The sequence below is a fragment of the Anas platyrhynchos genome, chromosome 33, assembly GCF_047663525.1.
Source record: "Anas platyrhynchos isolate ZD024472 breed Pekin duck chromosome 33, IASCAAS_PekinDuck_T2T, whole genome shotgun sequence".
Classification (NCBI taxonomy): domain Eukaryota; kingdom Metazoa; phylum Chordata; class Aves; order Anseriformes; family Anatidae; genus Anas; species Anas platyrhynchos.
In genome coordinates this window covers 8,830,482-8,884,311 of record NC_092618.1, presented here as the reverse complement: position 1 = coordinate 8,884,311, position 53,830 = coordinate 8,830,482, and the positions used below count along the sequence as shown (strand labels likewise).

At 59.6% G+C, this 53,830-nt stretch overlaps 3 protein-coding genes across 3 annotated transcripts; all 3 read right to left on the bottom strand.

The window, feature by feature from the left end:
• Nucleotides 1–25,985: 25,985 nt before the first annotated feature.
• LOC140000351 (protein YIF1B-like) lies at nucleotides 25,986–31,280 on the bottom strand. The gene is made up of 3 exons (XM_072030217.1): nucleotides 31,175–31,280; nucleotides 30,836–31,098; nucleotides 25,986–29,494 (listed from the first exon to the last, which is right to left on the bottom strand). Exons 1-3 carry the CDS (start codon nucleotides 31,203–31,205, stop codon nucleotides 29,462–29,464), a joined length of 327 nt encoding a protein of 108 aa, XP_071886318.1. The 5' UTR covers nucleotides 31,206–31,280; the 3' UTR covers nucleotides 25,986–29,461.
• Nucleotides 31,281–36,931: 5,651 nt separating this feature from the next.
• On the bottom strand, nucleotides 36,932–42,472 carry LOC140000215 (latent-transforming growth factor beta-binding protein 4-like). Its single transcript, XM_072030015.1, has 6 exons — nucleotides 41,921–42,472; nucleotides 41,520–41,842; nucleotides 40,734–40,799; nucleotides 40,120–40,248; nucleotides 38,402–38,551; nucleotides 36,932–37,341 (listed from the first exon to the last, which is right to left on the bottom strand). The coding sequence occupies exons 1-6, from the start codon at nucleotides 42,229–42,231 to the stop codon at nucleotides 36,932–36,934; spliced, it is 1,389 nt and encodes a 462-aa protein (XP_071886116.1). The 5' UTR covers nucleotides 42,232–42,472.
• A 595-nt stretch (nucleotides 42,473–43,067) lies between these two features.
• On the bottom strand, nucleotides 43,068–51,041 carry LOC140000214 (latent-transforming growth factor beta-binding protein 4-like). Its single transcript, XM_072030013.1, has 14 exons — nucleotides 50,533–51,041; nucleotides 50,312–50,434; nucleotides 49,097–49,261; nucleotides 48,720–48,866; nucleotides 48,127–48,633; nucleotides 47,271–47,399; nucleotides 46,575–46,700; nucleotides 46,371–46,496; nucleotides 45,798–45,917; nucleotides 45,600–45,725; nucleotides 45,392–45,517; nucleotides 44,622–44,744; nucleotides 44,405–44,536; nucleotides 43,068–43,075 (listed from the first exon to the last, which is right to left on the bottom strand). The coding sequence occupies exons 1-14, from the start codon at nucleotides 51,035–51,037 to the stop codon at nucleotides 43,068–43,070; spliced, it is 2,463 nt and encodes an 820-aa protein (XP_071886114.1). The 5' UTR covers nucleotides 51,038–51,041.
• Between the last annotated feature and the right edge of the window lie 2,789 nt (nucleotides 51,042–53,830).

Here is a 53,830-nt window from a genome sequence, read left to right as displayed (position 1 = left end):
GGGGGTGAGGAGGGCCACAGAAATAATTCGATGCTCTTCTGTCCTCCCTGCAGACTATGAAAGCCATGGACACCATGCTGGAGGGCTTCGTACTCAACTGTCCCATCGCCAGTTTCAACATAGAGATGCAGAATATGTTGAAGGTTTGGCATTTCCAAAGAATTTCCAAAGAATCCTCTCAGGTCACATTTGCAGACCGCTGTCAACCCCCAGCAACTTCTCTCCTCGCAGGTGATGCTGGACTTTGCTGTCTCCAAAAACTCAGCTGTGCGTGAGAGCGCTGTGAATGTGATTGAGAGGCTGATTACTTTCATCCACTGGTATTTGGTGATCAAGGTAAGGCACAAGGAATTTTCCACCCTTTCCTGCATCCCAGAGCATCCTGCCATGCAAGGGTGCCTGCGAGGCAACCCTCAACGCACGTGAGTGCCTCAGCACTGTGAATTGAGGGTCTTCGTCCCTCCTTTGCCCCTGCTCTTCCCTCCCCAGGCCGTGCTCTCTCAGGGGCTGGCTCTGCCTCCACTAAGCCCTTTGTCTCTCCCTTCCTCAAACAGATCTTAGGGAACTTTGAAAACTATGGCAACGATGAGCCCACAGATTTCAACCTGCGCATCCCCATCCTGGGCAAGCTGCTGGGCATCCTCTTCATTTTCACCGGTGACAAAGATTCCATCAGATTCACAGCTTTAGAAACTCTTTCTCACATATACAAAATCATCAGAAAAGGAAGAGGTAAGAAGGTGTGGTAGGCAATGTCCATCTGCACACAGACATCTGCTGGTTTGTCTGCCTGTTCTCCCTGAGTATTGTGAAGGATTGTTTTTGTGCTTGGTGGAGGCTGCCCACAGAATTCTGCCAGGTTCCCTGGCCTCCTCTGCTCCTCACAGCAGCTTCCCGCAGCATTCTGGCTATCGTTTTCCGCAGAAGCTAGACGCTCACCTGCCGTCCAGGAGCAGTTCTCTGCTGCTGTGCTTCCCAACCCTCCCCAGATCACCTACCACGCTGTTTTGTGGTGTCCCCCAGTCTAAGCCATCGATCGATGAGCACTTCCCAAACGGCATCTTCCCCGAGGAGTGAACAGCAGAGCCAGCCGTGCATCACCAGGGATGGTGACGCCCTCCAGAATGCTCCCTGACTGTTTGCTCCCTGCCGTCTTAAAGGCAGGTGTCAGGGGGCTTCCTGCACATCCTGACCCCGAGCAGAAGGGGGTCTGTGACACGCTGCTACCCCCACGGCACCCAACGCCATTGCTTCTCCTCCTTCTGCATCATCCCTGAGGTCCCTCTTGCTCCCAGCACTCCTCACCTTGTGCTTTACATCCCTGCCCACCACTCTCCTCGCCGTGGGTCTGAGCCTCCCTCCTCAGCCATTCCTAGTGAAAGTGCTTTTCACCATTTGGCAAGCTTGTTGGCAAAGATGCTCTTCCCTACTGACTCTTTGGTGTTGCCCCCAGTTTAGAAAGCTCACAGACAAACGGCATGAAAAATTATGCAGAGAGACACAAGAATTTGGAGGACACAGCATACCCGTTTCCTACAACATCAACTCCGTGTGAAATTGCCAAGGTAATGAGCTCTGGCCTTGCTGGGGATCTTGTCCGCAGCATCAGCAGGCATCTCGTGTGAGCAAAGGGGTCCAGAACCGGTGGGGCTGGCACGGCCTCACTCGCCCTGCTGAGAGGGTTCCTCTTGTCCCCAGGCTGGGGCTATGCGAAGGCTGCTCCCCTGTGTCCCGGCAGCAGCTCCAGCCCTCCTGGCCACCAGCAAGCCCTGGTTACCTGCAGGGCCAGCACTCTGGCCCCATATGCCCCATCCTCACCCCTTCCCCCGAGGGCCCTCTCTCCAGAGCCGCTCTTGCTGCTCAGCTAAGCAGCACCCTTGGGACACTCAGTGAGGCATGTCTTCGCTCCTCCTTCTTCCCACAGTGGTTTGGAGGATACCTCTTCCCTGCTGAGAGGCTGGACATCACCCTCACAGCCCTTGAAGCTTTACAAGACTCCAGCATCCATGACAAGCAGGGGGCCTGCAGCGTGCTGGACGCAGCCTTGGAGGTCCCTGACTACTGGCTGACAGATGTAAGTGGCCTGTGGCCATGGCCCTGCCCTTGAGCTCTTCCAGGCGTTGTTCCTCTCTCCGTCCCTGCCTCCCTCCCTGCCTCCCTCGCACATCGGGGTCTCTTGGGCTCCAGAAGCCACCTGAAGCCAGCAGAGAGCAATGGAAGGGGTCAAAGTTTGAGTGGCAGCTGTGGCAATGGCTGCGGTCTGCTGGCAACACCATTCCCACTTTGTCCCACAAGGTGCCAACGATCCTGGAGTGCATCAGGAGAAACCTGGGCAGCATCCACACGGCATCGGCGCGGCAGTGCCTGGACTCCCTGCTTCTCCAGATGACCAACATGATGTCCAGGGAAGAAGTCGAGAACCTGCTGCAGTTCTCTCCGCCACATTACAGGTCCTGGCCTTAACATCCTTGAGGGCTTGTTCCGCGTCGGGAGATGCACCTGGAGACTCTCTGCTTGCCACACCAATGGCAAAGGGCAGGACATCCCCAAGGAGCACAGCCCTCCTTCCCACCAATGTGTTCCAGCCCTACTGGGCCAGCCAGGGCTGCAGCAGCCCAGCTGTCCAAGGCAGCCCAGAGTCCCCCTGCCCCCAGGGAACACCAGCTCAGCCCCCTCCTGCCTGCCCAGGCTGGGCCCTCAGTGCTCCCCAAGTCACAGGGGCTGCAGGACAGCCTGGGTCCTCTGGGGCTGGCCCAGATGGTGGCCCTGCGGCTGAGGCAGCCTCACTGACGGAGTATTCTGGGCTTGCAGCACTGACCTGGCCATGTGGGAGGTGATCCTGGCCATGCCGAAGACCTTGGAGAATGTTTTAAGACTCATGATGCGAGTCTTGCCGCTGCGCTACTGGTGCACCGAAGTCACTGAAGACACGTGCATCCGTCGCTTGGCTGTGAGTTCCCAGATGAAACCTTGCTCCCAGCAGGGCTACGTGTGCCCCTTCAGGCACACAGGCACAGCCCTGTGCCCATCTACCCCCAAACTGCCAGCTCCCGCAGGACGTACGGACACATGGTCCCTGGGGCCGGCAAGCCCCCGTAGCTCCCCGCGCCTGGTGCCTCTTTGGTGCCAGCTGGCGCTGCCCCATCCCTGCCCAAAGGTGGGAGAAGAGGCTGCAGGGAGCCCTGCAGGCCCTGCCAGGCTCTCACTGCTCTTTCTTGCAGATGCTGGCCCAGAATGACAGCTATGAGTTTGGTAACCCGGTGCACCTCCTGAGCTACCTGAGGCACCCAAGCCCAATGATGCTCTTTTTGGTTCTGAAAGGGCTCTGCACCGTGTCAGAGAGCCCTGAGAAGGTGAGCGGGCCATCGTCAAGCAAAGCCATGTTGGCAGCCTGGGGCTTTGCTCTTCTGCCCTCCCGTCCCTCCCCGCTGCCAGGAAGCAAGGCAGGAGGCTGGTGCTCAGGAACCAGAGCCCTTTGCCCAGGGTGGTCTCTCACTGCCTCACGGAAGGGAAATGGTGTCTTTCCTACAGGCAAGGAAAATTCAGGTCGTGCTGCCAGACATCCTGGAGGCTCTGCAGGACACCAACACAGACGTGGTGCTGAAGGCCCTGCCTGTGCTGAGAAACGTGATGGCTCATGTGGAGAGGAGGGAGGCCAGTGGCCCGGCTCTGCAGCTGGCTGAGAAGCTCCTGCCACTCTTTGACCACGTAAGTGTGCTGCGGGAGCCCGAGCCCTCAGCTGGGCCCCCTGTAACGAGGGCTGCCCTTCAGCCCGGCCCTGTGGGCAGCACTCAGGCAGGGCCTTCCCAGTCTCCTCGTCAGCCCAGGCGCTGGGGAGCTCTGCTTGGGCATGGCTGGTGCGGCTGGTGGCGAAAGTGGGGTGGCTGGCGGGCAGCCTGCGATGGCAACCGATTGCGTTGCCCTTCACGGGCACCAGGCCTTGCAGCTGCCCCTGAGCAGCTCCTCTGGGAAGGATCCAGCGCTGAAGCATCTCACAGTGCTGGGAGCTCCCTTCACATCGGCCACGCTAATGCTGAAATTCCTCCTGTCCTCCTCCCTGCCAGGCGTCCAGCCAGGTGCGGGAGCACTCCATCTGCCTCTTCCAAGCCGTGGTGGAGGCTGTGCTGCGGCAAAGGACGAAGAACATGGAGAGAACAGTGCACAGGAGCCTTCTCCCACTCTACTTTCACATGAGAGACCAGAGTGAGAGCGTAGCAAAGGTACAGATCTCAGAGCTGAGCAGTTATGTGGGCAAGGGTGTGCTGATGCCACAGGGTTGCTCTGGGGGATCTCTGGCCGGCAGCATGAGCTGCCTCCGATGGTGGCTGTCCCGTGGCCTTGCCTTGGCCACTGAACCCAGTGCACGCTGCCCCCCACCACAGCCTCCCATAACGCGCTGGGAAAGGCTCGCAGCCCTGCCAAGAGGAGGGGACAGAGGGTCTCCTTCCCAAGGCTGTGCTGCTACCTCCCAACCTCTGCTGCTCCGCAGGCCTCTGGGGAAGATCTCGCCGTGGCTGCAGAGTTTCTGCGACGCAAGGAGCTCAAGCGCTTGGCCCAGACAGAACAGACGTGGAGGATCGGGGAGTGCTTGGTAAGGACCCAACTTGGTTTGCCCCAGCTCGGCAAACGTGCCCGGCCAGAGCCCGCTGCCTGCAGCCGCATCCTCGCTCCCTTCCTGCCAGCACAGAGCCCCAGGGGGCTCTTCTGCAGGCCCCTCTGACCTCCCTGCCCCCAGGATGATGGAGGAGACCCTGGAGAGGGTGTGCAAGCCCTGTGACCCTGCGTTCTCTCTCTCTCCAGCTGCAGCAGGACAGAGGCAGAGTAGAAGAATACCTGCAGCAGAGCCAGCCCTACCTGAAGGCCACTCAGACCAACTTGCGACTTGAGGCCGTCAGATTCATTGGTGAGCCCAGCCCCTGGGTCCCTCTTGGGGCAGCCTTTGGCAGCCCCAGGCACTGCCCTGTTGCCCCCAGAGCCCCCCGACTGGGCCCTTGCTCCAGGGTGCAGGAGGGGGCACAGCCTGGCTGGCCAGGCCAGGGGCTGCGCTGCTGGGAGCGTGCTGGGGAGCGGGGCTCTGATGGGGTCTCTGTGTCTAGGTCTTGCTGCGCGCTACTGCAAGGACCAGAGCGAGGAGAAGCTGAATGAAATCCTCAGAGGTGAGTGAGGGCAGTGGGGGGTGTGCTAGGGCTGGGGGGACAGCGGCAGAGGCCCCCGTGCCTTGCCCTGCTCCAGGGAAATGCTTCGGGGCGGAGGAGCAATGCAGCCATAGGAACGAGGGAGAGGAGACGGGGTAGCCTGTGGTGTCAGGGAATGGCCTCCCAGCCTGGAGCTGGGCAGTGCCGCTGAAAGGGTTGAGTGTCCCTGAGGAAGAGTCAGGGGAAAGGGCAGTAAGGCTGACAGAAGGTGGGAGCCTGTTGTAGAGCACGCAACCAGGACGAAGAGGGAGATGAGACAGCCTACAAGCAGCTAGGAGCAGGGTCACGATTGCTAGCCCTTGCTCTCATGGGGAAGCACAATAGCGAGAGGAAAGAGTCCAGGAGATTCCTGGAGTGTGTGAATCCTCCCAAGGGATGGAGGCAGGTGGTGAGGGAACCAGCTTGTGAAGGTGCCCCACTTGACCTGTGGTGCGCAGGTGGGGAAGGACTGGTGGCTGCATTTGGGACATTGCTGAGCAGCAGCTTTCAACGGATTCCTTTGTCCCTCCTGCTCCTCCTGGCCTGGGGAAGAGTCGAGTGGGGCTGGCATGCTCTGCAGGGGATGCCTGGGGATCTCTGCAAGGAGTGGGTTTTCATCTCTGCTCTTCTTTCTTTTGCAGTCCTCCAGCCTTCAGAGAACGACCCGGAACCCATGGTCCGTTCCCTGGCAGTTCAAACCACCCTGATCCTGACGTCAAGGCATAAGGCAATGTCAGGACGGAGATTTCCACTGCCGTGTTGCCGCTAGCCCCGCAGCAGTCCTCAAAAGAGCAATATATATTTAACAGAACTAGGTTGTTGTCTCGTTATTCCAGCAGCTCCTTCACAGTGACTCGGTGCCATGACGCTGAGCTAACTTGGAGGCCACCAAGGACCCTGAGAAGTTCCCTGTGTTCCCCTGAGAAGGCAACTTCCTTGTGAGGGGAACAGAGGGCCCTATTTGTTAGCCTGACCCTACCCGTAGGGAAGTCTGCTGCCTCCCTGGGGCTAGGGTCATGGACGTTGCCAGAAAGCTTCCCAACCTGGTTTTCCCCTCTGATTACTATCGTCTTTTGATAGTCCAGGCCGGCAGTGATAATACTGAAGATAGAAGCCTGAAGACTATCGAGCGGGACTTTAGGGGACTGGGACGGGTAGTGGATGGAGTGGGAGTTCAGGTGGTGTTTTTGTCCACCCCTACAGTGGCAGGGAGGGGTACAGAGAGGACTCACGACTCACTGGGATCCAGCAACTGCAACTCCTTCTTGCTGTCCTCTGTCAAACCTCTGTTCTCTACCACTAAGCTGTCCTCTGCTGGTCTCCTGTCCTCTGCCAGGCTGCTGTCCTCTACCGGGCTGCTGCCCTTTGACAGCAAGCTGTCCTCTGCTGGGCTTCTGTCCTCTGCCGGCAAAATGTCCTCTACCGGGGTGCTGTCCTCTGCCAGCAAGCTGTCCTCTGCTGGCCGGTTGCTGCCCTCAGAAGACCAGGTCTCCTGCCAGGCCAGCCTGGGCTGCCTGGGGGGCATGCCTCCCTCCTCATCAGATTCAGAAGGAGCCTCTGGAGTGGGAGAGTTCTCAAATAGAAAACGGAGGCTCCTTCGGGCAGGCGTGGGCTATGCTCGGGGACTCCTCGAAGGCCCAGTGCTCCTGCCCTGTCCGTCACTGCCGTGCACCGACGCTGAGGGTCCGAGCCACAGCTGCAGTCATATAAGGCGGACCCCTGGGGTGTCACCAAGGGAGGTCACCAAGGGTCCCATGTGACACGTGCCTGGGCTGGATGGGCCCCACCGGGCGCTGTAAGTTCGTGGGCGACACCAAGCTGGGCAAGGGGATCTGGACAGGCTGGATCAACGGGCCGCATCCAGCTGCGTGGCATTCAAGGCCAAATGCTGGGTTCCACACTTGGAATCATACAATATCCTGAGTTGGAAGGGGGCAGACCTGAAGGGATGAAAGACACGGTCTCCCGATGCCTCTTGAGCAGAAGGCCTTTATTGCCATTTTTCTCTGCTACATATACTTTCCCCGTAACCACATGCGCTGTCCACGCGCCCGAATCAGTCGTACAATTCATTAGAGACCCTCAGCCACGCGCCTCAAGCCAGCCAGCAATTGACCACTGCGCAAAGCTCATCTTTAATGCTGTAGCCAAGTTAATTTATCTCCACCTTGTTCAAGTTTTTGTTACTAATGCCTAGTAAAAAAAGGGGCTTTAGGGCTTTGGGGCGACTACTTAAAGGATCAGGAGCACAGGTTGTGTTTGCCTCTGTCCTTCCGATAGGGGGGATCGATGCTGACAAGCAGACTCATCACATTAACACGTAGCTTCGGGACTGGTGCAACTGGTAGAACTTTGGGCTTGCTGATCATGGGAGGGTCTATGTGACACTGGCCTGCTACCACCAGATGAGATGCGCCTCCCTGTAGTGGTTTTACCTGGCAAGGTTTTGGTAGCACGGGGCCATAGGAGTGGCTTTTGTGAGAAGGATCTGGAAGCTGCCCCATGTTTGCTAAGGGCCCCTCTGCTGACCAGAGCTGAGCCAATAAGTCACAGAATCACAGAATTTCTAGGTTGGAAGAGACCTCAAGATCATCGAGTCCAACCTCTGACCTAACGCCAACAGTCCCCACTAAACCATATCCCTAAGCTCTACATCTAAACGTCTTTTAAAGACTTCCAGGGATGGTGACTCCACCACTTCCCTGGGCAGCCTGTTCCAGTGTCTAACAACCCTTTCGGTAAAGAAGTTCTTCCTAAGATCCAACCTAAAACTCCCCTGGCGCAACTTTAGCCCATTCCTCCTCATCCTGTCATCAGGCACGTGGGAGAACAGGCCAACCCCCACCTCACTACAGCCTCCTTTGAGGTACCTGTAGAGAGCAATAAGGTTGCCCCTGAGCCTCCTCTTCTCCAGGCTGAACAAGCCCAGCTCCCTCAGCCTCTCCTCGTAGGACTTGTTCTCCAGGCCCCTCACCAGCTTCGTCGCCCTTCTTTGGACCCGCTCAAGCACCTCGATGTCCTTCTTGTAGCGAGGGGCCCAAAACTGAACACAGTACTCGAGGTGCGGCCTCACCAGAGCCGAGTACAGGGGGAAATGTGTTGTGTGATGGTACTCCGGATAATCTGATCCATGAGCTTTCCCAGCATCGTGGACAGAATAACAGATCCGTAGGTCCCCGACTCCTCCTTCCAGCCCTTCCTGTAGACAGACGTCACATTTGCTAGTCGCCAGTTGACCGCAGCCTCCCCTGATAGCCACGACTGCTGATCAATGATGGTTGCAGGTTGGCAAGTGATTCTGCCAGCTCCCTCAGTAGTGACAGGTGGATCCAATTCTGCCCCATAGATGTGTGTATATCTAAGTGGAGTAGCAGTTCTCTAACTATTTCCTCCTGGATTATGAGTGTTTCATTCTGCTCCCTGTACCTATCTACCAGCTCTGGAGGCTGAGTACCAGGGGAACAACTGGTCTTGCTGCTAAAAACTGAGGCAACGAAGGAATTAAGTACCTCAGCCTTTTCCTCATGTCTTCTATGGTTCTATGTCACTATCATTCCCCTCACATCCAATTCAGAATGGAGATGCTCCTTAATGCTCTTGTTATGTGTATATATATGTATATATATATATATATATATATATATATATATATATATAATTACTCTTTTTGTTAGTAATAGTCAGATAGAGCTCCAGTTAGGATTTGGCCATTCTGATTTTGTCCCTGCACAGCTTCAAGACATGGAGGACTGAGCTCCACACCAAACGAAAAAATGGATGGAGAAAAAGCACAGAAAAGGTGGAACGTGGCAGCCTTACATCCCCTGCCCTTACCTGAGTCTATGCTGTAATTCCGTTCAACTGCTTACTGCCGTATTCTCTAAAGCGTCCTGCAACTCCTGTTGCTGTTATCTTGTGAGAGACAGCACAATCAGGGTGAGTCATCTGCCTACAGAAATTAACAACTGACAGAATGGAGCATCTGTCCAGGAGAAGTTGGAGTGGCTGATGGGCCTGCCACAGGGACTGGCGTGTGCCTGCAGGAAAAGTCCCAGGGGTCGGAGACGTGTTGCCTGTGGCTTGTTAAGCACAGGTCAAGCCCCAGCACATTCCAGTAATTTGTGTCTCTTTGGAAATGCCAGGGTGATCACACGCAGTTTTCAAGCATTTCACAGTTTTTTCTAGGATTCTGCACATTCTCAGAGGTGAAGCTCCAAAGCACTGGAGGTGCCCACTGCTCTAGGTTCCTGCCCATATCCTCACACAGTCCCTGCCACTCCTAACTCTCCTGCCTCTGGAAAGATCTCTGGATGGCATGCTTAAGTAGTTGTTTAAAATTATACAAAACCTGAATCACATTTAGGAGATGGGACAACAGAAACATGCTGGTTCGGCCATCCCACGGATATTCAAAGCTTTCAAGAGCTATTGTAATTAGCCCGGAGGAGAAGAAGAAAGGGAGAGTGAAGAAGTGGGGAGAAACGTCCCCCACTGTCCACACCAGTTCCATCCCCCCACCTCCTGCCCCACCCTGCACAGGAGAAAAGGCAAAAAGTGTAAAATAATGTAACTATTAATAGTTTCTAAGAGATGAAGAGATGGTTCCCGAGGTACAGAGGTGGCAATAATTTTATCCTGTCATAAGTCAGTGTTATCCCATACATCAAAACAGTAACCTTAAACCAGCCCCCAGAATTGATGAACAGCATGACATGGAAGACAGACAGTTAGTGATGTGCTATACAACACAATTCTGAAAACAAGCACAACAGCCCCAAGATCAAAAAGATCAACATTGTGATCAGCAACTGTTAAAGCAACTGTTAAACTGATCTATTGCTTATAACAATTTACTTTTAAAATGCTCTGGTCCGATTTGTCATCTCAACCTTTGTGCTCCATGCTAGGCACCAAAAAGACTTGCAGTGGTTTGACCCAGGAGGCAGCTCAGCACTACAGATCTATTTATCCAATGCAATGAAGGAGAGAACTGGGAGAAAAAAAAAAAAAGAAAAAAAAAAAAGACACAAAAGGAGTAGGTTGTTATTGTTATTGTTACAGACACCAACAGAGTAAGGGCATGATATTTTTGTGTGCACATCAATGTGGGGGGGAGGATTGGGAGGGACCGTGGGTGGGGCAAAGGGTCACGGGGATCTGGGGCAGTCATGTGTATAAGAAGCTATGCTACGCAGCAATAAATTGGCACTTGAGCTAGACACGGTGTGTCTGTCTCTGGTGTCCCTGCTTGGGGAGCAGACGTCCAGGCAGCCAAGTGATGTTGTCTCTCGGGCTGGGGTAGCACGGAGAGAGACAACAATCAAAAGACAGGAAAGGTGGCGGTGATTAATTGAAAAGTGTTGGACCTAAGCATGACGTATATGGTATGGAATTAGGGGTGGATATTGTCCTAGTTTTGGCTGCGATAGAGTTCATTTTTCTTCCTAGTAGCTGGTATGTTGCTGCCTTTCGTATTTACAGAATCACAGAGCAGTTTGGGTAGGAAAGGACCTTAAAGATCACATAATTCCAACTCTCCTGCCATGGGCAGAGACATCTTCCGCTAGACCAGGTTGCTGAAAGCCCCATCCAACCTGGCCCTGCTTCCAGAGATGAGGCAGCCACAGCTTCTCTGGGCAGCCTGTTCCCGTGCCTAATCATTCTCTGAGTAAACAACTTTCTAATATCTAATCCGGATCTACCCTCTTGCAGTTTAAAACCATTACCCCTAGTTACTGCTGGCTCATATTCAGCTGACTATCTACCAATATCCCCAGGAGCCTTTCTGCTGGGCGGCTTTCCACGCACTCTTCCCCCAGCTTGTGGCATTACATGGGGTTGTTGTGCCCAAGTGCAGGACCCGGCACTTTGCCTTGTTGAACTTCATCCAGTTGGCCTCAGCCCATGGGTGCAGCCTATCCATTTCCCTCTGCAGAGCCTTCCTACCCTCAAGGAGATCAACACTCTCTCTGAACTAGGTGTCATCTGCAAAGTCACTGAGGGTGCACTTGATCCCCTTGTCCAGATCACTGATGGAGATATTGAAAAGAAGTGGCCCCAGTACTGGGCCCAGTGGGACACCACTAGTGACTGGCCTCCAGCTGCATTTAGCTCCATTCACCACAGCAATTTGGACCTGGCCACCCAGACAGTTTTCGACCCATTGATGCATCCATCCATCCAGGCCTTGAGCCGCCAGTTCCTCTGGGAGAATGCTGTGGGAAATGGTTTCAAAAGCCTTACTGAGGTCTAGGTAGACCACGTCCACAGCCTTCCCCTTGTCCACTGAAAGCATAACCTTATCTTCAAAGGGGATCAGATTTGCCAAGCAGGACCTGGCGTTGATAAACTCATGATGACTGGGCCTGCTCACCTGCTTGTCCTGGAAGCGTTGCGGGATGGTACTCAAGACAATCTGCTCCATGAGCTTCCCCAGCACCAAGATCAGACTGACAGGCCTGTAGTTCCCCGGATCCTCCTTCCGGCCCTTCTTGTAGACAGACGTCACGTTTGCTAGTCACCAGGTGACTGGGACCTCCCCTGATAGCCAGGACTGCTGGTCAGTGATGGAAAGCAGCTTGGAGAGCACTTCAGCCAGCTCCCTCAGTAACAACGGGTGGATGCCATCTAGCCCCCTAGACTTGTGCACATCTGAGTGCAGTAGCAGTTTTCTCAACATTTCCTCATGAGAGCTTCATTCTGCTGAAGGTCCTTATCTACCAGCTCAGAGGGCTGAGTACTAGGGGAACAACTGGTCTTGCTGCTAAACACTGAGGTAAAGAATGCATTAAGTACCTCAGCCTTTTCCACATCTCTTCTAATTCTGTTTTCCCACATCCAATAAAGGATGAAGATTCTCTTTTCCCTCCCCTCCCCTCCCCTCCCTTCCCCTCTGCTCTCCTTTCATTATAAAAACCTTTCTTATTGTCTCTGACAGCAATAGATAGATTGATCTCCGCTAGGGTCTGGCCCTTCCAATTTTGTCCTTGCCCACCCTAACAACATTTAGGACACAGCTTCAGACAAAATGACAGCATACATGAGAAGCACAGAAAAGGTGGAATCTGGCAGCCTTCCATCCACCAGCCTTCTGTGAGTCTGTGCTGCAATTCTGTTCAACTGGTTACTCCTCTACTGTCCACAATATCTACTAACACCTCATTGATGCTATCTTGTGAGAGACAGCACAATCAGGGGGAGCCGTCTTCCTGCAGAAATTAACAGATGAAAGAATGGAGCATTCAAGGTCCAGGGGAACCTTGAGAAACTGCAGGATTTTGCCTACAGAAACCTCTTGACATTTACAAGAAGAAAAGCCTCATCCTGCACCAGAGGAAGAGGAACCCCACACATCAGGGCAGACTGGGACCTTGCTGAGTGAGCAGTGCCCAGGAGGAGGAGGGCCTGGGCACCACGAGGGATGCCATACGAGCTCACCAGGAGCTCACCAGGAACCAGGCCAACTTCCTACAGAGCTGCCTTATGAGGAGCATGGCCACCAAGAAAATGTAAGTTACCATGCTCGGCTCCGATCTGATGAGACACCACACAGCCAGCAGGGAAAGAGGTGCAGGTCTGTGAATCTCTTGGACAGCCTGGTGTGGAGAGGAGCAAGCACACTGGAAAGGCTGAAAGTCCCAACAGGCCTGAGGTCTGTGTGTCAATGGCTAGGGCTCTTGTCTCCGACAGCGAGGCCTATGAGGAGGCAGCTTCTTGTTAAAGCACCAGGGTCTCATTGCCTCCTCACCAGCCATGAACCAGGCAGGAGTCGTACCCTTCTCCTGCACTGGGCCATGGACATCCCCATCTCCTACTGCCCAGGAAGAGCCCTGAGCTCCTGTGTGAAGGGAAAGGATCTCCCTTCCCAGGAGCCTGGGGTCAAAGCCTGTTTTTCAATACATCAGTGTCACCTTCACATTTGTCTACCTGTCCTCACTGCCTCCAGTGTTCTGCTCTAATGAGCTCCAAGGGAGGCTGTGTCAGTGCCAGCAGTCCCCCCTCAGGGGGACACTGCAGGAAACTTGCATCTGCCTTGGATTTCTTGAGAGATTTCTTCAACGCACTCTCAGTGCCTGAGGTTCATGGGCTCATCGCCAAAGCCCCCAGAGGGCTGATTCCAATGCCTCTGCTGCTGATCTGGGCTGGGCTCCTGGGACAGGGAGAGCTCCTGGCAAGAGGGCCCTGGTGCAGAGAGACACCTCTGCCCAGGAGCAGCTCCTCTGCACAGCGCAGAAGGGCTGGGGGCTCTGACCCCCATGGGGAGAGGAGAGGAGAGAGGGGTTTGTTATAAATGGCTCAGGATTCAAATTAGGATTAAATAAAAAAATAGGATTTATTAAAAGAATATAAAGGAATAGAGGTAAGCAAACAGCGCTGGGTGCACCGGGAGTCTCCACTCCACCAGGACGCACACCAGTTACATCAAGCAGCTGATTTTTATGCACCTAGACTAATACATATTCATTACTACTTCTTAAAAAGTAGATTATTATAATTAGCTTCTGGGGTCCAGTTCCTCCTACTGGAGCATGCGCATCAGTCTCCTCTGGGGGTCTCTAGGGGTCTTTCATGCTGAAGGCTCGTAGTCTTCCTCTCACCCTTTGTACTTACTCGGCACTATTCCAAGTTTATGGAACACTCTCTGTACACTCTCCGCAGGTCTTGTCTCCCAACCGTCCTTCAGCTTCTTTTTTCTTCCTCTTAATCTCTTGGCCCCCCTGGCCAGATACCAAGGATCTCATAACAGTCACCAGCAGTCACCAGTTATTATCAGTTGTTCTGAAACTCCCAAACAGGTTGACGACTCACGAGCAATTAAAACATTCTTTCCCAGCTATTTACAGTCATCTACATAACATCTATAGCAGTGTTAAATCAATCTCGAAGAAGACAGAAAAAAACTGTAACTGTTAGAACTAGAAGTCAGGAATAACAAAAGCAAACAGGTTCATAAATTTAAGGAGTGTTTTCTGAAGACTTGATAAATTGACTGGAATGAGGGGGAGACTGGGACACACTGCATCTGTGGTTCAAGAATTAAACTGCCAGTGCAGGGCCCAGAGGCAGACAGGATTCAAACAGAGGCAGACAGGATTCAAACAGAATTATTCTTTATGGACACGAATTTATGGACACGAATTGGAATTGTTAAAACATTCCTCACAGGTTGGAGGCAGTTGGGAGTGGGAGGGTGCTGAGAGCTGCCTGCAGGAGAAACCTGCACAGCCCTTGACAAGGTAAGTCTCTGGCTGCAGGGCCATGCAGCTGCAGCTCCTGGAAGGGTCTTGTTTCTGGGAGGGCGGTGGGCAATGCAGTAGGCTGTGAGAGTCCTGCTGGATTGCACTGCGAGGTGAGGAAGTCTGGCAGAAGCCCCTTGGAGTGGCCTAAGCCAGGTGCCCCTGACACCCTAGAAGCCTCGAACACCCTGCTGGTGATGCAGGGCTCTCTCTCAGCTGCCCCATAGCTCCTGCTGCATGGAGGTGCCCCTTGGCAGGGCCCTGGTGGTGGCAGGGTGCTGCAGGGCAGCGCTGAGCACAGCCGCATGGGATGGGGTCTGCGAGCACAGGCGGGGGAAAGAAGAGTTTGGCCAAGATCAGCAGGAACAGAGTGGCCAAGAATCCTCTAGGTACAGCATGTTGTGTGCCTGGGATACTGGAATACCCCAGCGTGTGGATATTCACTTGTCTGTGGGGTGTTTTCCTGGGCTTCAGGCTGCTCTCCAGCAGGATGCAGCTCTCTCGTGGCATCCTTGTGGCATCCAGGCGTCCCAAGGAGAAGACACCTCCTTGCTAAGGCCATGTCCGTGCTGCTGGATGTCTGTCTGTGGGCAGCTGGAGTGAGGCCTCGGCAGCCCTGGCTAGGGGGGAAGAGCTGAGATCCTGCTCAGGCCCCCAGGGCCAAGGTAAGGATTCTGTCCAGCCTCACTCGGACTGGGGCTTCTCTGCTCTCAGCTGTCTCCGTTTTTTTCTCAGCGTAACACGAGTATGATCGGTGTCCTAAGCATTACAGGGGGAATTATAAGAAAATACAGCAAATAAAATCTCTCTTGCTCTACAGTGTGGTCGGATGAGTTGTTTGCAAAAAGACTGCATGGCTCATTGATCTGACAAGTGGACTGCACTTGAGTTTCCCCCACGGTCCTGCTTCCCTCCTGCTGCACAGCAGGAAGGACTCCTCTGGAGCCCACAGCAGCCCCTGCTCCCAGTGTCACACGCAGCCAGCACCACTCAGAGCTCAAGCAAGAGAGCTGCAGAAAGCTGCGGGCTTTCCAGGAGATGAAATAGGTTTTCCTCATTGAAGTCTGTTCTATTTTTTTTTCTCCTCTTCAAAGATACCTGTGTCCAAAGTCAGCAAATGCCCAACAGCAGCTCTGTGAGCGAGTTCCTCCTGCTGGCATTCGCAGACACGCGCGAGCTGCGGCTCCTGCACTTCGTGCTCTTCCTGGCCATCTCCCTGGCTGCCCTCCTGGGCAACGGCCTCATCCTCACCGCCGTAGCCTGCGACCACCGCCTCCACACCCCCATGTACTTCTTCCTCCTCAACCTCGCCCTTCTCGACCTGGGCTGCATCTCCACCACTCTGCCCAAAGGCATGGCCAATGCCCTCTGGGACACCAGGGCCATCTCTTACCACGGGTGTGCTGCACAGGTCTTCTTTTTTGTCTTCTTGGTTGGAGCAGAGTATTCCCTCCTCACCGTCATGGCCTACGACCGCTACGTTGCCATCTGCAAGCCCCTGCACTACGGGAGCCTCCTGGGCAGCAGAGCTTGTGCCCAGATGGCAGCAGCTGCCTGGGGCAGTGGCTTTCTCAGTGCTGTCCTGCACACAGCCAATACATTTTCCCTGTCCCTCTGCCTTGGAAACGCAGTGGCCCAGTTCTTCTGTGAGATCCCCCAGATCCTCAAGCTCTCCTGCTCAGATGCCTACCTCAGGGAAGTTGCTGTACTCTTATTTACTCTTTCTTTAATCTTTGCTTGTTTTGTTTTCATTATGTTGTCCTATATACGGATTTTCAGGGCTGTGCTGAGGATTCCCTCTGAGAAGGACCAGCACAAAGCCTTTTCCACGTGCCTCCCTCATCTGGTTGTGGTCTCTCTGACTGTCAGCACTGGCATGTTTGCCTACCTGAAGCCCCCCTCCATCTCCTCTCCATCCCTGGACCTGTTGGTGGCCGCTCTATTCTCGGTGGTGGCTCCAGCAGTGAACCCCTTCATCTACAGCATGAGGAACAAGGACCTCAAGAATGCCTTGTGGAAACTGATGACTTGATTTGCTTCGGAAACAATAATTTCACAGTCTGTTTCTGCAGATTACTCAGAATATCACTTACACAGAACAACCTATATTCCCTTTTTTGTTGTTTTTGTGTGTGTGAGTGTGTATTTTTAGTACTGGTATTACTTAGTTTTGTGTTTTGTTTTGTTTTTTTTTTCTTTTTTTTTTTCAGGTTAGGTTGCCCAATAAAATGTCATTTTTGTCCCACTCCCAATTCTGTACGTGTGTTTAGTGTATGTACTGAGTCTCTGTCCATGTGGAATTATGGTCTCTGTGAACTTTTAACGAAATAAAACAGCCTACACTGCCTTCTTTGTCTGATGTCCTTCCTCTGAGACCTGGTCTGGCTCTGCTGGGGCAGTGCCCATTTGCAGAGGAAAAGAGTCCCATTCCAGCAGCACAGCCAGGGAGCACCAGCGCTTGGGGCATGCCAAGCTGCTCTCTTGCCTCTGCCGCCCTCTCCTGCTGGTGGGGCCAGGCCCGGCTGCTCCTGGAGCTTGGTGCCAGTGCTGTTGTGGGGCTGTGCTGGGACTGCTGGCAGGTTAATGTTTCTTGCAGAGGGAATTAGCATCTGCCAGCAGAGTCCAGGGTATTGGCCGGAGCAGCATGAGCCCATAAAACAGGTGGAGCCCGCAGAGCATGAGCCTGTGCAAGGTGAATTTAGCAGAGCTCAAGTGCTCAAGCTGCTGCCAACAGGCAGAGGAGAGCTCTGCAGCCCCACGACACGCAGTAGCCCCAGCAAAGGAGGCTGGTGACTGATTCCTTGCAGCCTTGGGCAATGACAGTGACCCCATGAGCTGGGTCTGCCTCCCAGCCTGCCCAGCATGGCCCTGCAGAGTGTCCCCGTGCCCTGGGCACCACAGCCCCCTTGCTCTGCAGAGCAGCACCGCCAGCTCGGGCTGGGGCAGGGGCTGGGAGGGCGCTTCCCAGAGTGTCTTCTAGGCCAGCTTCAGGCACACAACATCTGCATGTCAGAGTGATCTTTGCTGTGTGCAAGGAGCTGAGAGACCAACAACAGTCATGGGGCTGGAACATTGCCTGCAAGGTCCCACCTGCCCTAGCACCTCCCAGAACTGGCACGGAACTGGTTCACATGCATCAGAGGGTCTGGGAGCCCAGCAGCAGTGCCATGGGCTTGAAGGATCACAATCAGATCACTTCTACCTGGGCAGGTCCTAGGCCAAAAAGGGGGTGTTTTGTAGGTATGATATTATGAGGCGGTGGTGCCTCAGAAATTCTAAGTCCAGCAGGAAGTGAATGGCTGTTAAATGGCCTTTGAGGTGGCTTCTTGGAGAAATAGCTGGCAGCTCATCCCTTGACTCCCGGCTGGGATCTATGCCATTAGGCTCATATCTGCAAAAGTACCTGAAAGGCAAGCAGAAGGCACTTGCTGTGCCTGTAGTTTGTGAGATCCGCTCTTTCCGAGTACCTGGTAGGCCCCATAAAGGAAGAGGTCTTGGATAGGGCTTGTCATGTCAGAGGTGTCAGCTTTTGCCTGAAGTCATCCTTCAGGACTGCTTTCAGTTTTCAACACAGAGGGGGCCACTGCCTCCAAGATGCCTGGGGTAAACTGAACCATGCACGAGGGCCTGGAAAAAGTTACCCTGGCTGCATAGGAGCCATTCTATATCCAAAAGCTGGAGGCAGGAAACAAATTTTTAGGGTGGTACGGAGCTGCAGGGCACATTGTGCAGGGTGTTCCTGCAGCCTTTATGTTCTTTTCCATCCTGGCTTCGGTGCTGCGTCTGTCTTAAGAAAGGAGTAGCCAACAGAGGTAAGACAGACACTGTGAGATCATGAAAGCCATCAGAAAACTACCCCTAAGAAGATGACTGATATGGGGAGGTCAGAAGAAGCCTGGCCAGGAGAAATGTGAGATTTGGGAGAGAGTAGAGGCCAGCAGGAATCAATGATTTCTGGGAGGCTAGAAGGTTCAGGCAATGTTGATTCTGCTGTAGCACTGACTTAAAAGAGTCATGTAAAGACCTTGCCCTATTTTAACCAGCAACATTAATCCTTAAACCTAAATGCTACTGTACACACTGTCAGGAATCCACTACTCTAATGCCTGACCTCAACGCATCCCTTGAAGCCAAAATTCATCACATAGCCCCTTCCCCTTGTTTTTACTCTCTTAATCACTCTGATCCCTGACCTTAACACTAGCATTAAAATGCTCTTTTTAACCCTAGGAAACTGCCTGAGAGACCTAAACAAAACCCTAAACCACAAAGCTTGTCCATACCCTAAACACAGACCTGATACCCACATAAGAATACCAAAACATTCCCATTCAAACTTTGCTTAATCTTTAACCCAGTAAGGTGGGCCCTAGTCCCTAGTCATATACATGAACACCTAACACCCAAAACCCCTGTTCCTGTGCATTAACCTCCTCACCTTCAGCCCCTCTACTAAGCCTTAACTTTAGGCCCGTCATCCCTTGGGACAGGGCAGGAACCATGAGGTTGCTCTGCAGTCATGGCACTCAAAGCTGAATGTGAGGGGCCATGGATCTCATCAGATTGTGGGCCACAAGGAGGAGACAGGGGAGAATGCTCTGATGAGCTCAGCTCTGCCTCAGGATCTCCTGCACCAGCAGGAGCAATGTGACTGTGGCAGTGACGGTAAGGTCACTTCTGTCCCTGCAGAAGATAGGGCAGCAGCAGGAACATGTCACAGAAAGGGACTGAGAGGTCACTTCTGTCTGTAGGTGGCAGGTCACCCTTGACTTAGAGCTGGGATCGGTACTTTTCGGCTGACATCTGCCAGTGGCCCTGGTAGGCCAGCAAAAGGCACCTGGCTGGCATGCTGACTGTGGGATCCCCTCTGCCTACATACCCAGGAGGACCCATGCAGAAAGAAGGCCCACATATGGGTTGTCCTGTCCCTTCTGCTTGAGTCCATGACTGGACAGCAGCAGGCCCATGGCTTGGAAGATGCTGGTGCGGTGACTTCTGTCTGGTTGGCTGACAGGCCGCAAGGAGCCTGATGGATTGGGATGCCTACTTTAGGAGGGGGTTCCACCCTGATGGAGCTTTCTTTTGTAGTAGAAAAGAGTAGGAGAGAAAAAACTGCCACAAAGTGCACTTTGGAATGTTGGTGCTGGCCACGAGGAGGAAGAACTGTCCCTCAGAGTGTTGTGCTGCGTTGCCAGAGGTCACCCAAAGAGCGTCTGTGATCAGAGCATGGCTTTGTGTGAGAAGGAGCAGCTGGGGAGGGTTGATGAGACACTGGTGAAATGATGGAAATGCTGGGATGAGAGCAAGGTGGTGAACAGAGACGGGTGTCTACAGTCCTCAAAGAAATAGGTGAAAGTCATCAAAGTCAACAAAGTGCTCTGCCGGGCACTGCCCAGCCCAGCCCGGCCCCTGCCCACCTCTCCCCACCACCCTGCCCTCTCTCCAGCCCAGCCCAGCCCAGCAGCCCAGGCTGGGCTGGCCCCAGGGCAATGCCCTCCACAGGCTGCTGCAGGGCTCTGGGCACGGCCACCCCAGCCCCAGCCCCTCACAAGGCACCGCAGCTGCTGGGACAAAGTGTGGTGGTTTTACTCAGGTGGGCAGCCGAGCTCCACCACAACCGCTCTCTCACTGCCCCTCTCCTCAAAGAGGAAGGGGGAGAAAATACAACACAGAGAACTCGAGGTTTGAGATGAGAAAGGTTTAATTAAATGGAAAGGGAATGGGGAGGAAAAAAAAAAAAAAAAAACGAAACAAAAGAAACAATCAGTCCGCGCGGGAGCACGGAGAGAGGGAAAAAAAAATTATTCTCTACTTCCCATCAACGAGCGGTGTTCAGCCACGTCCTGGGAAGCAGGGCCTGAGGGTCCGAGCCACGGCTGCGCTCGCGTCAGGCAGCACCCTGGGGTGTCACCAAGTGACGTCACAATGGGTGCCCACCCAGCCCAGGCGCGTGTCACAGTGGCACCCATTGTGACGTCACTTGGTGACACCCCAGGGCTCCGCCTTATAAGAGCGCAGCCGTGGCTCGGACCCTCAGTGTCGGTGCACGGCAGTGACGGACAGGGCAGGAGCACAGGGCCTTCGAGGAGTCCCCGAGCATAGCCCACGTCCCACAATGCCGCAACCGCCCGCCCGGAGGAGACGCCGGTTTATCCTTGTGAGCTCTCCCACTCCAGAGGCTGCTTCTGAAGGGGAGTCGCAGCTGCTGGATCGCAGTGAGTCTTAGGGATGCGGTGGGGAGGGTTGGGGACACAGAGACCCCTGCCTGACTCCAGGACTCCTTCCCTGGGTAAAGCGGCGCTTGGGCTGACGGGGCCGAGCTTCCTCCGCAGCACCACAGAATGCCAGGACGCTTTGGGCTGGGGGGGACCTCGGCGATCACGATGCTTCCCCCCAGCCCAGGCTGCCCAAAGCCCACCCAGCCTGGCCGTGGGCAGTGCCAGGGAGGGGGCACCGCAGCCTGCGCCAAGGCCTCACTGCCCTGGGCGTGAAGGAGAGAAATCCCTGCCTGTCCGAAAGAAACCTGCCCTCTTTGAGGTTAAGGCCGTCACCCCTTGTCCTGTCGCTGCAGTCCATGATGAAGATCCCCCCCCAGCTTTCCTGGAGGCCCCTTTGGGCACGGGGAGGCCGCAGCGAGGTCCCCCCGCAGCCTTCTCCAGGCTCCACAAGCCCAGCTCCCTCAGCCTCTCTTCCCAGCGGAGCTGCTGCAGTCTCTGGGCATCCCCGCGGCCTCCCCACGGCCTTCTGGGGCTGGGGCCCTTCCTCTCCTCACCCCTGCATTCAGCCCCTCTCTGCAGCACTCTTTGCTTTCCTCCTTTCCAGGTAATATATGGAAACTGTGCAGAGACAAGGCCGTGGAATTCATCAGGGCGTATGTCAGAGGCACAGAAAAGGTAATGGCAGCCGCTTGCATCACAGCTGTGCTCCTGGCGCTGCCCTCCAGGGGTCCCACACAGCCCCAGACCCCTCAAGGCTTTGGTCCTGCTGGCCGTGGGTGTCCCCCTAATGCTCTGTTGGTGTCTTTGTGGCTGCCAGGACGACGAGGAGCAGAAGATGCTGTTCCTCAGCAAAATCTGCGATCTGTGCAGATGTGTCACAGAGAGGGGTGTGCCAATGAACTTGCATGACTTCTGCTGCCAAACTAACCTGGTGGAGAACATCATGGTGAGAGGATGCGCAGCGGGTTGGGGAAGGGGCAAGGCCCCCCGGCACCAGCCCCCTGGGAGGCGAGGGCTGGGGCAGCGCTGGCTCTGCTGCTGCTGGGTGCCGGCGGCTCCAAGGTCTCATCCTGCTTGTGCTCTGCAGGCGCTGCTGGAAAAGGAGCCCATGGACAGCTTGCGCACAGCATTCCGGCAGAAGGCCATGGAGACTGTCGCCCTCCTCAGGTGCGTGCCCAGCCCCTGGTGGCAATGTCCTGGTGGCCCTGAAGCTGGCAGGGAGGCTGCCCGTCCCTCCCAGGGATGCCTGGCCAAGGGAGGTCCGTGTCCTCCTTCATAAGCCTCGAGGCACTGCGTCCAACAGGCTCCTCTCTCTCTTTTCTTCAGCAAGACCGTGCCAATAGTACTGCATGGCAAAAAGGAGAGACTCCTGCGTGTGTGCTGTAAGAGCATCTTCTTTCTGCCTCCCGAGTCAGATGTGCCAGAGACAGAAAGAGCGCTCTTCACTGAGGTATGTGCTGGGTGAGGTACCGGCACCCCCAGTCCTGCTGAGCTGCTGCCTTGCTTCCCCGTGCTGACACAACCAGAGACCAGTGCAGGGCCGGGGCCCAGATTTGCTTTCCCAGCCTCGCCCCTTTCCCGACCTGATCTTGTGCTGCAGGAGGTCTGCACACAGTGGCTTTTTAGCCCCAAAGACACCCCTGAACTTCAGAGGGGCTCAGAGCCAGCTCCTGGGGGTGAGGAGGGCCACAGAAATAATTCGATGCTCTTCTGTCCTCCCTGCAGACTATGAAAGCCATGGACACCATGCTGGCGGCCTTCGTACGCAACTGTCCCAACACCAGTGTCAGCATAGAGTTGGAGAATATCTTGGAGGTTTGGCATTTGCAAAGAACTTCCAAAGAATCCTCTCAGGTCTCATTTGCAGACCACTGTCAACCCAGCAACTTCTCTCCTCGCAGGCGCTGCTGGACTTTGCCCTCTCCAAAGACCCAGCTGTGTGTGAGAGAGCTGTGAGGATGATTGAGAGGCTGAGTGCTTTCATCCTCTTGTATTTTGAGGCCGAGGTAAGGCACAACGAACCCTTCACCCTTTCCTGCATCCCAGAGCATCCTGCCACTCAGGGGTGCCTGTGAGGCAAGCCTCGATGCACGTGAGTGCCTCAGAACCGTGAATCGAGGGTCTTCGTCCCTCCTTCGCCCCTGCTCTTCCCTTCCCAGGCCGTGCTCTCTCAGGGACCGGCTCTGCCTCCACTAAGCCCTTTGTCTCTCCTCCCTTCCTCACCCAGATCACAGATGACTATGAAAACTATAGCGATGATGATTCCAGAGAGCTCTACATCCCCATCCTGGGACAGCTGCTGGGCATCCTCTTCATTTTCACGGGTGACAAAATTTCCATCAGATTCACAGCTTTAGAAACTCTTTCTCACATATACAACATCATCAGAAAAGGAAGAGGTAAGAAGGTGTGGTGGGCAGCGTCCGTCTGCACACAAACATCTACTGATATGTCTACTTGTTTTCCCCGAGTTTAGTGGGGACTGTTAGTGTTAGGTTAGAGGTTGGACTCGATGATCTTGAGGTCTCTTCCAACCTAGACATTCTGTGATTCTGTGAGTATTGTGAAGGATTGTTTTTGTGCTTGGTGGAGGCTGCCCACGGAATTCTGCCAGGTTCCCTGGCCTCCTCTGCTCCTCACAGCAGCTTCCCGCAGCATTCTGGCTATCGTTTTCCGCAGAAGCTAGACGCTCACCTGCCGTCCAGGAGCAGTTCTCTGCTGCTGTCCTTCCCAACCCTCCCCAGATCACCTACCACGCTGTTTTGTGGTGTCCCCCAGTCTAAGCCATCAATCGATGAGCACTTCCCAAACGGCATCTTCCCCGAGGAGTGAACAGCAGAGCCAGCCGTGCATCACCAGGGATGGTGACGCCCTCCAGAATGCTCCCTGACTGTTTGCTCCCTGCCGTCTTAAAGGCAGGTGTCAGGGGGCTTCCTGCACATCCTGACCCCGAGCAGAAGGGGGTCTGTGACACGCTGCTACCCCCACGGCACCCAACGCCATTGCTTCTCCTCCTTCTGCATCATCCCTGAGGTCCCTCTTGCTCCCAGCACTCCTCACCTTGTGCTTTACATCCCTGCCCACCACTCTCCTCGCCGTGGGTCCGAGCCTCCCTCCTCAGCCATTCCTAGTGAAAGTGCTTTTCACCATTTGGCAAGCTTGTTGGCAAAGATGCTCTTCCCTACTGACTCTTCGCTGTTTCCCCCTGTTTAGAATGCATATTGAGAGCGGACATGGTAAATTATGCAGTGAGACACAAGAAATTGGAGTATGCAAAACTTCCATTTTCTATAACATCAACTCCGTGTGAAATTGCCAAGGTAATGAGCTCTGGCCTTGCTGGGGATCTTGTCCGCAGCATCAGCAGGCATCTCGTGTGAGCAAAGGGGTCCAGAACCGGTGGGGCTGGCACGGCCTCACTCGCCCTGCTGAGAGGGTTCCTCTTGTCCCCAGGCTGGGGCTATGCGAAGGCTGCTCCCCTGTGTCCCGGCAGCAGCTCCAGCCCTCCTGGCCACCAGCAAGCCCTGGTTACCTGCAGGGCCAGCACTCTGGCCCCATATGCCCCATCCTCACCCCTTCCCCCGAGGGCCCTCTCTCCAGAGCTGCCCTTGCTGCTCAGCTAAGCAGCACCCTTGGGACACTCAGTGAGGCATGTCTTCGCTCCTCCTTCTTCCCACAGGGGTTTGGAGGATACCTCTTCCCTGCTGAGAGGCTGCACATCATCCTCACAGCCCTTGAAGCTTTACAAGACTCCAGCATCCATGACAAGCAGGGGGCCTGCAGCGTGCTGGACGCAGCCTTGGAGGTCCCTTTCTACTGGCTGAAAGATGTAAGTGGCCTGTGGCCATGGCCCTGCCCATGAGCTCTTCCAGGCGTGGTTCCTCTCTCCTTCCCTGCCTCCCTCGCACATCGGGGTCTCTTGGGCTCCAGAAGCCACCTGAAGCCAGCAGAGAGCAATGGAAGGGGCCAAAGTTTGATTGGCAGCTGTGGCAATGGCTGCTGTCTGCTGGCAACACCATTCCCACTTTGTCCCCCAAGGTGCCAAAGATCATGGAGTGCATCAGGAGAAACCTGGGCAGCATCCACACGGCATCGGCGCGGCAGTGCCTGGACTCCCTGCTTCTCCAGATGACCAACATGATGCCCAGGGACGAAGCCAAGAACTTGCTGCAGTTCTCTCCGCCACGTGACAGGTCCTGGCCTTAACATCCTTGAGGGCTTGTTCCGCGTCGGGAGATGCACCTGGAGACTCTCTGCTTGCCACACCAATGGCAAAGGGCAGGACATCCCCAAGGAGCACAGCCCTCCTTCCCACCAATGTGTTCCAGCCCTACTGGGCCAGCCAGGGCTGCAGCAGCCCAGCTGTCCAAGGCAGCCCAGAGTCCCCCTGCCCCCAGGGAACACCAGCTCAGCCCCCTCCTGCCTGCCCAGGCTGGGCCCTCAGTGCTCCCCAAGTCACAGGGGCTGCAGGACAGCCTGGGTCCTCTGGGGCTGGCCCAGTTTGTGGCCCTGCGGCTGAGGCAGCCTCACTGACAGAGTATTCTGGGCTTGCAGCACTGACCTGGCCATGTGGGAGGTGATCCTGGCCATGCCGCAGACCTTGAAGAGGGTTTTAAACATCATGATGGAAGACTTGCCGCTGTGCCTGTGGTGCAAGGAAGTCACCGAAGACACGTGCATCCGTCGCTTGGCTGTGAGTTCCCAGATGAAACCTTGCTCCCAGCAGGGCTACGTGTGCCCCTTCAGGCACACAGGCACAGCCCTGTGCCCATCTACCCCCAAACTGCCAGCTCCCGCAGGACGTACGGACACATGGTCCCTGGGGCCGGCAAGCCCCCGTAGCTCCCCGCGCCTGGTGCCTCTTTGGTGCCAGCTGGCGCTGCCCCATCCCTGCCCAAAGGTGGGAGAAGAAGAGGCTGCAGGGAGCCCTGCAGGCCCTGCCAGGCTCTCACTGCTCTTTCTTGCAGATGCTGGGCCACAATCACATTTTTTTGGAGGACTTTGGTAACCCAGTGCACCTCCAGAGCTACCTGAGGCACCCAAGACCAGAGATGCGCTTGATGGTTCTGAAAGGGCTCTGCACCGTGTCAGAGAGCCCTGAGAAGGTGAGCGGGCCATCGTCAAGCAAAGCCATGTTGGCAGCCTGGGGCTTTGCTCTTCTGCCCTCCCGTCCCTCCCCGCTGCCAGGAAGCAAGGCAGGAGGCTGGTGCTCAGGAACCAGAGCCCTTTGCCCAGGGTGGTCTCTCACTGCCTCACGGAAGGGAAATGGTGTCTTTCCTACAGGCAAGGAAAATTCAGGTCGTGCTGCCAGACATCCTGGAGGCTCTGCAGGACACCAACACAGACGTGGTGCTGAAGGCCCTGCCTGTGCTGAGAAACGTGATGGCTCATGTGGAGAGGAGGGAGGCCAGTGGCCCGGCTCTGCAGCTGGCTGAGAAGCTCCTGCCACTCTTTGACCACGTAAGTGTGCTGCGGGAGCCCGAGCCCTCAGCTGGGCCCCCTGTAACGAGGGCTGCCCTTCAGCCCGGCCCTGTGGGCAGCACTCAGGCAGGGCCTTCCCAGTCTCCTCGTCAGCCCAGGCGCTGGGGAGCTCTGCTTGGGCATGGCTGGTGCGGCTGGTGGCGAAAGTGGGGTGGCTGGCGGGCAGCCTGCGATGGCAACCGATTGCGTTGCCCTTCACGGGCACCAGGCCTTGCAGCTGCCCCTGAGCAGCTCCTCTGGGAAGGATCCAGCGCTGAAGCATCTCACAGTGCTGGGAGCTCCCTTCACATCGGCCACGCTAATGCTGAAATTCCTCCTGTCCTCCTCCCTGCCAGGCGTCCAGCCAGGTGCAGGAGCACTCCATCTGCCTCTTCCAAGACGTGGTGGAGGCTGTGCTGTGGCAAACGAAGAAGGAAATGAAGAGGATGGTGCACAGGAGCCTTCTCCCACTCTACTTTCACATGAGAGACCAGAGTGAGAGCGTAGCAAAGGTACAGATCTCAGAGCTGAGCAGTTATGTGGGCAAGGGTGTGCTGATGCCACAGGGTTGCTGTGGGGGATCTCTGGCCGGCAGCATGAGCTGCCTCCGATGGTGGCAGTCCCGTGGCCTTGCCTTGGCCACTGAACCCAGTGCACGCTGCCCCCCACCACAGCCTCCCATAACGCGCTGGGAAAGGCTCGCAGCCCTGCCAAGAGGAGGGGACAGAGGGTCTCCTTCCCAAGGCTGTGCTGCTACCTCCCAACCTCTGCTGCTCCGCAGGCCTCTGGGGAAGCTCTCGTCGTGGCTGCAGAGTTTCTGCGACGCAAGGAGCTGAAGCGCTTCGTCCAGACAAAACAGACATGGAGGATCGGGGAGTGCTTGGTAAGGACCCAACTTGGTTTGCTCCAGCTGGGCAAACGCGCCCGGCCAGAGCCCGCTGCCTGCAGCCGCATCCTCGCTCCCTTCCTGCCAGCACAGAGCCCCAGGGGGCTCTTCTGCAGGCCCCTCTGACCTCCCTGCCCCCAGAATGCTGGAGGAGACCCTGGAGAGGGTGTGCAAGCCCCGTGACCCTGTGTTCTCTCTCTCTCCAGCTGCAGCAGGACAGAGGCAGAGTAGAAGAATACCTGCAGCAGAGCCAGCCCTACCTGCAGGCCACTCAGACCAACTTGCGACTTGAGGCCGTCAGATTCATTGGTGAGCCCAGCCCCTGGGTCCCTCTTGGGGCAGCCTTTGGCAGCCCCAGGCACTGCCCTGTTGCCCCCAGAGCCCCCCGACTGGGCCCTTGCTCCAGGGTGCAGGAGGGGGCACAGCCTGGCTGGCCAGGCCAGGGGCTGTGCTGCTGGGAGCGTGCTGGGGAGCGGGGCTCTGATGGGGTCTCTGTGTCTAGGTCTTGCTGCGCGCTACTGCAAGGACCAGAGCGAGGAGAAGCTGAATGAAATCCTCAGCGGTGAGTGAGGGCAGTGGGGGGTGTGCTAGGGCTGGGGGGACAGCGGCAGAGGCCCCCGTGCCTTGCCCTGCTCCAGGGAAATGCTTCGGGGCGGAGGAGCAATGCAGCCATAGGAACGAGGGAGAGGAGACGGGGTAGCCTGTGGTGTCAGGGAATGGCCTCCCAGCCTGGAGCTGGGCAGTGCCGCTGAAAGGGTTGAGTGTCCCTGAGGAAGAGTCAGGGGAAAGGGCAGTAAGGCTGACAGAAGGTGGGAGCCTGTTGTAGAGCACGCAACCAGGACGAAGAGGGAGATGAGACAGCCTACAAGCAGCTAGGAGCAGGGTCACGATTGCTAGCCCTTGCTCTCATGGGGAAGCACAATAGCGAGAGGAAAGAGTCCAGGAGATTCCTGGAGTGTGTGAATCCTCCCAAGGGATGGAGGCAGGTGGTGAGGGAACCAGCTTGTGAAGGTGCCCCACTTGACCTGTGGTGCGCAGGTGGGGAAGGACTGGTGGCTGCATTTGGGACATTGCTGAGCAGCAGCTTTCAACGGATTCCTTTGTCCCTCCTGCTCCTCCTGGCCTGGGGAAGAGTCGAGTGGGGCTGGCATGCTCTGCAGGGGATGCCTGGGGATCTCTGCAAGGAGTGGGTTTTCATCTCTGCTCTTCTTTCTTTTGCAGTCCTCCAGCCTTCAGAGAAAGACCCGGAACCCATGGTCCGTTCCCTGGCAGTTGAAACCACCGTGAATCTGACGTCAAGGCATAAGGCAATGTCAGGACGGAGATTTCCACTGCCGTGTTGCCGCTAGCCCCGCAGCAGTCCTCAAAAGAGCAATATATATTTAATAGAACTAGGTTGTTGTCTCGTTATTCCAGCAGCTCCTTCACAGTGACTCGGTGCCATGACGCTGAGCTAACTTGGAGGCCACCAAGGACCCTGAGAAGTTCCCTCTGTTCCCCTGAGAAGGCAACTTCCTTGTGAGGGGAACAGAGGGCCCTATTTGTTAGCCTGACCCTACCCGTAGGGAAGTCTGCTGCCTCCCTGGGGCTAGGGTCATGGACGTTGCCAGAAAGCTTCCCAACCTGGTTTTCCCCTCTGATTACTATCGTCTTTTGATAGTCCAGGCCGGCAGTGATAATACTGAAGATAGAAGCCTGAAGACTATCGAGCGGGACTTTAGGGGACTGGGACGGGTAGTGGATGGAGTGGGAGTTCAGGTGGTGTTTTTGTCCACCCCTACAGTGGCAGGGAGGGGTACAGAGAGGACTCACGACTCACTGGGATCCAGCAACTGCAACTCCTTCTTGCTGTCCTCTGTCAAACCTCTGTTCTCTACCACTAAGCTGTCCTCTGCTGGTCTCCTGTCCTCTGCCAGGCTGCTGTCCTCTACCGGGCTGCTGCCCTTTGACAGCAAGCTGTCCTCTGCTGGGCTTCTGTCCTCTGCCGGCAAAATGTCCTCTACCGGGGTGCTGTCCTCTGCCAGCAAGCTGTCCTCTGCTGGCCGGTTGCTGCCCTCAGAAGACCAGGTCTCCTGCCAGGCCAGCCTGGGCTGCCTGGGGGGCATGCCTCCCTCCTCATCAGATTCAGAAGGAGCCTCTGGAGTGGGAGAGTTCTCAAATAGAAAACGGAGGCTCCTTCGGGCAGGCGTGGGCTATGCTCGGGGACTCCTCGAAGGCCCAGTGCTCCTGCCCTGTCCGTCACTGCCGTGCACCGACGCTGAGGGTCCGAGCCACAGCTGCAGTCATATAAGGCGGACCCCTGGGGTGTCACCAAGGGAGGTCACCAAGGGTCCCATGTGACACGTGCCTGGGCTGGATGGGCCCCACCGGGCGCTGTAAGTTCGTGGGCGACACCAAGCTGGGCAAGGGGATCTGGACAGGCTGGATCAACGGGCCGCATCCAGCTGCGTGGCATTCAAGGCCAAATGCTGGGTTCCACACTTGGAATCATACAATATCCTGAGTTGGAAGGGGGCAGACCTGAAGGGATGAAAGACACGGTCTCCCGATGCCTCTTGAGCAGAAGGCCTTTATTGCCATTTTTCTCTGCTACATATACTTTCCCCGTAACCACATGCGCTGTCCACGCGCCCGAATCAGTCGTACAATTCATTAGAGACCCTCAGCCACGCGCCTCAAGCCAGCCAGCAATTGACCACTGCGCAAAGCTCATCTTTAATGCTGTAGCCAAGTTAATTTATCTCCACCTTGTTCAAGTTTTTGTTACTAATGCCTAGTAAAAAAAGGGGCTTTAGGGCTTTGGGGCGACTACTTAAAGGATCAGGGGAACAGGTTGTGTTTGCCTCTGTCCTTCCGATAGGGGGGATCGATGCTGACAAGCAGACTCATCACATTAACACGTAGCTTCGGGACTGGTGCAACTGGTAGAACTTTGGGCTTGCTGATCATGGGAGGGTCTATGTGACACTGGCCTGCTACCACCAGATGAGATGCGCCTCCCTGTAGTGGTTTTACCTGGCAAGGTTTTGGTAGCACGGGGCCATAGGAGTGGCTTTTGTGAGAAGGATCTGGAAGCTGCCCCATGTTTGCTAAGGGCCCCTCTGCTGACCAGAGCTGAGCCAATAAGTCACAGAATCACAGAATTTCTAGGTTGGAAGAGACCTCAAGATCATCGAGTCCAACCTCTGACCTAACGCCAACAGTCCCCACTAAACCATATCCCTAAGCTCTACATCTAAACGTCTTTTAAAGACTTCCAGGGATGGTGACTCCACCACTTCCCTGGGCAGCCTGTTCCAGTGTCTAACAACCCTTTCGGTAAAGAAGTTCTTCCTAAGATCCAACCTAAAACTCCCCTGGCGCAACTTTAGCCCATTCCTCCTCATCCTGTCATCAGGCACGTGGGAGAACAGGCCAACCCCCACCTCACTACAGCCTCCTTTAAGGTATCTGTAAAGAGCGATAAGGTCGCCCCTGAGCCTCCTCTTCTCCAGGCTGAACAAGCCCAGCTCCCTCAGCCGCTCCTCATAGGACTTGCTCTCCAGGCCCCTCACCAGCTTCGTCGCCCTTCTCTGGACCCGCTCAAGCACCTCCATGTCCTTCTTGTAGCGAGGGACCCAAAACTGAACACAGTACTCGAGGTGCGGCCTCACCAGAGCCGAGTACAGCCCCCCGTAGCCACCCATAGCCCCCCGTAGCCCCCAATAGCCCCCCATAGCACCCTAGAGCCCCCTATAGCCCCCTATAGCCCCCCTAGCCCCATATAGCCCCCTGTAGCCCCCCGCAGCCCCCTATAGCTCCCCGCCGCCCCCCCCCACCCCCCCCAATTCTCCCTCCACCCCCCCTTATCCCGCTCCTCACGTTCCGGTCCACGATGTCCCGGCCCTGGCTGGCCAAGCTGCTGCCGTAGGCGGCGGCCAGGCTGGACACGGGCTCGGCCAGGAAGGCGGCGGCGGGGGGGGGCAGGCGGGATGCGGAGGACGCCGGGGGGGCCGCCGGGGGGGCCCCGTAGGCCCGGGCCGGGCCGTGGGGGGGGGGGGCGGCCCCGCCGCTGGTGTCGTCGAAGAGCGGCCGCGGCTCCGCCATCCGCGGAGGGGCCGGGCCCGGGCCGCGGCGCTTGGGGGCTGCGGGGAGAGGAGAGGGGGGGTCAGGGGGGGCCGGGGGGGGTCGGGGGAGGGGGGGGGCGCCGGGGGTCCGCACCGAGCCCCGCCGCCGCTCCCGGGGGCTCCATGGCGCTTCCGCTTCCGGTCACGTGAGGAGCGCGGGAGGAAGCTGTTGGCGGAGCGGCGGGGCGGGGCCGGAAGTGGCGGTTGCCATGGGGACGGGCGCGCGGGGCCGTGACGTCAGCAAGGGTGTGATGTCAGCAAGGCCACCGTGCCACTAAGGTGATGACGTCACCAAGGCCACCACGTCACCAAAGCCATGATGGCAACCAAAGCCATGACGTCACCAAGGCCACCATGTCCCCAGGGCCACCACGTCCCCATAGCCCCCATGGCCCCATAGCCCCCACGGCCCCATATCCACCATGTCCCCAGCGCCATCTTATCCCCAAGGCCACCACGTCCCCAAGGCCACACGGTGGCCGTGGTGGCCCTAGGGCTGTCCCTGAGGTGTCGTGGCCATTTCCTGGCCACGGCGGCCATCTTGTCCCCAAGGCCACCACGTCCCCAGGGCTACCACTTCCCCAAGACCACCATGTCCCCAGATCCACCACATCCCTGTTGCCACCACATCTCCGTGGCCACCACATCCCCAAGGCCACACGGTGGCCGTGGTGGCCCTAGGGCTGTCCCTGAGGTGTCGTGGCCATTTCCTGGCTACGGCGGCCATCTTGTCCCCAAGGCCACCATGTCCCCATGGCCACCACATCCCCATGGCCACCATGTCTCCGTGGCCACCATGTCCCCAGGATGACCATGTCCCCATATCCACCATGTCCCCATGGCCACCACGTCCCCAAGGCCACACGGTGGCCCAGGGGGGGCTGCTGCTGCTGGGCACCCTGGGGCTCTGGGTGCTGGAGGGGGGGGCGCGGACCCTCGGGACCCCCCCCGGGACCCTCAACGCCTCCGGGACCCCGCGGTGGGACCTGGCCTCCGCCTTCTTCTTCTCCACCACCCTGCTCACCACTGTGGGTAAGGAGCCCCCCCGCCCCCAAATCGGGACCCCCCCTCCGAATTGGGACCCTCCTAAAGAACCCCATGGGCACCAGGACCCCCCCAAGGGCATTGAGACCCCCGGGACCCCCATGAACCCCAGGACCCCCATGAGCACCAATTCCCCCAGGACGCCTCTGAGCACCAGGCCCCCCCGGGACCCCCCCAAGAACACCGGGACCCCCATGAACACCAGGACCCCCGTGGGCACCAGGACCCTCCATGGCCCCCCATAGGCACCGAGCCCCCTGAGAACCTCAGGACCCCCATGGGTTTTGGGACCCCCTTTAGCACTGGGACCCCCAGGCCCCCCCCCAGCCCCACCAGGACCCCCCCAGCCCACAGAGCCCCCCAGTTCGCCCAGGACCCCCATCACCACCAAGCCCCCAACCTCCCCCCACCACCCCCAGGGGTCCCCCCTCCCCTTTCACTTACCGGGGGGGGTCCCCCCCCTAAATTTCCCTCCCCCCCCCAGGCTACGGCCCCGTGGCCCCCCTGTCCCCGGGGGGCAAAGCCTTCTGCTTGGCCTACGCGGCGCTGGGCGTCCCCTTCACGGTGTTGACGTTGGCGGTGGTGGCCCGGTGGCTTTCGGTGCCGGTCACCCGGTGGCCCCGGCGCTACCTGAGGACGCGGTGGGGTTGGAGCCCCCGGGGGGCCGCCGGGCTCCATTTGGGGCTGCTGGCGGTGGCGGTGGCGGGGGGCTTCGTGCTGCTGCCTGCCGCCGCCCTGTGGGCCCTGGGGGGCTCCGGGAGCTTCTTGGACGCCGTCTTCTTCTGCGGCATGGCCGTCACCACCGTGGGGCTGGGGGACGCGGCGGGGGCACCGGAGGGGCAGCCCCCGCGCCACCTCTACCGGGTGGCCTTGGCCGGTGAGCGGGGGCGGGGGGTTGGGGGGGGGCGTTGGGGTGGGGGGCGTTGGGGTTTGGGGATCTGGGGTTGGGGTTATGTGGGGGTTGGGGCTATGTGGTTGGGGTCTTCTTGGTGGGGGGGGTCTTCATTGGGGTGGGGTCTTTATGGTGGTGGGGTCTTCATGGTTGGGGTCTTCATGGTTGGTGTCTCCATGGTTGGGGTTTAGGTGGTTGGGGTCCTCATGGTTGGGGTCTTCATGGTGGTTGGATCTTCGTGGTTGGGGGTCTTCATGGTTGGGTTCTCCATGGTGGTTGGGGTCTTCATGGTTGGGGTCTTTATGGTTGGGGTCTTCATGGTTGGGGTCTTCATGGTTGGGGTCTCCATGGTTGGGGTTTAGATGGTTGGGGTCTTCATGGTTGGGGTCTTTATGGTTGGGGTCTTCATGGTTGGGGTCTTCGTGGTTGGGGTCTTCGTGGTTGGGGGACTTCATGGTTGGGGTCTCTATGGTGGTTGGGTTCTCCATGGTTGGGGTCTCCGTGGTTGGGGTTTAGATGGTTGGGGTCTTCATGGTTGGGGTCTTTATGGTTGGGGTCTTCATGGTTGGGGTCTTCATGGTTGGGGTCTCCATGGTTGGGGTTTAGATGGTTGGGGTCTTCATGGTTGGGATCTTCGTGGTTGGGGTCTTCGTGGTTGGGGTCTCCATTGGGGTGGTGTCTTTATGGTGGTTGGGTCTCCATGGTTGGGGTCTCCATGGTGGTTGGGTCTCCACTGGGGCGCGGTCTCCATTGGGGTGGGGTCTTCATGGTTGGGGTCTTCGTGGTTGGGGTCTTCGTGGTTGGGGGACTTCATGGTTGGGGTCTCTATGGTGGTTGGGTTCTCCATGGTTGGGGTCTCCGTGGTTGGGGTCTCCATTGGGGTGGGGTCTTTCTGGTGGTGTCTTTATGGTGGTTGGGGTCTTCATGGTTGGGGTCTCCATGGTGGTTGGGTCTCCATTGGGGTGGGGTCTTCATGGTGGCGGGGTCTTCATGGATGGGGTCACCATGGCGGATTGGGTCTTCATTGGGGGGGGGTCTCCATGGGGATCTCTCCATGGGGTGGGGGTCTCCACGGGGGGGTGGGGGTCTCTGACCGCTGTGTCCCCCCCCCCCAGCCTACCTGCTGCTGGGGGTGACGGCGGCGCTGCTGCTGCTGGCGGCCTTCCAGCAGCTGCTGGAGCTGCACGGGGTCAGCGCCGCGCTGCGCCCCCCCCCGGACCCCCCCGAGGAGGACGGGGGGCTGCTGGACGAGGGGGGGCAATAAACGGGGGGCTCGAAGCGCGACGGGCTCGCTGTGGTCACTGGGGGGGGTTGGGGGTCCCAGATGCATGGGGGGGGGGTCCCAGACACATGGGGGGGGTCCCAGACACATGGGGGGGGTCCCAGGTCCAATAGGGGGGTTCCCGGTCCCATTGGGGGGTCACAGACCCATGGGGGGGGGGGGTCACAGCACCATTGGGGTGGGGATCCTGATCCCATTGGGGGGGTCCCCAAACCCATGGAGGGGTCCCAGACACATGGGGGGCTCCCAGTCCCATTGGGGGGGGCAGACACATTGAGGGGGGGAGCAGATACATGGGGGGGGTCCCAGTCCCACTGGGGGGGGTCCCAAACCCATAGAGGGGTCCCAGTCCCAAGTAGAGGGGTCCAGACTCATGAGGGGGGGGTCCCATTTGGGGTCCCAGTCCCTGTGACACCACAGCCCCCCCCCCACCCGACCCTATTAGGATGAAAGAACTCCCCCCCCCCCAGCTCATTTTATAGAAAACCTTTATTCTGTAAAAATTGGGGGGGAAGTGAGGGGGGGCTCACATGGACGGGGGGGGAGGGAGCGGGGGGCCGGGCACCCCCATGGGCACCCCCAGGAGCACCCCCCCACCTCACCCCACAGCGGGCGGGGGGGGGATGCCGGACGGTGCCCCCCAGTGTCTCTCCATCCCCCCCCCCCCCCAGCTCCGATATATACAGACAATAAATACAGGGCCCCCCCCCCGGGATGGGGAGGGGGGGGCTCAGGCCGGGGGGCGCGCGGGGACGCAGCGGGGGGGTCCCTGCGCCGGGACAGAGCCGGGGGGGCAGAGGCAGCGGAAGGAGCCGGGGGTGTTGAGGCAGCGCCCCCCCCGGCACAGGGCGGCCTCCGAGCACTCGTCGAGGTCTGCGGGGAAAAGGGGGGGGGTCAGGGGGGGTCGGGGAGGGGGATTAAGGGGGGTTGGGGGGGATTTGGGGTGGGATTGGGGTGGGATTGGGGGGTTTTGGGGGGATTGGGGGAGATTGGGGGGGGAATGGGGTGGGATTTGGGGTGGGATTGGGGGGGGGGTTGGGGGGGATTGGGGTGGGATTGGGATTGGGGGGGATTGGGGTGGGATTGAGGGGGATTGGGATGGGATTGGGATGGGATTGGGGTGGGATTGGGGTGGGGTGGAATTGGGATTGTGTGGGTTTTGGGGTGGGATTGAGGGGGATGGGGATGGGATTGGGGTGGGATTTTGGTGGGGATTGGGATTGTGGGGGATTGGGATGGGATTGGGGTGGGATTGGGATTGGGGGGATTTGGGGGGGGATTGGGGTAGGATTGGGGAGGATTTGGGGGGGATTTGAGGGGGGATTGGGGTGGGATTGGGGTTTGATTGGGATTGGGTAGGATTTGGGGTGGGATTGGGGTTGGGATTGGATTTGGGGTTAGACTGGGGTGGGGAGGGGTTGCGGATGGGATTGGGGTGAGATTTGGGATGGGATTGGGGTGGGATTAGGATGGGTTTGTGTTGGGATGGGAAGGGATTTGGGGTGGGACTGAGATTGGTTGGGATTTGGGGCGGGATTGGGATTTAGTTGGGATTTGGGGTGGGATTGGGATTGGATTTGGGGTCGGACTGGGGTGGGAAGGGGTTGCAGATGGGATTGGGGGGGGTGGGGATGGGATTGGGGTGGGATTGGGATTGGGGGTATGGAATGGGCATGGGATCGGGATTTGGGGTAGGATTGGGGTAGGATTGGGGTAGGATTTGGGGTTGGATTAGGGTGGGATTGGGGGTTGGATTAAAGTGGGATTGGGGATGGGATGGGGTGGGATTTGGTCTGGGACTGGGGTTTGGGATGGGATGGGATTGGGATGGGAACAGGCTGGGATTATGCCGGGATCAGGCCGGAATCAGGCCGGAATCAGGCCGGGATTAGGCCAGGATTAGGCTGGGATCAGGCCGGGATCAGGCCGGGATTAGGCCTGGATTATGCCAGATTAGGCCGGGACTAGGCCGGGATTATGAAGGAATTAGGACGGGATCAGGCCGGGATTATTCCGGGATCAGGCCGGGATTAGGCCGGATTAGGCCGGGATTATGCCGGGACTAGGCCGGATTAGGCCGGGATTAGGCCGGATTAGGCCGGATTAGGCTGGGATTAGGCCGGATTAGGCCGTATTATGCCGGGATTATGCCGGGACTAGGCCGGATTAGGCCGGATTAGGCCGGGACTAGGCCGGATTAGGCCGTATTATGCCGGGATTATGCCGGGACTAGGCCGGATTAGGCCGGATTAGGCCGGGATTATGCCGGAATCAGGCCGGGATTATGCCGGGACTAGGCCGGGACTAGGCCGGATTAGGCCGGATTAGGCCGGATTAGGCCGGGATTATGCCGGGACTAGGCCGGGACTAGGCCGGATTAGGCCGGATTAGGCCGGATTAGGCCGGGATTAGGCCGTGTCTCACCCACGCAGGCCACGCGTGCCGCGTCCAGCCGGTAGCCGGGGTCGCAGGCGCAGGTGAAGCCCTGGGGCACCCGCACGCAGTGCCCATGCTCGCAGCCGCTCAGCACCCCGCACAGCTCCGGCGGCAGCGCCTCGTCCCGGGGGTCTGCGGGGGGGGGTCCCCGTCAGCCCCCTCCCCATAAAAAAAACAAAATCCCCCCCCAAAACCCCTCAATCCCGCCCCCCCCCAAACTCACCATCCTCGCTGGCTCGCCCCGGCCGCTCGGCCACACCATGGGGCTGGAAGAGCCACGGGGGGGGGTCCTGGGGGGCGCTGGGGGGGCTGCGGGGCCGGGAGGAGCGGGGGGGGCCCCGGCGGGACCCCTCGAAATCCTCCAAGTCCTCGTAGCGGGGGGGGGCGGCGTAAAGGGCGTCCCCGCGGGGGTCGTAGCCCCCCCCCAGCCCATAGGGGTCGTAGTCGGCGCGCAGCCCCGGGGGGGGCAGGCGGGGGCCCGGACCCCCAAAGGGGAGGGGGCCGTAGGGCAGCCCGTAGTGGGGGGGGTATTCGGGGCCGTATTCGTAGGGGGGGCCCAGCCCCGGGCCGGGGGGGCGCAGGACGTTGCAGAGGAACTCGAAGTCATCTGGGGGGGGGGGGGGGGAGAAAAAAAAATGGGGGGGGGGGCAGGTTGTGGGGTGGGGTCCTAAAAATTGGGGATGCTAAGGGGGGGGGTGTAAAGAGGTGGGGGGGGCACTGTTATATGGGGGGTACCCAAGGGGTCTCCATTAGGGGGGGGGCGTTGTGGGGTGGTGGGAGGGGTTCCCATTATTGGGGGGGGCAAAGGGGTCCCTGTTATGGGGGGGGTCCAAGGGGTCCCAATCATGGGGGGGGTGTCTAAGGGGGACCCACTCTGGGGGGTGCCCATGGGGTCCCCATTATGGGGGTCTGGGGGGGGTCCCTATTGCTGGGGTAGGAGGGGGGCAGGGTGGGGGTCCCCCTGTGTGGGGTCTTGGGGACATGGGGACATGGGGACATGGGTATAGGGGATGGGGGGGTCGTGGGCATGGGAGGGGGCATGGGGACGTGGGCATGGGGGGGGGGACAGGGACATGGGGGGACATGGGGACACAGGGATGTGAGGCTATAGGGCCTTAGGGACATGGGGACATGGGGACGAGGGGACAAGGGGCCGTAGGGGACACGGGTGCATGGCAACATGAGGCTATGGGGCCACGTGGCTGTGGGGTCATAGGGACGTGGGGACATGGGGACACGGGGACATGGGGACACAGTGAGGTGGGGACATGGGGAGGTGATGTGGGATGTGGGGAGACAATGGGGGACACTGGGATGAAGGGATGTGGGACATGGGGACATGGGGACACGGGGATATGGTGACGTGGGACAGGGGGATGTGGGACAAGGGGAGGCGACGTGGGACATGGGGACACAGGGACACGGGGATTTGGGGACATGGGGGATACAGCGCCATGGGGGTATGGGGACACAGGACGTGGGGACACGGTGACGTGGGACATCAGGATGTGGGACATGGGGACACGGGGGGGGCATCAGGGGACAGTGCCGGGACACGGGGATGGGGGGCCACGGGGACATAGGGCAGGGATATGGGGACACGTGGGGACAGGGCGACACGGGGGGGGTGACGGTGACACGGGGGGGGTGACAGGGGGTGGCCTCACCCATGGCGCGGGTGTCGTTGGTGACGCAGCGGCGCTGGGAGCCGTCCAGCACCAGGGGGGGGGCGCAGGAGCAGAAGTAGGAGCCCACCGTGTTGACGCAGCGGCCCCCGATGCACGGCTCCGCGTCCTCGTCCTGGCACTCGTCGTTATCTGGGGGGGGGGCGGTGGTGGTCGGCAAGGGGGTGGGGGGCACGGGGGGGGGGGCTGGAAGGGGGCTCGGGGGGCTGGAAGGGTGCTCGGGGGGCTGAGGGCAGGGTGCTTGGGGTGCGAGTAGGGTGCTCGGGGTGCAGACAGGGTGCAGGCAGGGTGCTGAGGGTGCAGGGAGGGTGCACTCAGGGCACAAGTTGGGTGCTCAGGGTGCAGGTATTGTGCAGGGAGGGTGCACTCAGAGCACAATTAGGGTGCTCAGGGTGCAGGTAGGGCACGCTCAGGGTGCTCAGGGTGCTGGCTGGGTGCTGGAAGGGTGTGGGCAGGGTGCTCAGGGTGTGAGCTGGGTGCAGGCAGGGTGCTCAGGGTGCAGTCAGGGTGCAAGTAGGGTGCTCAGGGTGCAGGTAGAGCGCACTCAGGGCACAAGTTGGGTGCTCAGGGTGCAAAGAGGGTGCTCAGGGTGCAGCCAGGGTGCACTCAGAGCACAATTAGGGTGCTCAGGGTGCAGGCAGGGTGCTGGCAGGGCACAAGTTGGGTGCTCAGGGTGCAAGTAGGGTGCACTCAGGGCATAAGTTGGGTGCTCAGGGTGCTGGCTGGGTGCTGGCAGGGTGCTCAGGGTGCAGGCAGGGTGCAAGTAGGGTGCTCAGGGTGCTGGCAGGGTGCTGGAAGGGTGTGGGCAGGGTGCTCTCAGGGTGTGAGCTGGGTGCAGGCAGGGTGCTCAGGGTGCTGGCAGGGTGCAAGTAGGGTGCTCAGGGTGCAGGTAGAGCGCACTCAGGGCATAAGTTGGGTGCTCAGGGTGCAGACAGGGCACGCTCAGGGTGCTCAGGATGCAAGTTGGGTGCTCAGGGTGCTGGCTGGGTGCAGGCAGGGTGCTCAGGGTGCAGGTAGGGTGCTGGCAGGGCACAAGTTGGGTGCTCAGGGTGCAAAGAGGGTGCTCAGGGTGCAGCCAGGGTGCTCTTAGGGTGCTTTCTGGGTACAGGTTGTGTGCTCAGGGTGCAGGTAGGGAGCTCAGCGTGCTGGCTGGGTGCTCAGGGTGCTCTCAGGGTGCAAGTAGGGTGCAGGCAGGGTGCAAGTAGGGCGCACTCAGGGCACAATTAGGGTGCTCAGGGTGCAGGTAGGGCGCACTCAGGGTGCAGTCAGGGCACAAGTCGGGTGCTCAGGGTGCAAAGAGGGTGCTCAGGGTGCACTCAGGGCACAATTAGGGTGCTCGGGGTGCTCAGGGTGCAGGCAGGGTGCACCCAGGGCACAATTAGGGTGCTGAGGTCAGGGTGCTGGGGGTGCTGGGGGTGCTGGGGGTGCTGGCAGGGTGCTCAGGGTGCTGAGGGCAGGGTGCTCAAGGTGCGAGTAGGGTGCTCGGGGTGCACAGGGTGCTCTTAGGGTGCAGTCAGGGTGCAAGTAGGGTGCTCTCAGGGTGCAGGCAGGGTGCTCAGGGTGCTCAGGATGCAAGTAGGGTGCTCAGGGTGCAGGCAGGGTGCACCCAGGGCACAAGTAGGGTGCTGGGGGTGCTGAGGTCAGGGTGCTGGGGGTGCTGGGGGGGTGCTGGGGGGGTGCTGGGGGTGCTGGGTGCTCACCCACGCACTGCAGGTGCTCCTGCTCGTAGTAGTAGCCGCTGGGGCAGTAGCAGCTGAAGCCGGGGGCGGTGTTGATGCAGACCCCCCCCCGGCACAGCTGCGGCGCGAACACCCGGCACTCGTCCACATCTGGGGGGTAAGGGGGTAAGGGGGGGGGCGACGTCAGGGGGAGGGTCCTCGGAATTGGGGGGGGCACCCCCGAAACGGGGGAGCCCCTATATAGGAGGGGAACCCCAAAATAGGGGGGGTATTGCCCCAAAATAGGCGGGATGCACCCAAAAGGGGAGGGGCGTAACCCCACAAAATAGGGGGGGCATCCCCAAATTGAGGGGGCACCCTGAAAAATGGGGACATCCCCAAAATGGGAGGGGTGAGTCCCCCAAATGGGGGCCATTCCCAAATTAGGGGGGGTGAGTCCCCAAAATGGGGGGCATCCCATAAATGGGGGAGCCCCAAAACAGGGGTGGCATCCCCAAAATGGGGGGGCATCCCCAACATTGGGGAACCGCTAAATACAGGGGGGAGCCCCTGAGTAGGGGGGGGAGTCCCTAAACGGAGGGAGCCCCCAAATGGGGGGGGCCCCATTGCTGTGCCCCCCCCGCGGCCGCACTGACCTGCTGCTGAGCCCTGGGGCCCCGTGGTCTGGCCGGTCCCGTGGGGGCAGAGGGCTCGGTGCTCGGCTTGGGGGGGGGGACAGAGGTGTCACCCCCCCTGCACCTTGGCACCATCCTGACCCCATCCCCAGCCCATCCCTGTCCCCATCCACACCCCGATCCCAATCCCATCCCATCCCAGTCCTAATCCCTGGCAATACCCACCCCAATCCCAATCCCTTTACAATCCCATCCCCATCCCCATCCCAAATCCCATCACCACCCCAAACCCATCCCAATCCCTTCCCACCCCAATCCCAGTCCCATCCTCATCCCATCCCCATCCCATCCCCATTCCATCCCAGTCCCAATCCCAATCTATCTCAATCCCATCACCAACCCCATCCCAATTCCATCTCCACCCCCCCAATCCTATCCCAATCCCATCCCAATCCTAATCCTATCTCCATCCCAATCCCATCCCATCCCAGTCCCAATTGCAACTCCAATCCCATCGCCATCCCATCCCATCCCAAATCGCATCCCATCCCACTCCACTCCAATCCCAATCCCATCCCATCCCATCCCAGTCCTATCCCCATCCCTTCCCATCCCAGTCCCAATCCCCATCCCCATCCCCATCCCCATCCCCATCCCCATCCCCATCCCCATCCCCATCCCCATCCCCATCCCCGTCCCCATCCCCAATCCCAATCCCCATCCCCAATCCCACTCCCACCCCAATCCCTTCCCACCCCATGCCATCCCCAATCCCCTCCCCCCCCCATAGCGTCCCCATGTCCCCACCGGTTCCAGGCGTGGGGCACGGCCTCGGGGGGGGGCAGCGGACCCCCCAGGCGCCCCCCACGCTGCAGCAGCACTGCTGCCGGCTGACGTTGGGCGCCAGCACCCCGCAGGCGGGGCTGAAGCACGCCGCCAAGCCCGGGGGGGCTTCCACGGCTCCGGGGGGGGCCGGAGGAGTGGGGTCGCTGGGGGGGGTCCCCCGCACGTCCCCGTCACCGGATCGAACTCGTGCCCCCCGTCGGGGCAGAGGCAGAGGAAGGAGCCGTCCACGTTCTCGCAGCGCGCCGCCCCGCACACCCCCGGCAGCGTCGCGCACTCGTCCACGTCTGGGGGGGAAACACGAAGGGGGGGGGCTCAGTGTCACTCTGGGTGTCCCCCCCCTGCTGTCCCCGCTGTCCCCGTACCCTGGCAGTGGTGGCCGTGCCGGGCGGCCTCGTAGCCCTGGTGGCAGGCGCACTGGAAGGAGCCGGGGAGGTTGTGGCAGGCGGCGTGGGGGCCGCAGCGGGACCCCCCCTCGGCGCACTCGTCCTCGTCTGCAAGCGGGGAGGTGACGTTTTTTTGGGGGGAGGGGGCGGTGGGGACATTGGGGGGGGGAGCGTGGAGCCGTCCCCCAAAAGCTCAGCCCCATGGGGGGGTCCCCACTGTCCCCCGATGGTCCCTGCTCTCCGTCTCCATCCTGACCCCATGGAGAAGCCCCCCTGCACCTCGACCCCATTGGCTTGTCCCCAGTGGCCCCATTGGCTTGTCCCCAATGTCCCCCATCGTTTTGTCCCCATTATCTCCCGTGGTGTTGTCCCTGATGTCCCCTGCTGCCCATCCCCATCCTGACCCCATAGAGAAGTCCCCCTGCACCTCGACCCCATTGGCTTGTCCCCAGCATCCCCGTTGTTTTTTCCATGTCCCCCATAGCTTTGTCCCTATTGTGCCCCATTGGCTTGTCCCTGATGTCCCCCATGCCATGGCCCCTCAGGGTCCCCTCAGCCTCTCCGTACCCCCATCCCCATCCCCGTGCCCCAGTCCCTGTCCCCATGGCCCCATCCCCGTCCCCATGGCCCCATCCCCGTCCCCATGGCCCTGTCCCCATCCCCATGGCCCCATCCCCATCCCCATGGCCCCATCCCCGTTCCCATGGCCCCATCCCCATCCCCATGGCCCCATCCCCATCCCCATGGCCCCATCCCCATCCCCATGGCCTCATCCCCGTCCCCATGGCCCCATCCCCATCCCCATGGCCCCGTCCCCATCCCCATGGCTTCATCCCCGTCCCCATGGCCCCATCCCCATCCCCATGGCCCTGTCCCCGTCCCTATGGCCCCATACCCTCACACCCCCCGCCGTCCCGGGGCCGGTAGCCGGGCTGGCAGGGGGGCACGCAGCGGTAGGATCCGGGCAGGTTCTCGCAGCGCTCGGCCCCACACAACTCGGCCCCATGCTCCTGGCACTCGTCCACATCTGCGGGGACACCGGGGGGACCCCAAGCATGGGGGGGGGACAAGGTGGGGTGGGGGATGATGGGGACCACGGCCCCGGGCAGGATGAGCCCCGTGCGCATCACAGCCCTGTGTGCGGGTTCCCATCCCTGTCCCAGTCCCCATCCTCGTCCCGTTCTGGTCCCTGGACCTGTCTCCATTCCCATCCCATCCCCAACCCCATCCCAATCTCACCCTAATCCCATCCCAATCCCACCCCCTATTTTCATCCATTATTGGTCTCCATCTCCATCCCCATCCCAATCCTGTTCCAATCCCACCCCCATCCCCATTCCAAACCCATTCCATCCCCATCCCAGTCCCAGTCCCAGTCCCAGTCCCAGTCCCAGTCTCAGTCCCAGTCTCAGTCCCAGTCGCAGTCGCAGTCCCAGTCCCAGTCCCAGTCCCAGTCTCAGTCCCAGTCCCAGTCCCAGTCCCAGTCCCAGTCCCAGTCCCTATTTTCATCCATTATTAGTCTCCATTTCCATCCCCACCCCAATCCCATCCCCATCCCATCCCATCCCATCCCAACCCATCCCATCCCCACCCCAATCCCCTCCCATCCCCCTCCCATCCCCATCCCAATCTCACCCCAATCCCATCCCCTCCCATCCCCACCCCAATCCCCTCCCATCCCCTCCCATCCCCATCCCCATCCCAGTCCCAGTCCCAGTCCCAGTCCCAGTCCCAGTCCCAGTCCCAGTCCCAGTCCCAGTCCCTATTTTCATCCATTATTAGTCTCCATTTCCATCCCCACCCCAATCCCAATCCCATCCCCATCCCATCCCCATCCCATCCCCATCCCAATCCCACCCCAATCCCATCCCCTCCCATCCCCATCCCATCCCCATCCCAATCCCACCCCAATCCCATCCCCTCCCATCCCCATCCCATCCCCACCCCAATCCCACCCCAATCCCACCCCCTCCCATCCCCATCCTAGTCCCAGTCCCTAAACCCATCCACTATCGGTCTCTATCTCCATCCCCACCCCAATCCCAACCCCAACCCCAATCCCAATCCCCATCCCCATCCCATCCCCACCCCAATCTCCTCCCATCCCCATCCCCATCCCATCCCAATCCCATCCCAATCCCATCCCAATCCCCTCCCATCCCCACCCCAATCCCCTCCCATCCCCCTCCCAATCCCACCCCAATCCCATCCCCTCCCATCCCCATCCCAATCCCAGTCCCTAAACCCATCCACTATTGGTCTCTATCTCCATCCCCAACCCCAACCCCAACCCCAACCCCAACCCCAATCCCAATCCCAATCCCAATCCCAATCCCAATCCCAATCCCAACCCCAACCCCAACCCCAACCCCAATCCCAATCCCAATCCCAATCCCAATCCCAACCCCAACCCCAACCCCAACCCCAACCCCAATCCCAATCCCAATCCCAATCCCCGCTCACCCTCACACCCCCCGCCGTCCCGGGGCCGGTAGCCGTGCTGGCAGGCGGGCACGCAGCGGTAGGATCCGGGCAAGTTCTCGCAGCGCTCAGCCCCACACAACTCGGCCCCGTGCTCCTGGCACTCGTCCACATCTGCGGGGACAGGGCCACCCTCGCCGCCAGCCCCAGGGTGGGGGGCACCCAAAATCCCCCCCCCCCCAACCCCCCAGCCCCTCACCGTGGCACTGGGCCCGCTCGGCGTCGGTGCGGAAGCCGGCGGGGCAGTGGCACTCGAAGGCGCCGTCGGTGTTGGCGCAGCGGCCGCCCCGGCACACGTCCCCGCGCTGGCACTCGTCCACGTCTGGGGGGGGACACGGGGTGAGGACGGGGGGGACATGGGCACGGGGTGGACGTGGGTACAGGGGGGGGACACGGGGGCAGGGGGGATACGGGGAAAGAGGGGGACACAAGGGGCTGGTGGCACCCCGTGGTACCCGGATGCGTGGGTGGGTGGTGGAGGGGTGGGGTGGGATGGGATGGGACTGGGGTGGGATTGGGATTGGGATGGAAATGGGGATGGGGTGGAAAAGGGATGGGATGGGATTGGGGTGGGATTGGGATTGGGGTGGAAAAAGGGTAGGATGGGGATGGGATTGGGGTGGGATGGGGATGGGATTGGGATGGGGATGGGGACTGGGGTGGGAATGGGGATGGGATGGAGACAGAGATGGGATGGGGGTTGGGATTGGGGTGGGATGGGATGGGGACAGGGAGAGACATTGGGATGGGATAGGATGGGGATGGGATTGGGATGGGGATAGGATTGGGATTGGATGGGGACATGGATAGGCACGGGGATGGGACTGAGTAGATTAACTGGGACTAAAAAACCGCAACTGGAATAGAAACCACAATGAGAATGGGGACTGCAATGGGACCGGGATGGGTATGGGGACGGGGACAGGGACAGGGACAGGGACAGGGACCGGGACCATGCCGGGCTCTGACCAACGCATGCGGTGCCCTCGGGGGTGCTGGCATAGCCCTGGGCGCAGAGGCAGCTGTAGGAGCCCTCGGTGTTGAGGCACTCGCCGTGGGGGAAGCAGAAGTCGCCCTCCAGGCACTCGTTGACATCTGTGGGCAGATGGGGGCCGTGGGGGGGCCGTCGGGTGTGGGGGGGACACGGCACCATCCCCACGCCGCCCCCACCACTCACCCGCGCATGGCGCGCCGCCGGCACCCACCCGGTATCCGCGCCGGCACTGGCAGTGGAAGGAGCCCTCGGTGTTACTGCAGCGGCCGTGGGGACCGCAGGGCGAGCCCGTGGCGCACTCGTCCACGTCTAGGGGGTGGCACAATTAAGGGTTGGCCCCCCCCTCGGGGGGACAGGGGGGACGTGGGGGGACGCGGGTACCTGCGCAGCGCCCATGGTGCAGCTCGAAGCCGTCGCGGCACGGCCGGCACTGGAAGGAGCCCGGCGTGTTGGCGCACTCCTGGCCGGGGCAGGCCAGGTGGTTCTCGCACTCGTCGATGTCTGCGCGGCACGGAGAGGGGGCGGCGGTGGTGGCACCGCGGGGAGGGCGTGGGTGGTGGCACCACGGACGGGGACACCACGCATGGGGACACCACAGATGGGGACACCACGTATTGGGAGGTTATGGATGGGTTCACCATGGATGGGGACTCCATGGATGGGGACACCACGCATGGGGACACCACGCATGGGGACACCACGTATTGGGAGGTTATGGATGGGTTCACCATGGATGTTTAACCCCGTGGCTGGCAACACTATGGCATGGTGACCCCATGGCTGCTGACCCAATGGATGGTGACCCCATGAACGATGACCCCATGGGTGTTGAACACGCAGATGGTGTCCCCATACCCTTGGTGTCCCCATACCCTTGGTGTCCCCACACCCCGGTGTCCCCACACCCAGTGTCCCCACAGCCCGGTGTCCCCACACCCCCGTGTCCCCGCTCACCCTGGCACTGTCCCGTGGGCGTGCTGGCCTGGTAGCCGGCCGGGCAGACGCAGCGGTAGCCACCGGGCAAGTTCTCGCAGCGGCTCTGGGCGCAGGGCGAGGGGCTCTGGGCGCATTCATCCACATCTACGGGGACACGGCCACCTCAGCCCCATCCCCGTTGTCCCCATTGTCCCCCTCTGTCCCCCCCCCGTCCCTGCTGACCTTGGCAGTCGGTGCCGCCGGGGCCGGGCCGGTAGCCGGGGCCGCAGACGCAGCGGAAGCTCCCCACCGTGTTCTCGCAGCGGCCGGGGGCGCAGGGCCGGGGGCTGCGCCGGCACTCGTCCACGTCTGGGCAGGCGGGGGGACGGACGGCAATGGGGACAGACGGACGGACAGGAGCGGGGACGGATGGAGAGGTGGGTGGGAGGGAAGGGGGAGAGGGGAGTGGGGAGGTGGGTGCGCGGGGAAATGGGGGCAGGGGGAAATGGGGGCACGGGGAGGTGGGGGCATGGAGAGATGGGTGGGTGCGTGGGGAAACGGGTGCATGGGGAAATGGGGGCAGGGGGAAATTGGGGCTTGGAGAGGTGGGTGCACGGGGAGGTGGGTGCACAAGGAAGTGGATAGATGGGGAAATGGGTGCACGGAGAAATGGGTGGGTACATGGGGAGGTGGGCGCATGGGGAAATGGGTGCAGAAGGAAATGGGTGCGTGAGGAAATGGGTGCATGAGGAAATGGGTGGCTGCACGGGGAAATAGGTGCACGGGGAAACGGGTGAGTGCATGGGGAGGTGGGTGCATGGGGAAACAGGTGCACAGGGAGGTGGGTGCACAGGGAAATGGGCGCACGGGGAAATGAGTGCAGGGGGAGGTGGGTGCACGGGGACATGGGTGCCCAGGGAGGGGCCGGGCGCCGCTCACCGATGCAGTGGGTGCCCTGGGTGCTGAGCCAGAAGCCGGGGTGGCACAGGCAGGTGTAGCCGCCCTGGCGCGGGACGCAGCGCCCGGGGCCGCAGATCCGCGGGTTCCGCTCGCACACGCTGCCGGCGGCTGCAAGCGGGCACACGTGAGTAACACATGTGTGTGCAAACGGGCAGGCGTGCAGCTGTGCACACCTGTGCAAACATGCACGCATGCACACTGTGCACGTGTGTGCAATCAAGCATGCATGCAACTGTGGACATGTGTGCAAATAGGCATACAGGACACATGCACACGTGTAGGCGTGTGTAAGTAGGCATTGTGCACACGTGTGTAAGCAGGCATGCATGTAGCCGTGCACACGTGTGCAAATAGTCATGCATGCAAACCGTGCACACGTGCACAATATATTTAGCTGTGCATGCATGAGATGCACACGTGCTACTGCAGCTGCATGCAGCTGGGCAAGCCTGCAATGGTGTGCACACGTGTAACACGCACGTGTGTAACTGTGCACGCCTATAACTGTGCACAAATGAGACTGAATAAATGCAAATTGCACACGTAACTGCTTGCACATGTAACTGAGCACACGTGCACATGCAACTGCACACATGCAGCCATGCAAGCATGCAACCATGCACAAGTGCACAGCCACATGCACACACGTGTGACCTTGCACGCCTGTGCTGAGATGTGTATGTGCAACGGCGCAGAGCGTAACCACACGTGCAAAAAATAAAATAAAATGCACGCACACAGCTGCACACAGTGCAACCCTGCGCACATCTGCAACCATGCATGCGTGCAACGGTGCACACACGTGTGCAGCCGTGCACAAGTGCCCCAGCCCTACCTGGTGCCGGACCCTCCGGGCCGGGTGGCGTGGGGAGGGGTCCCAGCAGCCCCAGGGTGGGTCGAGGCACGATGACAACCTCGGGGGCTGGTGGTGGCACCTCGGGGATGCGCGGTGGCACCTCGGGGACGCGTTGTGGCACCTCGGGGACGTCTGGTGGCACCTCGGGGACACGTTGTGGCGCCTCAGGGACCCGCTGTGGAACCTTGGGGACATGTGGCACCTCAGGGACATGCGGTGGTGCCTCAGGGACACGTGGTGGCACATCAGGGACATGTGGTGACACCTCGGGGACACGTGGTGGTACCTCGGGGATGCGTTGTGGCACCTCGGGGACACGTGGTGGCACATCGGGGACCCGTGGTGGCACCTCGGGGACACGCGGTGGCACGTGTGGGACGCGTGGTGGCACCTCAGGGACGCGTTGTGGCACCTTGGGGACCCGCGGTGGCACCTCGGGGACAGGCGGTGACCTGCTGGGGGGCGGCCGACCGGGGCGCCAGCGAGCTGTGGGGCAGAGCAATGGGGTGAGGGGGGGTCCTGGCAGCCGGGGGGGGTGGGGGGGGACAAAGCGGGGGGGACAAGGGGCTCACGGGCGGCGGTCCCAGCTGGGGAGGGGACACGGGGACGCCCCAGGGGGACACGGGGCAGGTCCTGGCCCAGGTAGCGGGTGTTGTAGTGCAGGTCGGAGGCCGAGTAGTGGTAGCCGGGGCCGGCGGGGCAGATCTCCTTGAACCCCTCTGCAATTGAAGGGGGGGGAGGGGGTGTCAAAATGGACCCCCCCCCAAAAAAAATTACCCCCCTCCCCCAAAAAAAACCCCCCTCCAAAGGGTGAGCCCGTGGCTTTGGGTGCAAATCCCATGAAACGGAGGCTCCCCAAAGGGTTTTTGTTTTTTTTGGGGGGGGTCCGCCCTAAAGGGTTTTTTTTGGGGGGATCCCAAGGGGTTGGGGGGGTCCCGGGGGGGCTCACCGGAGCCGAAGGGGGGGCAGCGCTGGCACGCCGGCCCCCAGGCCTTGCCCACGCGGCTGCAGCAGCAGATCTGGCGGGTGATGTTGCGCAGGGTGGGCAGCGCGCAGCGCCCCTCCCGCAGCACCCGGTAACATGGCCCCCGCGCCTCCGAGATCACCTGGTGGGCTGGGGGGGGGGGGGGCGGGGGGGTGGTACCGGTCACCCTAATCCCAATCCCAATCCCAATCCCAGTCCTAGTCCTGGTCCTAACCCCAATCCCAATCCCAACCCCAATTCCAATCCCAACCCCAATTCCAATCCCAATCCCAGTCCTAGTCCTGGTCCTAACCCCAATCCCAATCCCAACCCCAATTCCAATCCCAACCCCAAAACCCCAATCCCAATCCCAATCCCAATCCCAATCCCAATCCCAGTCCTAGTCCTGGTCCTAACCCCAATCCCATTTCATCCTGTTCCCATCCCAATCCCACCTCATCCTACTCCATCCCCATCCCACCCCAATCCTTTCCCCTTCCTCTTCCCTTCCCTATCCCCTCCCAATCCCAATCCCAATCCCAATCCCAATCCCAATCCCTATTCCATTTCAGACCACCCCCATCCCCATCCCATCCCCATCCCCTCCCAATCCCAACTCCAACTCCAATCCCAACCCCTACTCCCTCCTCACCCCATCCCCATCCACATCCCAACCACAATCCCAATCCCAACCCTAATCCCAATTCCAACCCCAATCCCAATCCCTACCACAATTCCAGGCCTTGCCCCGACCTCAACCCCAACCCCAATTCCAATTCCAATCCCAATCCCAGCCCCAGCCCCAGCCCCTGCCCCAACCCCAATCCCAATCCCAATCCCAATCCCAATCCCAATCCCAACCCCAACCCCAGCCCCAACCCCAATCCCAATCCCAATCCCAACCCCACCCATAATCCCAACCCCAACCTCATCCCCAATCCCACCCCCAACCCCAACCCCAATCTCAACCCCAACCCCAACCTCACCCCCAATCCCAATCCCAATCCCACCCCCAATCCCATCCCGATCCCAACCCCAACCCCAATCCCAATCCCAACCCCAACCCCAATCCCAGCCCCAACCCCAACCCCAACCCCAATCCCAATCCCAATCCCAATCCCAATCCCAACCCCAACCCTACCCATAATCCCAACCCCAACCCCACCCCCAACCCCACCCCCAATCCCATCCCGATCCCACAGATGCAGCTGCTCCGGGACGAGTCCAGGATGAAGCCCTCGTGGCAGAGGCAGGCGAAGCTGCCCCGGGTGTTGGTGCAGAGCCCGTTCTTGCAGAACCCCCCCTCCTGGCACTCATCCACATCTGGGGGGGGGACGCACACACACAGGGTGGGGGTCAGCACCCCAAAACCCCCCCCATCCCCTTTTAACCCCCCCAAAAATAAATCTCCCCAAACTCACCCACGCAGGAGCCGTTGGCGCGGCGGAAACCTTTGGGGCAGGGGTGCTGCCCCACGGCGGGGGGGTTCGCTGCAAATGGGGGGGGGGGAGGGGGGGACAAAGTGAGCCCCCCCCACACACCGCAGAACCCCCCCCAACCCCATAACCCCCAAAAAAACCCCGCTGCCTTACGGGGGTCGGCGTCGCAGGGCTGGCACTCGTGCACCCCCCAGGCCACACCGGCCCCCCGGCAGCAGACGTCCTGGGTGCGCAGACCGGGCAGGGGCGAGCTGCACTGCACGGGGCGGGGGGGTCGGGGGGCGCCGGGACCCCCCCCGTGTCCCCATGTCCCCCCCCACGTCCCCATGTCCCCACCTGGATCCCCAGGTCCCCCTCCGTGTCCCCACCACGTCCCCAGCCCCACATCCTCGGCCACCTCCCCGTGCTCACGGTGCCATCCCCATGTCTCCACCCCAATGTCCCCATCCCCATGTCCCCATCCCCACCCCAATGTCCCCATCCCCATCCCAATGTCCCCACCCCAATGTCCCCATCCCCATGTCCCCATCCCCACCCCAATGTCCCCATCCCATCCCAATGTCCCCACCCCAATGTCCCCACCCCAATGTCCCCATCCCCATGTCCCCATCCCCACCCCAATGTCCCCATCCCATCCCAATGTCCCCACCCCAATGTCCCCACCCCAATGTCCCCATCCCAATGTCCCCATCCCTGTCCCCATGTCCCCATCCCCGCCCCCAAGTCCCCATCCCCATCCCCATGTCCCCCATCTCCCCAGGCACAACTTGTGGCCATTTCCTCAAGTCCTATCATTAGTTATCTGAGAAAAGAGGCTGACCCCCTCCTCATCACAACCTCCCTTCAGGAAGTTGTAGAGTACAATGAGGTCTCCCCTGAGCCTCCACTTCCGCAGACCAACCACCCCCAGCTCCCTCAGCCGCTCCTCACAGGACTTGTGCCCCAGGCCCTTCCCCAGCTTTGTAGCCCTGCTCTGGGCACACTCCAGGGCCTCGATGTCCTTCTGGTACTGAGGGGCCCAAAGCTGAGCACAGCACCTGAGGGGCGGCCTCACCATGTAATACACAATAAATGTTTGTTCATTGTCTTTTGTATTATAAAAACAAGGAGTTCTGTTTGAGGAGCAGGAGTTGCAAAAGATCCCTGCTGAAGTAAGGAGCTGTATAATACTTGGCTAGACACTATGAAAATTCTTTTGCTTAATGTAACAAAAAAGAGAACCCCCTCCCCTTCTCTCCTTCTGCATCTCAGTTGCCTCTTTCGTTCAAAGACCCTGCTGCAAAGCTCATGTAACCATCTCCTGATAAGTTGTTAAACTAGTGTATCAACATCCTGCCTTCCTGTCTCACGCTGGGCCAACATGACCAACTAAAAAAAGAAGTTGAACCACAACGCCGAGGAAGACTACGGCCTTCATCTTCACGACCACCAGAGGGACAGAGACGACCCCCTAGCAACAGTGCGCACAGTCGCAGAATATACCAGGATGTGCTGCGTAATCCCGGAATTACCAAGATGTAAAAAGGGACCCTGGGGGGGGGTGAGGTGCGTGCCGTTGGTGGAGCCGAGACTCCGTTGCCGCCCAGCGCTGTTTTGCTTGCTGTTGCTTACTCAATAACTTCCTTTCTATTATTAATGCAATGCTCTCTGAAAATTAATTAAGGGGGCAACTTATAACACTGGGGAGCTCTGCTTGGGCATGGCTGGTGCGGCTGGTGGCGAAAGTGGGGTGGCTGGCGGGCAGCCTGCGATGGCAACCGATTGCGTTGCCCTTCACGGGCACCAGGCCTTGCAGCTGCCCCTGAGCAGCTCCTCTGGGAAGGATCCAGCGCTGAAGCATCTCACAGTGCTGGGAGCTCCCTTCACATCGGCCACGCTAATGCTGAAATTCCTCCTGTCCTCCTCCCTGCCAGGCGTCCAGCCAGGTGCAGGAGCACTCCATCTGCCTCTTCCAAGCCGTGGTGGAGGCTGTGCTGCGGCAAAGGACGAAGAAAATGAAGAGGACAGTTCACAGGAGCCTTCTCCCACTCTACTTTCATATGAGAGACCAGAGTGAGAGCGTAGCAAAGGTACAGATCTCAGAGCTGAGCAGTTATGTGGGCAAGGGTGTGCTGATGCCACAGGGTTGCTGTGGGGGATCTCTGGCCGGCAGCATGAGCTGCCTCCGATGGTGGCTGTCCCGTGGCCTTGCCTTGGCCACTGAACCCAGTGCACGCTGCCCCCCACCACAGCCTCCCATAACGCGCTGGGAAAGGCTCGCAGCCCTGCCAAGAGGAGGGGACAGAGGGTCTCCTTCCCAAGGCTGTGCTGCTACCTCCCAACCTCTGCTGCTCCGCAGGCCTCTGGGGAAGCTCTCGCCGTGACTGCAGAGTTTCTGCGATGCAAGGAGCTCAAGCGCTTGGCCCAGACAGAACAGACGTGGAGGATCGGGGAGTGCTTGGTAAGGACCCAACTTGGTTTGCCCCAGCTGGGCAAACGCGCCCGGCCAGAGCCCGCTGCCTGCAGCCGCATCCTCGCTCCCTTCCTGCCAGCACAGAGCCCCAGGGGGCTCTTCTGCAGGCCCCTCTGCCCTCCCTGCCCCCAGGATGCTGGAGGAGACCCTGGAGAGGGTGTGCAAGCCCCGTGACCCTGCGTTCTCTCTCTCTCCAGCTGCAGCAGGACAGAGGCAGAGTAGAAGAATACCTGCAGCAGAGCCAGCCCTACCTGAAGGCCACTCAGACCCTTGTGCGACTTGAGGCCGTCAGATTCATTGGTGAGCCCAGCCCCTGGGTCCCTCTTGGGGCAGCCTTTGGCAGCCCCAGGCACTGCCCTGTTGCCCCCAGAGCCCCCCGACTGGGCCCTTGCTCCAGGGTGCAGGAGGGGGCACAGCCTGGCTGGCCAGGCCAGGGGCTGCGCTGCTGGGAGCGTGCTGGGGAGCGGGGCTCTGATGGGATCTCTGTGTCTAGGTCTTGCTGCGCGCTACTGCAAGGACCAGAGCGAGGAGAAGCTGAATGAAATCCTCAGCGGTGAGTGAGGGCAGTGGGGGGTGTGCTAGGGCTGGGGGGACAGCGGCAGAGGCCCCCGTGCCTTGCCCTGCTCCAGGGAAATGCTTCGGGGCGGAGGAGCAATGCAGCCATAGGAACGAGGGAGAGGAGACGGGGTAGCCTGTGGTGTCAGGGAATGGCCTCCCAGCCTGGAGCTGGGCAGTGCCGCTGAAAGGGTTGAGTGTCCCTGAGGAAGAGTCAGGGGAAAGGGCAGTAAGGCTGACAGAAGGTGGGAGCCTGTTGTAGAGCACGCAACC

What these genes read in the sequence shown, in the direction of transcription:
- LOC140000215 (XM_072030015.1), bottom strand. Translation starts at nt 42,231, where the DNA reads ATGGGGTCGAGGTGCAGGGGGGCTTCTCCATGGGGTCAGGATGGAGAC. An exon ending in GTGCCCCACGCCTGGAACCG is followed by an intron (nt 40,800 to 41,519) that starts GTGGGGACATGG and finishes CCCCCCCCCAAG; the next exon opens with CCGAGCACCGAGCCCTCTGC. An exon ending in GGAGCACCTGCAGTGCGTGG is followed by an intron (nt 38,552 to 40,119) that starts GTGAGCACCCAG and finishes CCCCCCCCCCAG; the next exon opens with ATAACGACGAGTGCCAGGAC.
- LOC140000351 (XM_072030217.1), bottom strand. Translation starts at nt 31,205, where the DNA reads ATGGAGCCCCCGGGAGCGGCGGCGGGGCTCG. An exon ending in GGGAGCGGCGGCGGGGCTCG is followed by an intron (nt 31,099 to 31,174) that starts GTGCGGACCCCC and finishes CTCTCCCCGCAG; the next exon opens with CCCCCAAGCGCCGCGGCCCG. An exon ending in GGGACATCGTGGACCGGAAC is followed by an intron (nt 29,495 to 30,835) that starts GTGAGGAGCGGG and finishes TCATCCCTTCAG; the next exon opens with GTCTGCCCCCTTCCAACTCA.
- LOC140000214 (XM_072030013.1), bottom strand. Translation starts at nt 51,037, where the DNA reads ATGGGGATGGGGACATTGGGGTGGGGATGGGGACATGGGGATGGGGAC. An exon ending in CGGCGGCACCGACTGCCAAG is followed by an intron (nt 46,497 to 46,574) that starts GTCAGCAGGGAC and finishes GTGTCCCCGTAG; the next exon opens with ATGTGGATGAATGCGCCCAG. An exon ending in CGAGCGGGCCCAGTGCCACG is followed by an intron (nt 44,537 to 44,621) that starts GTGAGGGGCTGG and finishes CTGTCCCCGCAG; the next exon opens with ATGTGGACGAGTGCCAGGAG.